Source organism: Phoca vitulina, unplaced genomic scaffold (assembly GCF_004348235.1).
Source record: "Phoca vitulina isolate PV1807 unplaced genomic scaffold, GSC_HSeal_1.0 scaffold95, whole genome shotgun sequence".
Lineage (NCBI taxonomy): Eukaryota > Metazoa > Chordata > Mammalia > Carnivora > Phocidae > Phoca > Phoca vitulina.
This window is the reverse complement of record NW_022589798.1, coordinates 1,312,877-1,368,163: the sequence shown is the minus strand read 5'-3', so window position 1 is coordinate 1,368,163 and position 55,287 is coordinate 1,312,877. Positions and strand designations below refer to the sequence as shown.

At 46.2% G+C, this 55,287-nt stretch overlaps 4 protein-coding genes across 7 annotated transcripts; 2 read left to right on the top strand and 2 right to left on the bottom strand.

The window, feature by feature from the left end:
- Positions 1–3,626: 3,626 nt before the first annotated feature.
- On the top strand, positions 3,627–4,560 carry FAM243A (family with sequence similarity 243 member A). The gene has a single exon (XM_032396939.1). It carries the CDS (start codon positions 3,651–3,653, stop codon positions 4,404–4,406), a length of 756 nt encoding a protein of 251 aa, XP_032252830.1. The 5' UTR covers positions 3,627–3,650; the 3' UTR covers positions 4,407–4,560.
- A 9,437-nt stretch (positions 4,561–13,997) lies between these two features.
- On the bottom strand, positions 13,998–23,815 carry SMIM11A (small integral membrane protein 11A). Of its 4 annotated transcripts, none has more exons than XR_004298460.1 (5): positions 23,708–23,798; positions 20,605–20,687; positions 19,863–19,965; positions 14,725–14,902; positions 13,998–14,180 (listed from the first exon to the last, which is right to left on the bottom strand). XR_004298460.1 is itself a non-coding variant. In XM_032396962.1 (4 exons), exons 2-3 carry the CDS (start codon positions 19,872–19,874, stop codon positions 14,738–14,740), a joined length of 177 nt encoding a protein of 58 aa, XP_032252853.1. In that variant the 5' UTR covers positions 19,875–19,965; positions 23,708–23,815; the 3' UTR covers positions 14,039–14,180; positions 14,725–14,737. The 4 variants fall into 4 exon arrangements, 1 of the variants encoding a protein (XP_032252853.1); XR_004298459.1 differs by having other exon boundaries at positions 14,039–14,180; positions 14,597–14,902; XR_004298458.1 differs by lacking the exon at positions 20,605–20,687 and having other exon boundaries at positions 14,039–14,180; positions 14,597–14,902; positions 23,708–23,815.
- A 4,402-nt stretch (positions 23,816–28,217) lies between these two features.
- Positions 28,218–28,589, bottom strand: KCNE2 (potassium voltage-gated channel subfamily E regulatory subunit 2). The gene has a single exon (XM_032396934.1). It carries the CDS (start codon positions 28,587–28,589, stop codon positions 28,218–28,220), a length of 372 nt encoding a protein of 123 aa, XP_032252825.1.
- A 22,719-nt stretch (positions 28,590–51,308) lies between these two features.
- On the top strand, positions 51,309–51,742 carry LOC116627258 (60S ribosomal protein L32-like). The gene has a single exon (XM_032396988.1). The coding sequence runs from the start codon at positions 51,309–51,311 to the stop codon at positions 51,693–51,695; it is 387 nt and encodes a 128-aa protein (XP_032252879.1). The 3' UTR covers positions 51,696–51,742.
- The last annotated feature ends 3,545 nt before the right edge of the window (positions 51,743–55,287 follow it).

The following is a 55,287-nucleotide window of genomic DNA, read 5'->3' as shown; positions in this document are numbered from 1 at the left end:
TCAACAGACCACTTAGCAAGCAGGAAGTGCACAGATAAGGTATAAACAAAGTGTCCCTCCTAAATGGCCATTGGTCCCTCCTCCCCTCCCCCGCTTTGCATTCATATCTTTGTGTCTCTCTTCAGCCTAACCATCCCCCTCAATGGAGAAATCTTTGAATTCGGTGGCTGCAGTCCCCCCTACAACCACCATTGGCTGCACATTCTCTGGGCTCTGTGTAGCTCACCCCTTCCTCAGCAATTCTGTGACAGTCCCCATGTCAAGCCGTGAGGAGAGAGGTCAGGAGCTCCTTGAAGATTTATCTCAGCTGAAATACAAGCTTTTCCCCATGGCCACCCCATCCCTAGGTTTCCACACTTGGCCTGCTCCATCTCCTCCTTGGAAGGTGTCCCTCCCGTGGGGCCCCATTTCTAGAGTTTCTTTCCCCAACCAAGACCCATCTCCTTTTACTGAGACTCATTGTTGACTCTTTTCTCCCACAAGATGGCGCCTTCCTTGAGGGGACTTCAGGGAACTCAAATTTTTCCAAGATTTACACAACCTGGAACTTGGAAGCATTCAAGATTTGTTGATGAAGTTGAGAGGGAAAAAGAGGGAAGGAAGGAAGGAAGGAGGGAAGGAAGGAAAGAAGGACGGAAGGAAGGAAGGAAGGAAGGAAGGAAGGAAGGAAGGAAGGAAAAGAGGAAGGGAACACTTTCCATTTTTGTCTCGGGATAGACAACTTACTTCATTTCAATGTTAGTCCTCAGTCTTGATTTTTCTTTTTAACTTTTCCTTCCTTTTCTCCCCCTTTGCCCTTCCCTCCATGACTTTTTTCTTTTCTCATCAGTCACTGCCAAGCTCTCTGAGGGTCTGTCTTCCCAGCCAGTCTGTCTCAACAATAACAGCCATTTATTAAGCTCCATGCCAGTGAATTATATTTGCTACTTCATAAGTCCTTGCCTCAATACTTTGCCATAGGTATTCTCCCCATTTTATAGAGAGAGAAGTTGAGGCTACTGAGAATGGAGCTAAGATTTGACCCCTAGGTTTATCTGGTACCAGAGCCTCTGCCCACGACCCCAGTGCTCAGATTTACTCTACTTCCCTACACGGCCCAGTGGGGCCACATTCACACCCATCACCTTGGACTGACATCTGCTTGGACTCGCCATCCTGGCATATCCCACTCTGAAATGAAATCCACACAAGAAAAGGCAAGATAAGCATTTGATTCTTCTATTTATTAATTGGCAAAATAGTGCAATGGTGCTCTCCAATGTCACCTCTGAGCAACAACAGATTTTTTTGAGTGTTTTTTTAATTGTGTATTTGATTTGTTGTTTGTTTCAGTACCATTATGAACTCAAAGATTTTTATACATTCATTCTGCTTCAATTTCTTGCAGTCATTATTTATTTCTTTATTGATTGATGCTCAAATTCTTCCATTGTTGGCCATGGGAGCCTTTTTAAATTTTGGGTCCTTCCAACAGAACCTGGTAGTCTTGATGGCTTCCTTGCTTTCAAGCTGGACAAGATGTCCCAAGCTCGTCTTGTACATTTCCTTCCCCTAGAACCAAAGGACCACTGATTCCTCTAATAGGAGACAATATTAGGGACTACAATCTGGGGGGCAGAAGTACACACTGCGGCTGAATTGAGTGTTTTTATTGATGTTGCTATTATTGACATGATAAGCAGGTTCATTAGTTTCAGCGTTATGTGCATATTTTACAGAACTTTTTGTTTTATCTTTCCTTTTTAACTTTTGTTTTTAAAAAATGCAAAATGTTTATATTTTCTGGCTAAAACTATAAAACAAGGTACGTTCAGAAAAGTATATTTCTTGCTTTTTCTGTCCTTCCTATTCTATTCCTCCACTTGTAGGTAAGGAATTTTAATTCATATTTGGTTCATTCTTCTGTTTTTCCTACTTGAAAATATAAATAAATATGCATATTTATTTATCATTTAGTTATACATATATATTTACACAAAAGATAACATATGACACATTCTCTTCTATACTTCTGATCATGTTTCTCATATCCATACTTGAATATTGGATGAAAGAAGCAAAGAACTGTTGTCTTAGAATTGACCTCATTGCTTTATATGGTGTTTTCACACTGCCATTCCAGAGCACAGGGGACTTTGGGACAGTGGGGAAAGGGAGTGGCTGAAAAGGGTGACTCTGGGGCCACCATTACCACTTCAACCACAGCAGCCACACCTCTGTTCTACATCTTCGGCATTCCTATCAAATTTGGTCTGAAAAATGGTCCCCACTATTAAAAGAAAAATCCTAAGAGAAAATGGCCATAAGCTAATAATCAACCCAAGCTCACTGTTCCTGGCTTCTGAGAGGCTGTTCAGAGAGCACATGCTTCATGTTAACTAGGCTGGGGAAATCTTACTGTCAGGGTTGCCTAAACTTGAATCCCAAGAAAACCCTGGCGAGAAGAGAAATACTCATCCATTCAACAGTTGAGCGAAGGACCTGATAAATCACGTTGTCCACATTGTCATTTGAGGGAAACTGCTTTGTACATTTATGAAACATCTTTAGTTCTAAGGATGGGAACAAGAAAACACAAAAGCAATTGAAGAGGCTGCTGGGATTTAAAGAAAACTCTCTTTTGCCTTGAGTATATAAAATTAAAAGTGCTTTGCAGATAGGTTACTGAATTAGCTCAAGAATTGGCAGCCCCAGTGAAAGACAGTCATGCTGGCTGAATTTCTTATACTCTTTGCCTCACCTTTCTCTGCCATCTGTGAACTCCACACATGTGCAAACTTAAACCATACACATGTGCAGGTCTCACTGGATGTGTCGTGGCTCTACCACTTGTGCTTGGCACAATACCAAGTGCTTAGTAGGTGCTCAATAAATCTATCTGGACTGGATGAATGAATGTAAATATTCCTCTTCATCCTCATGAACCAAATGGAAAGAGGTCATAAATGTGGCTCATCGCTGTTAAAAGATTGTTGTGGTGGGTAGGATTGTGTCCCCCTCACCCAGATTTTATGTTGAAGCCCTAACCCTGACCCCAGTACCTCAGAATGTGACTCTATTTGGAAAGAGGGTCTTTCAAGAGGTGATTAAAGTAAAATGAGATCATATGGGTGGGCCCTAATCCAACAGGACTAGTGATCATAAGAAGAGATTAGGCCAGAGCTAGGTGTGCACACAGAAGGAAGGCCATGTGAGGACGCAGCAAGAAGGTGGCCATCTACAAGCCCAGGAGAGAGACTTCAGAAGAAGAAACCAAACCTGCTGATGCTTGAATTTTGGACTTCCAGCCTCCAGAAACATGACAGAATAAATTTGTTGTTTGAGCCACCCAGTCTGGTATTTTGTTATGGCAGGCCTAGCAAACTAATATAATTGCCAATCTCTGTCCCAAACCATGGCAGAAGCAACATCAAAGAAACATTTTTATGGTTAGCACTTCCCATATCCTATAAGCCAGAAGAAAATTGTGCTGAGTATGTGTTTCATGGTGCTTCATCCTGTCCTGCTGGAAAGTCAGGCTTTGAAAGTCAAAGTGTATCTATGTGGCTGGCCTAGCTGTAAGAAAGCCCTTTGTGAGGTCATCATGCTACTCTTGCCAGATGTGCACAGAGAGAGACGTGCAAGCTTTTAAAAACACTTGAGGAGACACCATGCCTCACTTTGCAAACCCTCTTTTAAGAAACATCATCACCAGAAATCCATTTGATAGCATCAGGAGGAAGCAATGTCTCCAATATTTGAAAACCTTGAGAATGCTACAATATGATGGATTTAAGACTATATATTTAGGAGAAACCGATATCACTGAAAGTCTTGTAACTGGAGAAGATCTTAGTGATGGGTATTTCATGCAAACTCCAACGTGGTGTATTGTGCATGCTGGTAGTAGTCAAGGATGGGTGCCTTGGAAGTATCGGATGTTCCTAAGAGATGAGTTATGCATCAAACAGGAAGACAGCCTCTTCTTTGAGTTCTGTGATATCACAAAGAAGGCCTATGGGAAGTGTGCCATTGTGATCAAAGAGAGAAGGCAGCAGGACAGGATGAAGCCAAACGAAGATGAAGAGCCAGAGGCCCAGGTCCATGCCCCATCAGTCATTAACTTAACGAGCATTGTGTGTTGCCCTGAGGTAGCCAAGTCCTGTGGCCATGAACTACTCTCTCTGCCTTCCCCTTACAATTACCTAAACCCTTTAGACTCAGCCTGGTCTTCTCTGAAATGGTTTATCATCAATAACAAAAAGGAGTTTTGTTTGCACTACATTGACAGTGTCTACTCTTGCCAGTATATACTTCTCAGCGATTTAATTAGCAAAGGGATTGAAAGGATAAACCCAAGCAAATGGAAAACAATAACCAACAAAGTACGGAGATGGGAAAACTACTATCTTGGTAAATTTTCTTAAGGGTGATTCCTCTTACAAGCGGTTGGAACCATGCTATGGGCATAGTCTTTACCAACTCCGCTGAGCTCAGCTCTGGACCACTGCAGCCAAAGATGCTCCAACGGTGACCTCGTAGAGATGCTGTGAGGACTGAGGTTTCTAAGGCTGTTGGCAAAGTGCTTTAGGTTTACTGGAGGTTCCATTAAAGCTTGTTGGTAAATTAGGGATCTTGACTCCCATCTTGTTAAGGCCACCTTGAGAGCTATGTTAATGGCAGGATTACAACTAACCCAGCCCAAAAGAGCTCAGTGGTGAGCAGGGGTGAACAGAGCTAAAAGTTGTGTAGTAGAAATTTAAGTCAGAACCAAGTGTGTGGTCACAAAAAGTTGAAAATAGTGTACCAACCAGTTTCAGCCGACCAAAATAATCTACAGGGAGACAGTTTGCCATGAGCGGGAGTTGTGGTTCAGACAGTGGCTGAGCAGGCTCTTTGCTTCCCATTGCTTGAAAAAAAGGTGTCAGAGGTTGAGTGAGAGACATCCGAGGTGAAACACCACCCAGATGCTCTAAGGCCAGTTGGTGGTCCCGATAAGGCACCTGGAAAGCTGTAGCAATTGATTGATTCAACTGGGACTTGGTGGGTGAATAGGTGAAGTGAATGGGGGTCTGTGGAGCCCAGTTATCTAATGTTTCATCCCAAATCCAAGAATCCTACCAGGAGGTCATTAGAGTTTGCCATGGAGTTGCATCTTGTGGCCCCGAGAGCTGAGACACCTATGGCTGGTGCCTCACCTGGCTCAAGTTTATGGCTGTTGCTGATGCAGGTTGTAGGGATTTGTGGTGGTATGTTTCACCTTTATTGAAAAAGACCTTCCTCCAATTAAACATATCAGAAATTTCACTCCCGTTTATATATGTTCAGGCAGTAATTTTACAACAGACATAATTATTCCAGAATATGTCAAAAGCAACTCATGAAAATCTCTACCTAACTCCTAACAGAATTACCCACATATAAGATTGTGAGGCCAGGTTCCTGATAGCCAATTGCAGAAAATATTGGGTGATTTGCCTGTCTTCCTGTTTGTTTCTCTCCAGAACCTCCCTGCTGTGACAAATTACACAAACTTGGTGGCCCCAAACAACAGACATGTACTGTCTCCCAGTTCTAGAAGCCAGAAGTCTGAAATCAGTTCCACTCCGTCATAATCAAGGTGTGGGCAGGGCCACACTCCCTGCACAGGCTCTGAGAATCAGTTGTTCCTTGTTCTTCTGGTTTCTGGTGGCTGCTGACATTCCTTGGCTGGTGGCCACACAGGTCTAATTCCTGCTTCTGTGGCCACATTACTTTCTCCTCTTCTAATTTCCTCTGCCTCCCTCTTCTAAGGACACTAGTGATGGCATGTAGGGCCCATCTGTATGGAGACAGGAAAACTACTACCTCAGAATTGTTAACTTAAGTCCATCTGCTGAGATTCTTTTCCCATATAAGGTAACGTTTCACAGGTTCCAGGGATTGGGAGCTGGATACTTTTGGGGACCATTATTCAGCTGACCACAGATGCTAATTCAAGTCTTCTGCCAACTGAAGTATAGCATTCCCATCAGCAACTAACCTGGTGAGACAACTCTTATCGTGCGCTATGTTTCTGGGGTCTTCTTCACTACCTGTTTCACGTTATGTTTTATTTTTTATTTTTTTTAAAGATTTTATTCATTTATTTGACAGAGAGAAACACAGTGAGAGAAGGAACACAAGCAGGGGGAGTGGGAGAGGGAGAAGCAGACTTCCCGCAGAGCAGCGAAGCCCGATGTGGGACTCAATCCCAGGACCCTGGGACTATGACCTGAGCCACGCAGGCGCCCCTCACGTTATGTTTTAGAGCAGGTAATAGGACTCAAACCTCCTTGGTGACTTCAGTGAGCTGGCACTTGCAGGCCCCAGTGTAGCTGGCCTGGGTTTGGGGGGTATGAGTGTGTTTTGTCCCTATATCACACTTATTACACATCTGCCCAGAGTTCTGTGCAGTCATAAGCACTGACAGCTACATGTCCTTAACTCATTTAGTCCTCCCAACAGACCGTGATGGAGGAACCACTGTTCTCTCTGTGTTTTAGATGGGGTAAACTGAGGCACAGAGAGATCATATAACTTGGTCCAGTGTGGAGGAGCTAAGGTTCACACCCAGTGTTCACGCATACAGCCATTATTCATGCTGCCTCTCTACTCCTGGGCAGTTCATCTAATCCCATAACCATCCCATCATGGAGGTTCTATCATTTCCCTTTACAGGTGAGGAAACCGAGATGTTATGAGGTCAAGCAAGCCAGTCAGATGCTAAAGCCCATGTGCCTAAGCACCATGCTTGGCTTTGTCGTTGGAGCCCAGCATTTTGTTTTTCTCTCTCACAGTTCACGTGGAGAAAGGGTCTCCTCTGACAGCTGACAAAGCGGCCACCTCCAAGTGGATACCGCAACAAAAAGAGATTTCAATGCGGAATTGAGCAAGAGGCAGAATACCTTGCAAAGACATTATTTTGCAGGGAGGGGAAAGACATGAAAGGTTTTTAAGGTTCTCAGACAAATAAGATAAACCAACAGGAGCTATTTTTGTTTGAAAACCGAAACGATCTAAAAAGACGAGTTTAGGGTCCTATTCCCTTGGGACCTTGTTTGGTCATTAGGAAGGCAAGGAGGGGAAAGAGACATCAGGACAACCAGAGAGATCAAAAGGACCTCTTTTAATGTGTGATTTAGTTACATAATACTGTATGCATAATTAAGAATGCTGCTTAATACTAAGCATGGAAACCTCCAGCAGAAAAGTAATGGAAAGTATGTTGGGCTTTGGGAATCCAGTAGACCTTGTTGGAATCTCAGGTTTCCAGCTTACTAACTATGAGACTTTGGACAAGTTACTTCACTTCCCTGAGGCTCAGTTAACTCATTAGTAAACTAGGGTTGAGGACTTTTTTTATTTTTAAAGATTTTTTATTTATTCATTTGAGAGAGAGAGAGCACACGAGGAGGGGGAGGGGCAGAGGGAGAGGGAGAAACAGGCTCCCCACTGAACAGGGAGCCTGACATGGGCAGGGCTCGATGCCAGGACTCTGAGATCATGACCTGAACCAAAGGCAGACATTTAACGACTGAGCCACCAGGTGCCCGGGTTGAGGATTTTAAAACGCTTCACATAAGCCATGCCACTAAACTGCGTCTGGTACCTTCTGAGTGCCCCATACACTCAAGCTTCTGTTGTTATAGTCCAGGCTGGGGGCCAGCAAGTGTGCCTACACTCAGACCTGATGTCGCTGACCTCATCTCCTTTTCACTCTCTGGGGGAAATTCTTGCTGCTTTTTATCACCAGGACATAATGAGAGTAGACACATCTTAAGATACTTCAATCAAAGGAACTTTGTTCTCTGGCATTTCTTTTAAGACCATCTGTGACAGGTCAGGCAGCTAACGATAATCACAAGTTTTGTCTGATGGGGTGGACAGGGAGGATGGTGAGCAGAGCCAAGCCTCTTCGAGAGCAACCTTGTGTTGCGCTTACATGAAACGAACAGCAGGTAATGAGGCATAGCAGTCCTGGGCGTGTGGACAGGTCCTCTGGAAGAGATTTCATGATGTTGGTGGCACTGCTGTCCTTCCAAGTTTGGCTGATGAGACATCCCACCCTCTCTGTCCCTTTACCTTCACTAACAACAGCATCCTCACTCCCTCTCCATGGGCATGGGGACTCCAAAGTAGGTGGGTGTTGGAATGGTCTGTCCCAAAATGAACCCCAAAGTAAACAGGCAAATGGAGCTGGAGGCCCAATGGATCCCACCTTGTCTACCCGAGAAGGTCCAAGCTCAACTGGGTTGAAGGAGCTGCACCTGGCCAGTCGGGGGGCTCAGTTGCCTACCCAGGCAGTGTGTACTCCTTCAATTTGTGATTGTTTTATACACACAAACCATTTGTACATACTTGACCTCATTCAGTTTAGACATAGGCAGGGCAGTGATCATTAAGCTCATTTATAAATGAAGACAAGTCCAGGCAGTAACTGACTCACCTAGGGGCATGCACAACTGTAGTGACAGGAAGGCCAGAACCAGAATCCACATCTTCTTATCAAGGAGCCCTCGTACCTCTCTCTAGCTGGCTTCACGGGTTGGTTAGGATTAGGTCAAGCTGTGAGTAGTGCAGACCCAAGCACAGACAGAGTTAAGAAGGTAGCCCACCTCCACCGCCAAAAATCAAGAAGTGCCAAGGGGGGGCAGTACAAGGCTAATATGATGGATCCATGGTCATCAAGAATCCAGAGTCCTATCTTTTTACTCCACTGTCCCAACCTGGTTCCATCTTCATAGTCCCAAATGGCTGCTGAACAAGCCATTGCATTAGCACTCCGGGCAGCAAAGGAGAAAGAGAGGAAGAAGTGTTCATCTCTTCCCTTTTTAAGGGGCCTTCCTGGAAGTCCCACATAACACTTCCACTTAAATGTCATTGGCAAGACTTATTTGCAAGGGAAGCTGGGAAATGTAGTCTTTTATTTGGGGGAGGCAATGTGGATAGCTAAAATCAGGATTCTATTGCTAGGGAGAAGAGGAAGAAGAATGCTGAGGTAGGCAACTGGCAGTCTTGGCCACATTCCCTGCTCCCTTTCCTTTTGGTGTGACAGTCATCTGCTCATCAACATTCCAGCAGCTTCTGTGTGGTGGAAGAGGGAACCAAAGAAAATAAGCTCTGGCCCTCGAGGCAGTCAGAGTCTCATGGTGGGGGTACCTCTCAGTCAGTGAGATGTTAGAGGTTTGGGGAGTGGGGGCTCCGAGTCCTGGGTCTGGCGCCACAGAAGATAGCGTGGGGACCAGAGGAAGCGTGGGGATCTCATCACAGGGAGAAAAGGCCAAGCCAGGCAGGAGCTTGAACAAGTGCACAGAATCTACCCACCTCCCACTCAGGCAGGCAGGGGGTGTGTGAGTGAGTGTGTGTAAGTGAGTGTATGGGTGAGAAATGAGTGTGTGACCGTGAGTGTGACCAGGTGGGAGTTGTGAGTATATGTGTGAGATTGTGTCTGAGAGAGGTGTGTGTGTGTGAGATGTGTGTGCGACCATGAGTGTATGTCATGTGACAGTTGTGTGTGTGACTGTGCGAGAGCTGTATGTGTGTGAGGTGTGAGAGTGTGACCATGAGAATTTTGTGTGTGTGAGATCGCGTGTAAGAGAGGTGTGTGTGTGAGAGACAAGTGTGAGACTCTGTGAGTGTGTAAGACTGTGTGAGAGTTGTATGTATGAGACCTTGTGAGACTTGTGTGTGAGTGTATGTGTGAAATGTGAGTGTGTGTGTGAGACGTGGCTGTGTGAACACGGGGTGTGTGCTGGGTGGAGGGGGCGGAAGGACAGGAAGAATGGGCGGGAGAAGGGCCAGGATGGAGGAGGACAACAGGGCTGAGTGAGAAGTCGTCGGGCCTCATGAAGAGGAAGGACAAGCGCTGGGGGGCAGAGGCATCACTTGGCCCACCGAGGGGACAAAACCCTGCGTGTGACTTTTCAGGCCTGACCGCAGGCAACTGCAAGGCTTTACCCTGCAGGCCGCACGGGGGAAGCTGCCCTCCCCACACCGGGCGTGGGGACAGCCGGGGCCGCGCGATCTCTGATGGGTCACGCATCTGCACCCCCAGCCTGGCACCTTCATTCCTGGGCTCCTTGGCCCGGGTCTTCAGGCTCCTCTGAGGCTGACACATCCTCACGGGGAAGGGGAAGGTTTGGGGACACTTTGCCCTCTGACTCCGTCAGGTGCTCATGGGGGAAACGGAGCAGGGCCAGCTGGTCCTTCCTCAGGTGCCACCTTGTACCCTCAGAGGAAGTGGTTAAAGGCTTAACTCTTCCATTTTGGGCTTGTCACCTGGATCAGCTACTCTGACACCTGACAGCTCAGCTCTCTCCCACCCACAAGCACCCAGAAGCGGGGACCCACCACAGAGGTTACAGGGGAATAGGGAGGAAGGTACCACCGTCTGAGGGGAAAGGCAGAAGGAGAGGATTGCAGAACCTGGCTCCTCGTGGCTCTGGTCAAGCCACAATGGCTCTCCCCACTGCACCCAGCAGCCCTCCCACATTGGGAACAGAAGGCCTTGGCCAAGCCAGAGGGGAAACTGAAGTCACCCCCTTCCAAGGCCTTCAGGGCCTGGTCCCCAGATGCCCCCCCCCCGGGGTCCCTCCCACTTCCTCCTGCAGCTGGTCCCCCTTCCTCTGTGTCTCCTTCAGCCTTGATCATGCCCCAGCTTCCTCCTTCTAGAAGAGCCTTTCCTTCAATCCTGCCTTCCCCTACGGCTACTGAGGTCTCTCTCCCCTCCCAGGAGGCACACAGCTTGCTGCAAAGTTGGGAGTCACAGAACACTTCTTTCACAGTTTTCATGTTATCAGCTCCCTATGTTTTCAGGGGAAGTACCTCCAAATTTCATCTGATGGGGCAAACTGTGAATCTGAAAAAAGGACAATCAGTACATTAGAGAGTGTCCCAAACATCTGGAAACACAACGAAAATACTGAGCCAATGATTTGAAAACTAAGCAGTTATTCGTAACTAACACATTGTGCAGAAATGTTTCTGTCCTGGCCAACTGGGGGCCTTAGATGGGGCTATTAACGGCTCTGTGCCTCTGTTTCCTTATCTGAGGATAATGACAGCTGGTGGAGGTAACAGAAGTAGAGCACGTGGGAGAGTAAGGGCTGAACGAGGAGTCACGCTACCTCGCTGTCTCCGGATCTTCGTCGTCCTACGCTGGATGCTCTTTCCCAGACTCGGCTTCCGGGGCTCATCTCCTTCTGTCTGTTTAAAGCTCAAAAGAAGGTCCAGGGACCACCTCCTTGGGATCCCCTGAGGATCTGTGGTGGGTCTGGAGTCTAGCCCAGGAATCTGCATGTTAAACGGCCGCTCGTGTGTGCTGATGTTGGAGAACTCAGCCTCAGTTCTCTTTTCCCTCCAGAATCTCTCCATCATCCCCTGGCTTCGCTCCAGCACACTGGTGACCTGCACGGGACAGCTGATGTCAAGGAGCATCCATGTAAGCAGGTCAGGTGTCAAGGCCCAGGCATCTCATTGAACTGAGTCATTTAGACAACTGTGTTTCCCTAGAGATGATCATTTGGATGCTGTCTGGGGAGAGGTGACGCTTTCTAAAGCCCCCGAGACTTTTTGTTTGAATTATTCAGTTCCTGAAATACATTCTGTGTGTCTCTGCCTCGTGAAGCAGAGTATGAGAACACAGCTGAACCTTCCTTTAGAGACTAAGGTCATCATTGGGAACATAATGTCCTAATGTGCGGTGTTCCCGGTGCGGGGTTGTGGCGATCATACAGTGAGTTCTCAGAGACTTGGTGGGCTTCATAAAGACCACCTCTCTTGCTCTAAGGTATTTCAATATGTTGTCAGCTTGAAACCAATAAAAAGGTGTTGGGGTGTGTCTAATAAGATTAAAGAGGATCTGTGTAAGGGGATCCTGGGGCTCCCCTGTGGGAGAGAACACAGATTTCAGCTTATGCTCTCTGAAACATCTTTCAGCTACTCAGGGGCTGTCTCCTCTTTATGGATTTGCTCACGATTGTGATCCAGAGAGGGGCTGGCTAGCTGCAGGCCATATGGGGTCCCGCTTGTGGGCCTTACCAATCTCTCTGTCTGCCTACATTCGCCCATGCATGCATGCATCCAACCAACCAATTCTTTAAACTCAAACTATAAATCTACTGACTTCGGGCATATGGAATGGAATGGTTGTCAGTAACTCCAGGAGGTGTTACTCATCTCCCCCTGGTGGTAGAAGAGAGTGTGTAAGAAAGGTGACGGGGAAAAAAACCAACACTGTACAAAAAACCCATGGGTACGGTCAATGGTTTGAGTTCAATCCTTAGGTCCCCCTCTACCAAATTTTCCAAGATGACCCCATGTTCCACTAATTCCAGAGCCGAGTTTTAAGTCCCCCTAGAAAAGCACCTGTGTTTAAAATAAATGTGACCATCCACTGCTTAGGCATATTTAGATTCCCCAGGAAAGCCAACAGCCCCCATCCTTGGATTTCTGAGGAGCACAGCAGGGAATGCACATGGAGGGAAGATGCCCAGAGGTGATGGGCGTGATGCCGGGTGGGAGACAGGAATGCCTTAGATCCCCAGAGAGGGAAGGAAGCAGAGGCAGAGTTCCTAGACCACGGTGGGTGGGTGGGTGGCCAGCCAGGCTGCACAGGGCACCCTGACAAATGCAGGAGCGTTGGCCGTGGCCCAGGGTCAGTTCTGGGCCCCACCTGAGCAAGTCATGGAAGCGTTGGGGTCGGAGGGCAGAAATCCTAGGGCATTACACTTCTGTTCCGGCATCTCTTCATGCACCATGAGACCCAGGCCCTATTGACTATTTGGGGATTTGTAGCTTGTTGGGTCAAGCTACAAATGTAAACTCTGCTTTCTAAATTGTGATTAAGAGCATCCAGCAATCACAGTAAAATTCGAGAAAGATAGAATTCCTTTTATACCTCTTGTTTAAAATTCAAAGTTCCACCAACCTGGGCCAGAGTGGGGTGGACATCTATTAATATACAGTTGATCCTTCAACAATGCAGAGATTAGGGGTGCCAAGCCCCTGTGTAGTCAAAAACCCACGTGTTTTAACTTTTGACTCCTCAAAACTTAATAGCCTACTGTTGACCAGAAGTCTTACCGACTAACATAAAGTTGATTAACACATGTTCTGTATATGTATTATATAACGTATTCTTCAAGCTAGAGAAAAAATGTTAAGAAAAACATAAGGAGAATACATTTACAGTGCTGTCCTGTATTTATTGAAAAAAACCTGCTTATAAGTGGAGCCCCACAGTTCAAACCCATGGGGTTCAAGGGTCAATCGTACACTCATGCAAATTTTCCCCGTGGCCCCCAGCAAAGGCACCAAACCAAACACTGCACTGTATGTATCCTCATCCCTCACCCACTCTGGTATCCAGAGAAGTGAGACAACAGGAATCTTTTAATAGAGATCTCAGTCTGTTAGGTGCTGAGTCAAAAAAATTCTTAGTATCACTCCTCTCAGATCTGGAAGTCTCCTTGGCTCAGCGCCCTCCTTCATCTCTTACCAGCAAACCCCAACAAGCAAACCGGGGGAGAGGACAGTACACCCGCTCTTCTTACTCTCTCATGACAGGACTCAGGGATGTGAGTTCTTCCGAGTCTCCCACCCAGTGTGGCCGGCGGGTCTCACCCTGTAGCCCCCCCCACGGGGACCCTCCTGGGTCGGCAGAGGCGCCAACGCTCCCCAGGCAAGCGAGCGTGCAGCTTCCCTCCACCCCAACAGTGAAAACATGGCGGAAGGCGGGCTACAGAAGAGCGGTGTGAGGGGAGGGCAGCAGAGGAGAGGGCCGGGGAGGGCTGGCAGCCGAGCCTTCCGCCCCTAGAGCAGAAGCCACTTCTCCTGCGGCCTAGTCCTGTGTCAAGAGCACCTGTGACCTGGCACCCAGAGCTGAGACGGGCTGGGAGGGGTGTGGGCTTGCAAGACAACCTCCCCTCACAACATGGCGGGTGGGTGTCTGTGTGAGACCGAAAGACTTTGGCTTATTCTGGAGACAGAGACCCCCTTTTTTACAAAGGTATTTTATTTTAGTAAACAAAATACGGGTTCTTTTAAGAGCATAAAAAAGTTCATATAATTTTTAGTTAACCCTATAGGTTGGGAGTTTATCCTCTGACACATCATTCAGTAATTGTCTCTTCTTTCTTCTCAGCTGGAATCCACTCAGGCTGACATTTAAATTGCAAATTCTAGAAAGGAAGACCAAAAGGACAAGTATGAAACGTCTGAATGTTGTACTTGCTTGGCATTACCCCTCATGCTCAGCCATTTCAACTTAACAAACAGAAACCACTGAAGTCTATCTATTAAAGAATGTATTTTCAACCTCACGATTTTCTGCCCAGCTAAACATCCCCCCTGGTTAAAACCAGGCTCGAGGCTGGAGGGAAAATGAAGGGCCAGTCCTGCTGCCACCAACGCCCCCCTTCCCTGGAGGCCTCCGTGGATGCCTGTGGGTGGGGAGAAGCATTTATGACCCACACCCCGTCTTTCCCTTCCTCTTCTCGGTCTAACACACAAAAGGAGGACTCTGCCTGGGACAGAACTTCAACCTGCAACATTTCAAAGAGAACGGGCTTCCCTTGCCCGTTTTAACTTTGCTCACCCTTGTGCCAACTCCTGAGTTTCAGTCAGAAAAACACCTTTTCCAAAAAAAGGAAGGGTCCCTGACAGGAACTTCTTTGGCCTGGCAGAATGCCCACCGGACATTCCGCTTGTGCGAAGTCCCAGTACCTCTGGTTTCCCTTTAGTTCTCTTTCTTCTCGGACTGCTGCTTTTTCTCAGCTTCCAGTTTTTGCTGTTTTGCTTCCAACCTTTTCCTTTGGTATATTTTGACTCCGGCAAATGCCAGGCAGAGAATTAAGGTTTTGGCTGCCAAGATATACAGTAGCAGGGGCACGCGTTCAAGGACCTTAAAGAAGAAAGCAAGCGTTCTAAATGTTCCATGATTGATAAGAAAGGTTTCTTTCATGTTCCTTCATTTAACAAACCTTTACTGTCTACCTCTTATGTAACAGGCACGAGGCGAGGTGCTGGGGCCACACGGGTGACCAGGACAGACAAGGTCCCCGGGCCCACACCGGTGAGTCGAGGCTTACCTCTGCCCTCCATCACTCCCCTGCTCCTGGCTTCACGAGAGAACCACCCGTGGACCGCTGACCTAACTCTGGTCTCTCACAACCGGACCACGCACTTTGCCTGTCCCCCAGGCCCTCTGCTTCTGAGGCGGCCCCGTGGTCCAGGGAAAGGAGATGGAGCCGGGGGCCCAACGACCACGCGACCGGGGTCAGTCACGGGACCTTCTGAGCTTCTGCCCCTTCGAGGGAGGCGAGACCAGACCTTCCTTCTGGATTCTCCAACCTTAGCATGCTACACTTTCTTCTTGGTTGTGGCTACTCACTAGCACCGGCCTTTGGAAGGTAAAATAAATATAAAAAGACAAAAAAATTCAAAACACAAGGGGCACGTGGGTGGCTCAGTCGGGTGGGCATCTGACTCTTGATCTCAGCTCAGGTCTTGATCTGAGGGTTGCAAGTTCAAGCCCCGTGTTGGGCTCCACACACAGCATGGAGCCTACTTGGAAAAAAAAAAATTCAGAACACGAAAACTTAGCTACTTATTAACTGTTCTATAATTTCCTGTTACAGGGAAGCTTTAACCCATGGGCTAGGGGCACCTGGGTGGCTCAGTTGGTTAAGTGACTGCCTTCGGCTCAGGTCATGATCCTGGAGTCCCGGGATTGAGTCCCGCATCGGGCTCCCTGCTCAGGGGGGAGTCTGCTTCTCCCTCTGACCCTCCCCCCTTCATGCTCTCTCTCTCTCTCAAATAAATAAATAAAATCTTAAAAAAAAAAAAAACCCACGGGCTAAAATGATACCTGGGGAATAGCTATGGATTTGAATTACTCTCTGTACTAGTAGGTACACTAACTATTATGATAGTCTCCGTAGCACAATAGCATCTCAAGGCAAATACTATACTTGTTTCAGAAACATGATTAATATGACCTGAATAATAGTTACGAGCTTTTTGTGATTAAAAATTCCTTCCCAAATAAAGGTATGCTTTTTTTGAATGATCACCATTCTAGAGGACTACGTAGGATTTATTCCAATGAAATCATTCAATTGCCAAACATCACTTATTATAGGCAATTCCTATATAATGAGCTTCTACTATGGAAAGAACATTTGTCTCTCCTTGTAACAGTTTAACTCAACCGGTCAGAGAAAACTTCAGTTGGGAACAACATGCTCACAGAGCTGGAGGCCTGGGGGAGATTTCACAGATGACTTAGTCCGCCACCTTGTTTCACAAACAAGGAGAGGGAAGCTCCTGGTGGGGGGCGGGGGAGAGGCCAACCCACGGCACACAGCAAATTCACAAGGAGGCCAGACTCAGAATGAAACGTTCTAACCCCTAGGCCAGTCTTCTTTCCACTGTGTCCCAATTTCTAAGGAAATGGAATTAACGAAATCATAAATTATGTGCATAGGTGTTTGTACAATTTTATTAAAATTCTTTTTTTTTAAAAAGATTTTATTTATTTGACAGAGAGAGACACAGCGAGAGAGGGAACACAAGCAGGGGGAATGGGAGAGGGAGAAGCAGGCTTCCCGCCAAGCAGAGAGCCCGATGCGGGGCTCCATCCCAGGACCCTGGGACCATGACCTGAGCCGAAGGCAGACGCTTAACGACTGAGCCACCCAGGCGCCCTAATTTTATTAAAATTCTTGATGACTCGGACCTAGACGTAGATTTCACACGCAGAAGACGGAGCATTGGTTAGGCCTACTGGAAGCTTACTGTGCACTTAGTGACTCCCTTACATTTTCCCCTGGGACCCTCATCGGATCCCCAGGAGGCAGGCAGACTGTCCTAATTGTGGCTGAGAAAGCATAAACTCTGGAAAGGTTAGGTCTGACCAAGTTCTCGGACTGCTCCAAAGCCCGAACTCTCTTCATCATTACACGACGCTGTAATATCTACCATGTTCTCCCCAACCCTCCCCAGTTTTACAGCTAAATTATGCAAATAAATGATGCCTTGGCTACTGAGTTTCCCTAAGGCAACTGGAGTCACCACCTCTGAAATTATTTAGCTGGTTACTTACGGATATTTGAGGAAGGCTGCCATGTGATGCAGAAGGAATATATCAGATCACAAAAGGAGGAACCCAAATATTTAAATTGTCTGAATTTAACTAAAACGGTTAAGAACACAAGAACACTGAGTAACTGGATAATAGTTTTCAACCACTAACAGGAAAGAATAAATACAACATACACGCTTCAGAAAGATCACTCCAGCAAGAGCACAAAAGGCTTATAAAAAAATTGCAAGAGTGAACCTTTTTCTCCTGACAAATATAAGCAGCTTAGAACACAGATCTTCCTCATAGCTAACCTCTACTACCTCCCCCAAACAATCCCCTAATTCATCTATTTTCTTGAAGGTTCTCAGTCACAATGAGGCTTGACTCCATGTTTACAAACCAGCTTTGAAAGAAAAAAAATGCTAAATGTTCTTTTACTTTATTTCCTTGGAGGCAAAAATCAACAGTTTAGAGGTGGAAACCCCATTTTATGTTCACTAGGTAGATCTAGGCCAACTGAAGCACTAATCCACGTGGGAAAAGTTACTCTTCCAGTTCTCTCCATCTCTACGGCTGGGCCTGTGGGTCCTACTATGATGGAGCCCACATCACAGCCCACGGCTCCCTGTGATGTGAAAAGGGGACAGCTTCAGCAGGGACGGGAATGGAGATCTCAACCGGAAGTTAGAAAATGCACCAAATTGTTAATACATCAACACACGGACAGAGGTAAGTGGTTTCAAGGCTTATTTTCTTCTTAAAGGTAGTGGACACAGGAGGCAACAAGATGCAGAAGTTTCGGGACTGGGAGAGGGCAGAGCGGTGGCAGCAGAGGTCAAGGACACCACACGGGCTTAGAGCAAAGGGTTTCAGGGATCCATTCCTGCCCCGCTAGGGTACCAAGCTTCCGTTGTGCCAGATCCTCCTCTGATTTCTAACGAGCCCCTCATTTTAACTCTCAAAACAAACCAACCTTCAAGAGGGCAAATGAATAAAATATTGTGGGAGTGGATGAGATCTATACCAATTTTAAAAATAAATCCCCAATACTTGTGTAATAAGGATGGCTAAGTTTTTCAACAATGAGGTCACACTCTGTTGCTGATGCACGACGTTAACTGTTACTGACGGCCACAGGCCCCCTGAGCCAGAAAGGGAAGCCCACAGGAGGTACTGTGCGCTACCTGATCCTCCCACCTTCCAGAGCTCTGTGAGGTCAGGGTGCAAGGGGAGGCCACTTCCTTCTGACATTACAAGGAAAGGCCCCCTTTTAAACATGAGGATGCTCCCTGGCAGCCACAGAGCTGTGTATCTGCTCGAAGTTGGAAAGGTGTGGGCAGATTTTGTCCCTGACATCAGAATGAACTCTTTTTGTCACAAGCAGGATTGGCCTGGGTGCTCAAATGAACACTTTCATCCCCACTGACTGTGGCCACCGCAGAGAGGACAAGCCCTTCCCTAAATCCCACCCCACCTGCTTTCTGCTTCTTCCCCTTATAGCCCCTCACTGCCTCATCTTTCCTTCCCAGCCTTTCTGCTGTGAGCCTGGAACCCCAATATAGGCTAAACAAACACTCCTACATTTTCAACCCCTTCAAGAAACCTTCACTCTGCCTCTTACCTTCAACCAGGCTCGTCCTGGAGAATAGTCCCCATGGTCCTCCTGGGTGGCCCCCAAACCCCTACCCAAAGGAGCTGGGGAAGGAAAGGGGTTCTCTCTCTCCCAGCTCCCTGGTCCTGCTTCCAGATCTTTCCAGTAAGCCTTGCAATGGAAAGCTGGTGGATGTTTTGAACAAGGAAAGGCTCATAATTGAAAAAAAATACACCCAGTGAGATCATAAGTTTGAAAATACACACACTACACTTACATATATGTAAAAAGTACTGGAGGAAAACACACCAAAACTGTTAATAGTAGCCGTCTCTGGAGGGCGAGACAACACGATTTTTACCGGATTTTATACTTCCAAAGAATCCATGATAAAATGTATTTCAGTGGCTGCTCTCTTAACCAACCTTTACCACACCCCATGTACTTCAGGGATTTAAAGTGATGACTCTCCTTTCCCTCTGTGAGACCCGCCCACGAATGCCCAGAGCCCACTGAATGCCCAGAGCCCACTGAATGCCCACAGCTTGCAGGCGCCCGTCTGATTGCCCTGGACCTGGGCTCCCAGAGGCTGAGTCTGCGCTACAGACGTCAGCTATGCTTATTCCCCAACCAGTTGAAGCTGTACTTGATGTTATAATGGATAATTTATCTAAACACAATACTTATGAAATATCGCTATGTTATATAAGGAAAAAATTGTTTCCGGGAAAACTAAATTGAATGCTTTCAATGCATTTTCAAATTTAGGTTGAAAAAAAAAAGTGCTCTTGGTAACACAAATGTAAAAGATCAGGGAAGAAAAACATAAAAATCTGGAAGTATCTTGTATGTAGATTGTTTCCTAAAATATTAACCCACTTTAAAGAACCAAAATGTGAAACTGTAGGTAAAACTTTAAAGGCACGATTTTTGCAAGAAGAGTGAGGCAGATCCGAAGTCTGTACACCCAAAGAAAGGGCCTCGCCTTCCTCCAAAAGTCTGGGGAATAAATGTACTTTTTATCTGTTTTAACTGAAAATATTATTTTTAAAGTGTTATTAGGATTCCTGCTTTAATCCACTTTTTTCTTTTTAATCAACCTACATCTACAGAACTGTTATTCTGAATTTTTACAATGAGGACAAAGGAAAAAAACCAAGCCATAATGTTGAAAACTATTCTCACCTTCCAGTTCATGCTGGGCCAATGGCGAATTCACTCTGGGTCACTGCAGGCCCACTCAGACAAGCGCATGAGGAGAGGAGCTGGAAGGGCAGGTCTTGCTATTCTGGTAGAGAAGAGAAGAAACAGGTCACTCGGGGTTTTCCGGAGCAGATCACCATAGGAAGACCTCTTTGATGGAGAGAAAGGGCGCATGAGCAAAGAGAGCAAGGGCTGCAGACAGGAGTCAGTGTCCCCAACAAGGTGACCCAGAGCCTGGTGGGAAGCAGATGGCCTGGCTTAGGGCTGACACAGGCTTGGGTCTTGGTGAGCAGAAACGTCTCCCCAGCTGCTCTTTGCCGGGAGTGGGAGCACAGCCCGGAGCAGAGCTAACAGTGCTGCTGCTCCTAAGGGGACACGTGCGCCCATGCCTTTCATCTGTGGACAGAAAAGCCAAGTCCAAAACCTACTTCTCCACCCACGTCCTGCCCTGGGCAAGAGCTGGTTTGTGGATGAGTGTCTTTCTGTTTTTCAGGTCCTCTGAGTGTTAATGAAGCAAAAATTGGTTCTTAAAAAATATCTGGAGGGGAGTAAATGATAGGGAAAAAAATTGTCCTTTGAAAGCAACTGCTATCTAGAATTTCATCTCAACTGTGAGGGAGACCTAGGGGAAGGTGAAGCAGGGAGTGGAGGTCAGAGACGCGGCTGGAGCAAAGCATTTGCCCCAAGGCCTTCTCTGTCGCTATTTTTAGAATATGGCACATACCCCAAGAGTCAGAAGACTTGAGCTCTGGATGAAGAACCTACACACTCTGGTAAGTGATTTCCCTCTTGGGGCCTTGGTCCCATCTGTAAATGAAGAAAGGGGTATCAACTAAATGGGCTCTAGGGCCCCTGTTTTTTATGAAATTTGGCAACTTAGAGCACAATCATAGCTTCACTTCACGGTGCTGGGCTGCACGAGGGCGCATCAGCTGCATAAACTCATGCAGCCCTAGGAGGGAGAGGTTATTGTTCCATTTCAGAGACGAGGAGACAAAGTTTATGTAACGTATCCAGGGTCACACAGGGACTGGGATTTTAACCCATCCAGTGTGGCACCAGAGTCTTATCCTGATGTAGGCAGAAAGATGTGCATTCAAAAATCATGCAGATGCTTGTCTTCACATGTACTTAGAATTAAGAAAAGCACAAGAAAATGTCACAGGCCTTTAGAATGGGGATAATAAAATGAACTTCAGGGAAAAATGTTTCACTAAAACTTTTACTTACAAAAACATCTAATTATAGAAAATTCATGCCTCATCTATTCAAGGTCATAGTATCTGGAAAACAGGCTGGTGGTTGGCACAAGATAACCAAGTTTTCCCCATGACTTCTTTCAAAGCCAGATAAGTTAATGATAGGAATGTACACCATAAATCTGTTTAAATGTGATGACGCTGATTGAAGGTGCTTGTTTTCTTCATGGATAAATGGCCAGGTTGTCTTTAAGTAGCAGCAGATTCTGAGTTGCACTGGAGGGGTATGTTCCTAACGGATTATAACCTATTGCTAGAATTTTCACTTTCAGGAATCTCAGATAACCTCAGGGATTAGCCATATTGTAATTTGCAATGTTTAAGGTCACGTAAATTTTATTTTTACTCTAATTGAGTTGTGTACAAATATAGTAGGTGAGTTTGGCTGTTCCTAATTTTCTGAGGTCCTATTAATGTAATTAACATATTAATTACATAAATTAACATACGAATTAATGGATTAATGTCCTATACATTAATGGATTAATGTAAGATATTGATTCCCAAGGTCAAGGACGACAAATAGGTCCAAAAAGCTCAAAGGAGGAAATAAATTAAAAAGAACACCCAGTGGGGCCCTTGGTCGGCTCAGTCGGTAGAGCATGCAACTCTTGATCTTGGGGTGGTGAGTTCGAGCCCCACATTGGGTGTGGAGATTATTTAAGGAAATTTTTAAAAAAATAGTGTTGACTTAATACACAACAACAACACCCAGTGGTCTGGCCCTGTGGCAAGCCAGGACTAAGATTAAGACTAGTGTGACCTTGGACAAGCCATTTGGCCTCTTTGAGCCTCAGGTCCCTCATTTTTAAGTTCTTCAGAGGCTGGATTGTAAACACAAAGCACCATGCTCAGCATATGGAAAACATTAAATAAATATCAACCATTATTGTCACAATAAGTATCTCTCTCTCTGCTAATGGACATGCCAAGCTTAAGAACCATAAACAAGAGGCAAGCAAGGCAAAATGCAGTCAGGGCAAGACAGCAGGGACCAAGAGAGCTGGACTCTATTCTTGGTGGCACCCCTGGCAGGCACGTGACCTAGGGTAAGCCATTCACCTCTCTGAACCAAAATGTTCTCACTTTAAAAACCAGAATCCAAAGAACAACTCTGCAACTCTGGCATTCGTAAGTCACCATTCTCTGGGATACCACAGAATGGGACTAGGAAAATTTACTGGCAGTTGCCTGGACTTCATACAGAGAGTGAGGTCATTCAAGCTCTTTAGAAAGAAACATGTTTAAAGTCAACCTGCAAACAAAGTAGCGGAAAGGATGCAGTGAGAGAGTGGGAGACTAGAAGGCTGATCAATCCAGCTCATTCCCACCTGCTGCCTCCAAATGCTAACTTTCCCCTTCCCCCTGCAATTACACGCTCCAACTCAGCCATTTCTGTAGCACCCCAGCAGGACTTTGGCAAATGAGAACAACTGAGAAAGCTAAAAATATCAGCAGGCTATTGGCTCCAGGCCACAGGCACACACACCTGCTGCAGCATCAGACAGGAGACAGCTCGTATCTGAGGGCCGAACCGCAAAAGCCAAAAGGTGGGAACACTTTTGAGGTATAAAATCTATGAAGTGCAGGAAGGCTTTAGCCTTTCCCTAGAACTATCCACAATCCTAGCTTAAATCTGAAGAATAACAATGGCTTAGATAGAAATGATTCTGTCTCCTTTCCCGTAAAAATAGCCCCATTTTTCCTTTGCCAGTTTTCTCCTAAAAACCAGAAAAGCTATCCGCTTATTTGGGTTAGGCCAGGGAAAGCAATCTGGACAACATACTGTCCACAATCCACGTTTTCTTCTTAGCACACCTAACAAACTCCAGGATCATCTCTCTCTTGGTGTCTACGCTCTTCGAGCCGCTAAGTAGGATATGTCAGTCTGAACGTTCCGAACCTGTTAGCGTTCCCAGTCTCTACCCTTGTCACCCCAACTCTTCACCCAATCTTTGGAAGTTGGAAGGTGCGGGGAGGAGGAAGTTAGTTGCAGGTGAACCTTGCGCATCACACCGTGGACTGCTGAGCCCCACTCCCCGGTCACCTGGGATTCCCAGGGCCAGAGACACTGGATCTCGGCTCCTCCGTAACCGGGGGGCCACGCCAGGGTCCTCTCCGCCCCGACACCTGGGGAACACCACCACCTATCCCGCTCAGACCCGGAGATCAGGGCCACGGGCGGCCGTTGCTTTCCCCACCCATCCACAGAACAGGGTGTCCAGAACACTCGCTCATCCGCCCAAACCCTCTGGCCAGAACAACTCTGGGCCCCGCCCGGAACTCGTGCCAGCCTAAACATTGCGCCCCGGGCGCCGGGTCCGCGGATTCCGCGGCGTCTGGACGCCGGAGCCAGGCAGGGGCGCTCCGCGCGTGGGAGCCGCGGCGGCCAGCCCCCTCCCGGTTCCCACCCGGGGAGCTGGCGCCGCGCGGCAGGGGGCCGGCTGGCTGGCAGCCTGGACAGAACGCGCAAACGCGGGGCCGTCCACCCGACTGCCCAGGGCCCCAAAGAGTTGCCGGGCTTCGGGTCAGGGTCCCGCTGACCGGACGCGGACGTCACCCACTTACAGCTCCAGGCCGCGGAGGCTCCAGCGCCGGGACTGCACACGAACCACAACTCCCACAATGCGGCGGGGAAACTACAGGTCCCGAAATGCACCGCACCGCGCGCCGGCGCAGTGGGCCCGGGCTGTTTCCGAGGGCGCTGCACTCGGCGCGCCGGCGCAGTGAGCCGCTGTGGGCCGGGCGTTGGGAGACTGAGCGGGGGTCACGGGTCACGATTGGCCGGGGTGGGCACTGCTGTCCAGGCCACGGTTCTGAATTTACCGGAGCTGGGGGAGGAGGGCGGCCGTAGTGCTGGGCTTCTCGTGTCCACTCCTGTCTGCGACTGAGGATCCTTGGCTCCCCCGAAGTTTCCAAATTCAGCGTTCATCTCCTCTGACAAAATGCTTGCATTTTCTTTTGGGAAAGCGCTAGCCCCCATTCTGGGTTCCCAGACTCCAACAAACGCGCAGCACGCGCATGCAGAGTTTGGGGACGCTCAGTCCCTGCCCCACGGGAGGGCGCAAGCCAGACCCCGAATAAAGACCAATGTTCACGGAGTTCTTTCTGTAGATTGAGGAAACCAGCGAGGGGAGAATAAGTGGCTGGCGCAAGAAAACGCGCGACTTGGCAGTCACAGGCGGACTGACTCCAAATCCCACTGTGACATTTTGTGGTGATGAAGTACAGATGTTAGGAACGCAGAGGAAGGGACACACAGAGGGTGGAGGGTTTAGATGTGTCGACAAGCGAAGTTTTCCTATAGAAAATAACAAAACTAGCTGTGTCCTGAGCACTGTGAGGCTCTGGTCTCTCTGAAGTCTCCACCAGCCTATAGAAGGACATAAAATAACCAATTCACGGATGAAGAAGTGGAGACGCTAAGACATTACAGTAATTTGCCCAGGGTTTGAAAGCCAGCAAGTGCCGCAGCTGGGATCTCTCAGTAGTGGATATAGATTCCCATCAGGGCAGCAACTAACATGGGCTCCTTTTGCAACCACTTGTGAACTCTGCTTGTAAGAAGGAAGTGGGATTCAGGTCATATGGAGCCAGTCATCCAAGCAGAGGGAGCTCTAAAAGCAAAACGGGGCGGGGGGGCGGGGGGGGGTGCGCTGCGGTGTACCCAGCAAGTTGTTTGAATTAGCATCTTAGTTACCTAGTTGAAAGTGGCCAGCCTGGAATTTTGGGAATCCATGCTAAAGTGGCAGACTGGGGCAAGTGGTTTCAACAACTGAATACCCAGCATGCTTCTAAAGATCGGCCATTTCTCCCATCCCCCAAAAGCAAAGTTGGCTGATAATCATCTGCCTTGCCACTATACTTTCAGTGATGATAATAAAATGTACTTTCTTAGAAAAATCTAAATTTCTTTCCTTCCATTTGGTTTTCTGTGTCAAAGATCAAACCGGGCACCAGTGAAAGCCTTAAGGATAGACTTTATTCAGTAACTATTGCAGTAGAGAAGAGGGTCCAGTGTAAACCAAAGTCCACTTTGATTTATGCAGTGGTAACTGGGCATTTTAAGGGGAGAATGAGGGAGTGGGGTCATTGGGGCAGAATCAGGGAAGTGGATATTTATAAAAACCCAAGGATTAGTCAGTCTGATCTGGTTCTGTTAATAGGCACTTATCTGAAAGAGAAACAAATTTCTGTCTTTATGACCAGAGGCAATGGTGCAGGTTAGAGCAAGGTTCCCTCTCTCGGTCAGGAGAGTTACCTCCGTGAATGCTGGCATTCCAGAGACAAGACAGTTCTGGGTAGTAAAAGGTTTATATCCCAAAGGGGGAGAGAAAAGATTTATAATTACAAGTTTTCTAAAGTAACTGCTCTTAGAGGGAATTCAGGGAGCTGATCTGCTTATCTCCAGGTTTTGGCTGGAACCAACAGTAAATTTTCCTGGCAGCTTGTTGAGCTTTCTCAGGCGGGCACTCCAAAGGGGCCTGGTGTCCTCTTAGGGATGAAGCCTTGAGCTGTTAGAAGCTATGCTAGCATTAGTTCAAGTCTCGTAGCATGGAGAAGGGGACAAAATCATTTATACCAAGTGTATGCAGTGTTCATAAGCCAAGGTTGAGGCCTCCTTGAGGGCCCAGAAGAGCCTGACCAGAGGTTAGTGAAGAAGATAGTCTTGGTCACCCGATGGAAACCTTAGATTTCTGTCTGGATCCAGACCCAAAGCCAGGATTTTGTAGCCCGGGTGGCCGCTCTGGGCACACTGGGATAAATGTTCTGTGTGCAATAGCATTTCTGGGTTTCTGATCTGAGGAAGGAGGCCACTCTTGCCACATCTGCTCTGGGAATATAAATGGCTTTCCATAACACTGTATGTAAGGCTTATGTTAGCATAATTGCACATTTGTTACCAAGAAACAGATACCTTGTAGATATCTCACGATAGAATCTTTGTAGTCGATGGAAGACATCCTACAAGCATGACTTAAAGAAGGGCTTCTTTTTTGAATTTTGTCTTAGTACTCTGAGACTTGAGGCCCTACTCACAATGCTGTGCTTTGCCTGAGTAGATGGGGGAGGAGAAAGGTAAGCTGGGAGGCACAAAGTCACAACCCCATACATCTGTCTTCGCTCTGACTTCCTACTCTCAGCGACTCAGAGAGAGTAGACTTTAAACCGAGTTAGGCCTGCCCTCCGTCCCTTCTCTCGCTCTGCCCACTCTGTGTTGATCTCCTTCATAACCTGTCATGTTCTATCATCGTGATGTTTCTGTATGTACCTCATTCTCTCTAATGAGTAGGTGGCTCCAGCTCAGAGTCCCATTCATCTCCACACTCCTGGGGTCTATGCTAGTGGCCCAAGTAGACAGGTGTTAAATATTGCTTGATTTAATTAGCAGCTGAAATCACCTAATCTGTGGAGTGCATCAAAATGCAATATCTAGATATAATGAACTGTCTAGCTTTTCAACAGACATCAGCAATCACTTTCTGTACCATCAGCCTCTTGAAACATAAGTGAAAATAAATATAAATGGAAGAAGATAAACTGAGTTGAAAAAATATGTTATTTATAAGGCGATGTTACAACTTTTCCTTATTTTTTTCTATAATAACAAGAGCTTTGAAGAGTCAGTTTTCTGGAAAACTTCAGATGTTAATTTTAAAACATGTTTCTGTTGTACTGGGTGATGCTACATCTCCGTTGGGGACTATTTGCCCTTGTGGAATGTTTGTTCTGTCTTCAGACTTCCAAATAAGCAAAATGTTGGGAAAACAATACCCATAAAGTAACCTGGTGATTCTGTTCGTCCATCACTTCGGACTCTGCATTCCTGAATTAATAAATAGACGCTCGGATGTCAAGCTGGTGGAGCAAGTGATACATTTTTGAACCACAGCTTCTGGGTAACACAGCTGGGTTATTTATAAAGTGAATTCGTCACATACAAACCAGTGTTTCATAAGAAAGAAGGTCCCATGATTTATTAGTCCCCCCCTCTAACCCCACTGTCAGCACACAGGCACTTCACTTCAAATTTGACTTTATTTTCACTAACTTGACAAAATTTGTCAAAGTGGACATTGATTAAGATGCCATTTATATTGCCCAGAAAGTAAAAGAGGTCTTCCGCATAAAATATTGCTCCGATGAGCAAGTATAAATCACCGAAATTAAAATGTCATCTGTCTAAAGAAGATGTGGTATATATATACAATGGAATATTATGCAGCCATCAAAAAAATGAAATCTTGCCATTTGCAATGACGTGGGTGGAACTAGAGGGTATTATGTTAAGCGAAATAAGTCAATCAGGGAAAGACAAGTATCATATGATCTCACTGATATGAGGAATTTGAGAAATAAGACAGAGGATTATAGGGGAAGGGAGGAAAAAATGAAACAAGACGAAACCAGAGAGGGAGACAAACCATAAGAGACTCTTAATCTCAGGAAACAAACTGAGAGTTGCTGGAGTGGAGGGGGGTGGGAGGGATGGGGTGGCTGGGTGATGGACGTTGGGGAGGGTATGTGCTATGGTGAGCACTGTGAATTGTGTAAGACTGATGAATCACAGACCTGTACCTCTGAAAAAATAATACATTATATGTTAAAAAAAAAAAAGAAGAAGAAGATAGTAGGAAGGAAAAAATGAAGGGGGGGAAATCGGAGGGGGAGATGAACCATGAGAGACTATGGACTCTGAGAAACAAACTGAGGGTTTTAGAGGGGAGGGTGGTGGAGGGATGGGTTAGCCCAGTGATGGGTATTAGGGAGGGCATGTATTGCATGGAGCACTGTGTGTTATATGCAAACAATGAATCATGGAACACTACATCAAAAGTTAAATGATGTAATGTATGGTGACTAACATAATAAAATTAAAAAAAAATAAAGATAAGAGATCATAGTAAAAAAAATGTCATCTGTCTTGGTTGAGCGGCCACATGATCTCCGTGAAAACTCTCAACAGCAAGCAAGGAACTGAGTATCTTCTAAACAATGACAACTTGGATTTGCTCCATGGCACGGGCATCTCTTTGGATCCGGATATCAGATGTTGGCTTTATGCCTCTTCTGTTTCTCAAGGACCCATTTTGAACCCTGCTGCACCCATGTTCTCATGGATGGTGGTCTTTGATTCTTCTAGATTCAAGATTTGACTCTTGTACTTCTCTTGCCAATCTTCCACGATGTACTGGTGGTAGGGGTCGTTGGAGTGCTCTTGCCTCTTGGATTTCACTGTGCTCACCAGGATAGCTACAATGATGAAAGAGAACATTCCGATCATCACCATGAGGTACAAGATGACATAGTAGAAGTTCTCAGCATCCAGTTTGGCTTGTAGGGTCTCTTGCTCAGCTGTTGTGTTCCTGCGCCAGTTGTCCATATAAGTAATAAAAATCCTTTTGAAGACATCTTCCAGCGTCTGTGTCAGATTGGATAAAGTAGGCATATCTCCTTCCTGCTGCAATTTGAATGATAAAATAGATGAACAAGGTGAAGAACACTGATTCTTTCTGCATTTGGCTACTTTAAGGGATAAAGAGAGGGGAATGCAAAGGGGGAGATAATACAATTTCTTCTTTACCTAGCTGGTGATTGAGTGCATATTTTTTTTTTATTCTTTAAGCTTTGCACATGCATATTTATGGACTTTTTGGATGCAGGATACCTTACAATAAAAATTTGATGGGGGACATAAAACTATATATACTATCCCCATTTACATATGTAAATAAATGTAAACATGCAAATGACAATGGAAAAAAGACAGGAAATCGTTCAAAATGTTAATAGTGGGTGGTATACCTAATGAAAATTTTTTCCTTCTTTATACTCTTCCCACATCCTAAATTTTCATCAATCATCTTGCACTACTCTGTTTTTAAACAGACAGGTCAGCTCACAATAGCTAGCATAATGCCTTGTTCTCAACGGCATTCCCCAAGTGTCAGCGGAATGAATGGGCGACTCATGTCTGACTTGTGTTTTCAGAGAATTATGGGGCAGAAGATTGCAAGGGGCATTGACAGCCTTTGCAGTCTGCTCCATCTCCTTTGTCTACACAGTGCTTTTCTCAAGTATTCCAGAGAGGAATGTGTACATCCACATTTGAAAGAAGCACCTTAGTCAAGTGGCACAATGAAACAACCTGAGAGATGGCTCATATTCTTCAAATCCACCTCTCCTCTCCCTCCTCACTGGCGCTGCCCAGCCACCAACATCCCTCACCTTGATGACACAATGCAGTGCAATGCGACCCTCCCCCAGACTGTCTCCTGGGGGCATATCTGTCCCTCTCTTCCCTCCACAGCAGTCATTGTGCTCTTTTAAAGAAGGAAATGGGATCATATCCCCTTGCTTCTAAAATGATTCAGTCCCTTCCTATAGTGGTTAAAATAAAATCCTACTTCCTTCGTGGGGTTCACCTGGCTTGGCCTGAGCTGGTCCCTGACCACCTCCCCAACAACTCTATTCTCATGACAACTGGTCATACTGTCCTTCCTTCCTCCAAGTCAATAAACATTCTCCTGCTTCAAGACATTTGCACATTCTCTTTCCTCAACCTGGAATAATTTTTCCTTTCTCTTCCCTCTGCTACCTCCTTTACTCTCTTGGGCCCAGCTTAACTGTCACTTCTGAAAAAACTCCCTGGCTCTGTTCTAATCAGTTCTGCCCCCCCCCCCCTTTACTCCAATAGCATCTTATTTTTTTTCTTCAAAGCCCTCTTCACAATATGTGCTAATTATGTGTGTATATCGCTGGTGTGTGTGTGTGTATGATTATTGGTTTACGGTGTCATCTTTCCTACTCATCTGTCATTTCCATGAGGACAGGACTCATATCGCCTTTGCCTACCTTGAGACAGTGAATGTGGGCACAGAGCCCGACACATCGAAGACACACAATGGATGTTGAATGAATGAATGGATGTGCCAGGCACATGAGGGGCATTGGAAATGCAGAGATGATGAATATGAGATTTCTGTCTGTGGAAGCTCAGTGTCACAGGAGAGCTGCAAACAAATGGCAATGAGAAGTAACAAAGAGTCATAAGAGGTCTGAACAAAGCGATAAGGGAGCTCAGAGAATGGAGATGAACATGGTACATAGATGGAGCAAACAGGTGTGAATAGAACTGGAAGGAATGTAGACAGGAAGTGAACCTGGGATTAGCCAGGACCTACAGGTTTGCCCAGTCAATAAAAGCCCGAACAAACCTAATTTGCCTAATGCCCTTCTGAAAACAATGCCTCTTCTCTTTAACATGTCTTTCATTTCCTCTTATGAGGAGAGAGGTTTCTGATCTCCCCACTTGCAGAAAGGGCACAAGTACATGTCCAGGTCTTTCTCTGACGCCTTCCCAACATTTCATTCATTGAGAATTATGGTAACTAAGTTAATAGATTTTTTCAATCTGATGTTTTAAGTCCTATTATTCAAAGGGCTCTCGGGTCTTCCTCTTGCTCTCCCCTCCACGCAAAGCCTAGAGAATTGAAAAGAAATTGACAAAGAGATAAGATTGCCCCAAAGTACATGCCAAGCACGTTTTCCAAGCAATGTAACAGAGACAGGCTTTCTCCCCCTTAAAATAACACAGTTCGCCGTGAAGAGTATAGCTAAACTGGCTTTAATCCTATGCAAGACATCACCGCTGGCTCCTTAACCCTCCCGGAGATGAGATCTGCTCATTTTGGGGGAGTTCATGCTTGTTTCATCAATCAAAAGACAACCCACCCCTGTGTGCTATGTCAGGGCTGGTCTTACCGGTATGATTCCTTCACCTGTGAGTGTTCTCACCCTCTCTTTCTGCCAACCCTTCTCCACATCTTCATCCAGTAAAGAAACCTGTGATTTGGCCAGCTTGTATACCCCCCCACCTTCTGCACCCTCTAGAGAGACTTCAGTTTCCTTTTGTGAAGCCAAATGGAAAACTGGATAGAACATAGAGACAAGTAAAAAAAAGAACCAGGAGAGCTAAGTGTACAGAACGAAGGGCTGGTGGAGGTGTAGAGAAGTCCCAGGAGTGAGTGACGGGAGAAATTCAGTCTGGGGGGTGCTGAGCCAATGCAGGGCAGCAGAAAACTAGCAGGGGGAAGGGGGATCCCCTTCTGGGCAGAGAATCAGCTCCCCTGCAGTGTTTTTTTCTAAGGTGCTCTCAAGATTGGAATTATTCTAGTTATTTTTGCTTATCAGACAGCACTTTTGGATACTACTCCAGTTTGCACTGGGCCACGTGAGGCCCTGCCTTGGATCTGAGTCTCTCCCCGCCGCCCCCCACAGAGGTGATAGCATTGCAAGCTCCTAAGTGCTCTGAGCTCCTCTGCCCACCCTGCCTCCCACGTATCTCCTTTGTGGGTTGTGCCACTGTGCTTGGAATCCCACCAGTGACTCCTCTGAGCGGAGGATGCGCAGGAGGATAGGGCACACTCACTGCCAACACCATTGTGCGAATGTTTTCATCAAAGCAATGACACCACCTATGAAAAATCTAGGCCAGCGCCTCACTTGTAGGAGTGCTCAATTGTGAGTCCCTGTCTTTTCAGGGCTCTGAGAGAATGCAGACATAGGAGAGCTATGTTTCGACGCTCGGCAAGGCCATCCAGGACAGGGTGCTTCAAGGGAAGCCTCGAGATTCCACAGCTAAAATGGGAATGGGGCTCTTTAAGTAAGTATTGAGGGGGAGGGGAGATGGAGCACAAAAGAGAGAGGAGAGGGCATTGGAGTAACCTCGGTCTTCTGATGTCCCCGAGTCACCCTGCAGAGGAAGAAAGAAATACAGTTTCTATAGGACAAAGGAGCTGAGTCTCTCCAGACTCACACATAAAAATGGCGGTATGTTCTTGTAGTTTAGAAACCACCCCCCCCACCCCGTCTGGGGTCACCTCATCCACAAGTTTTCCCCCAGACCTCTGTCTGAATTGGAGATCCTTTTCTGTGCTTCAGCAAACTGCCATGTTTGTCTGCTCATTTTCAATTACCCAGGTATTGTGAGCTCATTCATGTGATACTCAAAACCACTCTCTGACACTGGGATTATTAGCTCCAATTTACAGATAAGGAAACTGATGTTCAGAGAGCTGAAGTCATTTGGATCATAATTACATGGGAGTTTGAGCTGCTGGGGGTCAGGGATCTACTGTTTTACTCATCTTTGAATCCCAGGGCCTTACATCATGGTTGATACATCGAAGATCTTTTTACTAAATGTTCGGTGAATCAGTGAATGTTCCTCTCTCACGTACTATGGATTTCAGCTGGAAAAGACTAGAACGGTGATTCTCAACCTACTTGCAGGAGAGGAAGGGATTCACAAACTCCTTGAAAAATGAAATTAAACAATCTGATTCTATTCTTCCTCCCCCAAAAGTATATGTATGCACATACAAAGCTCTACATTCAATTTCAGGGGTCTCCCGGGCCCCCTAAAGCCCAACCAAGTATCCCTGCAACAAAATATCTTTGAGTTGAAGGACTTCAGTGCTGGATTCCACTGGAGTTGTTTGGGTTTGTTTCAAGGTATGAGCATGGCAACATTCACCAACCTGCTACTGGAGCTAATACTGATATTTGTTCAGCTCTTCTAACATGGACAAAGGCTCATGGCAAAGCTTCTTGGGGCACCTGGATGGCTCAGTCGGTTGAGCATCTGACTCTTGATTTCATGATCCCATGATCCCATGATCTCAGGATCGTGGGATCGGGCTTTGCGCTCAGCAGGGAGTCTGCTGGAGGTTCTCTCCCTCTGCCCCTCCCCATTCCCCCCCAAAATAATAAATAAATCTTTAAGAAAAAAAGCAGATCAGGAGGTGCTTCTTGATAAGACTTAATCATAGAGTGAAAAGGGCTCAGGTAGATTAAGTACCTGGCCCCTGGCCAGGCTGAAAAAATTAAGTCCAAGGGAGATTCATATTTTGAACACTGTTGCATGAGACATGGCTAAGTAGTCTGTTTGTTCCATAACCAAGGAAAAAGCGAATTGGTGTGTGAAAGCAATTTTACTGATGGACATTATGCTAGAACATTCTAACAGGTTTAAATTTATGATACTCAGAATAACTACTTAACTGATAGATCTTGATCACATTTGGCATACATATTATCCCTCTCTAAGTAGAACACCATAATAAGTGTTTAGTAATGTGAAGACTGTTATTTATGTTCTGTTGAGCCATATGAAATTGCCATTTCTATCTGTTAAATATGGCCACTAATGGCAATTTCGTATGGGTCAACCTAACATAGGTGGACCTATATTTTCAGGCATTTTCAATAAATAGTTCTTGGTCAAAGAACAGGATGGGCCTCTAGAGATTATTTAGGCTAGCCTGCTCATCTGGCAGGTGCAGTAACTATAGCCCACAGAGCTTAAATCACCTGTCCAGCATCACAGGACTTACATGTTGACCACAGTGCTGGGACTAGAAACCCAAGTTACCCAGGCTAGCACCCAGCCCCCACTGGGCCCTAGCAGAGGTCACATGTTCCAATACCGCCCCATTTCCATCACCTGTGACAGGACAGCTCAGCTGGGTAAAAGAAATGAGACCAAGACCATGGTTTCAGCTCACGTACACCAAGTAGTTGTGCCCTATCTTCAGGACACATAATGATCCCCTAATTCCAGCTGTGTTTGTCACAGGTGTGTGTCATTCACAACAGAGACAATCTGGACACTGTAAGGAAAGTAACACCCACTTGATCCCAAACCCCAAAGTTCTGTTTTCCGGAAAGTTGGTAGTGGGGTGCTGGGGTGGTGCAGTTGGTTAAGTGACCAGCTCTTGGTTTCAGCTCAGGTCGTGATCTCAGTGTTGTGAGATCGAGCCCTGTTCAGCCGGGAGTCTGCTTAAGACTCTCTCTCCCTCTCTCTCTCTGCCCCTTCCTCCACTCTTTCTCTCTCAAACAAATAAATAAATCTTCAAAAGAAAAGAAGGAAAGATGGTGGATCATTAGCATCACCTGGGTCTAACAAGGCGGTGAAGTCTTCTGTTGTTGCTGTTGTTGTTGTTTCAGAGTTTTAGAGAGAGTGAGAGTGCACAGTGGCGGGAGGGGGAGAGGGAGAGAGAATCTTAAGCAGGTTCCACACTCAGCATGAGCCAGAGACGGGGCTCAATCCCATGACCCTAAGATATGACCTGAACCAAAATCAAGAGTCAGACTCTTAACCGACTGAGCTACCCAGGCGCCCCGAAGTCTTTCCATTTTTATATCAAGAATAGAAAAGGATATGATTATCTGCATTTACCATGAACATTCCATAAAAACACTTTCAAGGGGTGCCTGGGTGGCTCAGATGGTTAAGCCTCTGCCTCGGGCTCAGGTCATGATCTCCAGGTCCTGGGATCGAGCCCCGCAACCCATGTTGGGCTCCCAGCTCAGCAGGAAGTCTGCTTCTCCCTCTCCTCCTGCTTGTGCTCTCTCTGTCTCGCTCTGTCTCTCTCTCTCAAATGAATAAATAAAATCTTTAAAAAAAAACACTTTCAAAATTTTCATCAGAGTATAAAGAAATGAGGAAGGAAAACAATACTAAGAATTAGAATAAAAATGAGGGGGACAAGGAGAAAAAGAGGAAGGGGAAGAAGATGGAGAGGAAGGAGAAGAAGAACAGAGAGAGAGTGAGAGGAAAGAAAGGAAGAAGGAAAGGCCAACTTATACCAGGAAAATCACTCCTTTTATGAATGTCTGGAAAACGGAAATCGATAGCTTTGTTACTTAATTTCTCAAAAAATAAAGAATTTGCGATCAAAGCTTACCTAGGCAGTGCGTGAGCAGTATGAAATCCCCTGCTACAAAGCCAAGCTGCTCTAAACCTCCTGGTTGGTGTTGGCAAGCTCTCGGGGACTATGCATAAATCTCAGCCTGCCGGGTCCCCCTCAGCTTGCAGCCAACCAAGCCTTTGGTAGCCACGGTCTGCAATCTAGGCTTTTATGAACCCAAATGTTTAATCTAATCTTACATGGAAAATTAAATACCAGCCGGCTGTTGGGAATTAACCTTGGTGCCTGATGGGGTGTTCCTGCTTGGAGGCTGGCATTGGGTAGAGGCAAAGTGATGCCAGCCCCAGCCAGGACACTGCCTGGCCACAGTGAGCCCCCCTCCTCAGGAAAAGGCTCAGTGGACAGCACCGTTCCCTGCAGGACTTGTGCTGAGGGCAAGCATCCCAAGGAGACGAGATGAACACGGCCATCTCTGGGTAGGTGCGGGTTGAGGGGAAGGCCAGTATGCCTCCAGGCAAGTGCCCCTATTCTAACCACCTCTTCATAAACCTAATTTTGTTTAAATACCCCTCTTTGAGACAATTTTCAAGTGGCCTTAGAACAGCATTGTTATCTTGTACAGTAGAAACCAGCCACAATAAAGGTACTATACAAAGGACACGGAGGCAAGTCCAGGGAATTATGTAGAGACCCCGAAAGAGCTAAACACTCTCTGCTTACCAAAAGATCCTTTTCTATCATGATGGGAGCCCTTAGAATTGGACAGAGCTAACACCTACTGAGTGTCAGGTCAGTACCTGGTCCTTCTCAAATGCTTTTATTGTGTTAGTCTCATGCAGTCGTTGCCACAACCCAAAGTAAAGGGACTCTGAGCTTTACAGCTAAGGAATCCAGGCACAGAGAGGTCCAGAAGTCAGGCTGACATAGAGGTAGAGCCAGGATTTGCATCTAACCCTGAAGGGTGGCCACAGTAGCGACACACCACCAAAATCACTTGGAGGTCATAGGGTTGCCCATCACTCTCATATAGCTGTGCAAAGTAAGATGGCCTTTATTTTACAATTGAATTTTCTCATCAAAGGGTGCTCTGGGCAATGTGGCTTGAGGTGCATTGGGTGGCAAGAGGAAGATGGTTAGGATATCAAATTATCTACAACTCCTCGTAGTAGTTAACGTAGTGGGCCGTCTAAAGAAAACAAGGATCTCTGTAATTCCACGCCAGCTTCTCATGACACCATTTGTCCTCATAGATTGTCTTCACTGAACACTATTCGGTAACCTCAACCAGACAAAAAAAAAAATGGTTTGATGGTCCAATTGGGCTAAAAGTGTCTCCATAGGAACGGAAGCCTTTCAAATGGCTCCCAGGGACATTCCACTGGGGCAACTCTGCCACCTGCTGGTGGAAACGAGGAACAGAGACCAACGTCTCCCTCACTCCTGAAACAGCCTTGACCATTTAATTTGGTGTCTTGCATTCTCCCAGTGGAAAGGTGAGGAGAATCAAAACAGCATGCAAGTCTACACTTCAGCAATTTGAGGTCAAACTGGAAGGCAATACATCATAGAGGCTGAGACTTTGGCTTTGGAGACTGACAAACCAGGTGAGCAAATTACTTACGTTCCTGATCTCTGGATTCTTCATCTGGAAAACGGGAAGATTAAGAGCTCCTACCTCATTGGGTTGTCACCAAAGTTAAATGAGATAATGAATGGAAAGCACTTAGTACAGAACCTGACACATAGTAAGATAGAAAGTGTTTTATAAGTATTAGCTTTTGCTATTATTTTTAAGAGAAGGACGCAAGAGGACATGGCAGCGAGAAGCAGAGCTTGACCAGACTCACCAAGGAAAAGAACATTCTAGCACTGTGTGAAGAGTAGCTCCTTAGTGGTTTATTTTTAGATAGCTCCTACTCATGCCCTGATACTCAATTCACACAACTGGAACGAGATGAGGATCTGACAGAGTGGATGAAGAAGCAGAGTATAAATACGACCCAAACATCAGCTGTGGGCTGGAGAAGAAAATGGGAGAAGGATAGAGCTATTTCATGTCTCCCCCTGACAGGCTTCAGCCCCCCTGGCCTCTGCAAAAGGCTCTCAGTAGATTCACCCTGCATTGTCCCCAACAGGAGAGTAAAATGGTATCTGCGAGAAAGCGAGGTTCATAAAAGCAAATGTTCTCTTTGAAAATCAAATTGCAACCTACACCTTTACAGAGTTCCTCTGCCTACGTATGGCATATGTTTTTAAAGCCCAGGGAGTTGAGTCTGCTTTTTGATTTAAAATTGGATGTTACTCAGTTCCACATCCAGCACTAAACAAACCCCAAATTCCTTCGAAAGATAAGAACAGTGGAAGACTGTTTAGAATTGAGCCCGCCTTTCAAGCTACTAGTACTGTTTTTAGGGCACCACTATGATACAAACTAAAAGGCTAGCAACTGCTAGTGGCAAGTAATGGGGAAGGCAAAAAGTTGGGTAATTGTCTTTGGAGAATTTCCAATCAGTCAGTGCCTCCCTGCTCAAGGCAATCCTGGTAGGAGATATCCCGTATAGGCTCTACCTACTGACCTCCTGCTACAGTAGGTAACTCTATGTCCACATCCTCTTTCCTCTCCACACCCTCCCAGTAGATCACAATTCACAGTTAAATCCAAATTCAGACTTTACATTTCTATGGTAATGGAAATATTGTTCTTTGATGACCCAGTTACCTCTCTCCTATACAAATTTTGGTTTTCAAGGAGTAAATTATGATTTTGTTGGGTTTTTTTTTCATTTTCACAAAGCTATACCCCTCAATGGCTCAACATCATTACTCATTAGGGAAATGAACTTACAACCACCATGAGATACCACCACACACCGACTGGAATGGTTAAAATCCTTTTTAAAGAACCAACAACACCAAGTGTTGATGAGAATATGGAGTAACTGGAACTTTCTTACATTGCCGGTTGGAACATAAAATGGTACCACCACTTGAAAACAGCTTGACACTTTCTTAGAAAGTTACCATGGGACCTTAACAATCCCACTCCTAGATATTTACCCAAAATAAGTGAAAAAAAATTGTGTCCACACAAAGACTCACACGTGAATGTTCCTAGCAGCTTTATTCATAATAGCTAAAAATTGGGAATAACCCAAATATCCCCCAATAGATAAATAGGTAAACAAATTGTAGTATATCTATACAATAGAATATTGCTCAAAAATAAAAAGGAACAAACTAATGATACATGCAACAACGTGGATACATCTCAAAAACATTACCTGAACAAAAGAAGTCGGATACACAAAAAAAAAGCTGTACTATATGATTCTGTTTCTAGAAATTCCAGAAAAGGCAAAAGTAATCTATAGTGATAGAAAGAAGGTCAGTTGTTTCCTGGGGCCAGATAAGGGGAAGACTGACTGCAAAAGATTGAGTTTTATGGGGTGACTGAATTGTTCTAGATCTTGATTGTGGTGGTAGTTACTGGGTGTACACATTTGTCAAGATTCACTGAACTGTACCCTTAAAATGGATACATGTAATTTTATGTAAAGTCTACCACAATAAAGTTGGTTTCTTTTTTTTTTTTTTAAGATTTTATTTATTTGAGAAAGAGAAAGCATAAGCAGGGGGAGGGGCAGAGAGAGAAGCAGACTCCCCCTGAGCAGAGAGCCCGATGTGGGGCTCCATCACAGGACCCTGGGATCATGACCTGGGCTTAACTGACTGAGCCACCCAGGCGCCCAATAAAGTTGATTTCTTAAAAATCCATGTTTATGTAGTTGAGTTGTAAATTTATATCCCCAGCCCAGTTCTCTCTTCTGAACTTCAGACTCAAATGTCCAAATGCTTGCTTGACATTTCCACGTGGATGTCTAATGGGTATCTCAACTTCAAGGTCCAAACAGAACTTTTAATTCTCCCACCAAATCAGCTCCTCCCTCTGCCCCATCACAGCAAAGTGGCCCCACCATCCTCCCAATTCCTTAAGCCAAAATCCTAAAAATTAGTGTTGATTCCTTTCTTTTCCTGACCTCCCTGTTGGGGAATGTCATCAAAAAGATGTGACCACCCAATGACCTGTGAGCTGAACAGGGGCTCCTGGAGGCTCCTCAAACCCCACCCTGTCCTTGGAATGTGGGTTCTGCTCACCTTTCCTTCTCCCAGAGGCTGCTCCAAGAACGTGGCCTTGAGATAATGATGTGGTATTGAGAACACCTGCACAATATATGTGTCTAGACCCAGTTAAGGCCTCTTTATAAACTTTTAAGAGTTTGCAAGCAGGTGTGGGGATCCATTTGTCTTGATGTTGCCCAAGGTGAGGCTCATATGTATGTTCCCCTTGGAACTTTAAACCTGCCACCTACCAGCTCGAGTGGCCACTTCTCTCTTCAAGCTCTCCCTGCCCTCTGAGTACAGGGGCTAGTTTCAGGTCATACAGGGCAGCTGCTGGGAGGGTTGCAAACCAATGCTCCCACATCCAATCCATTAGCAAATACTGTTGACTGCCTCCCATCAAAGAAAACTCTCTCCAAGCCTTGAGCATGGCTGTATGAATTTGCCTACTGGGTGACATTGAACCCACCAGAACCTTGGCAACCCACCCCAACTTCTTTGAAAAACGTGCTGGGAGCTTTTGTGTGAACTAGTGTAACAGCCAAATGCAAAGAAGAACTACAATCCATTTCATGAGCCAGCCAGATACCTGTTCTCAGAATCTTGCCCTTTTTTGTTGTACTTTCTCCCTGTTACCCTAAGCCTACTTCTTCCCATTTCTGCACAGACTCTTTGACCTTGTCTCCTTTGCCTGGAAAGCAAGAAATTCTACTTTGTTTGTTACTGCTCTGGTGGTCTTGTGTTTTAATTTGACATCTCAAAACACATCCCAAGTCAGTCTACTTTCTTCAAACCACCCTCGGCTCATGGCTGAACTGTGTCATGACTTACTGTCTTCAGCTTTCCACTCTTTGTCCCCATTCATCCACTTCTAAGAGGGACCGCATAAATCAGAACATGCTAGTCCCTGTATGAATCTCTCCACTGGTTTCCCAGCATCTTCAGAATAAAGTCCAGAATGCCTGGTGCCATAGAGCACCTAGCCCCTTGTCCCCTCTCTGACCTCTTCTTCCTCTTGTAGCCTGATCCTGCCTCCCTGCTCTTCTCATTTCTGCCATAGGGTCTGTATTAATTTCCTATTGTTGCTGTAACAAAATACCATAAACTTAGTGACCCAAAGCAACACAAATTTATTATCTTGAAGTTCTGGTGGTCAGAAGTCCCAAGTGTGGGTAGGGTGGTTCCTTCTGGAGGCTCTGGAGGGAGAGCCTGCTCTGGAGGCTGCCCCAATTCCTTGGAAGGGGTGGTGGCCCTTCCTCATATCACGCCAACCTCTGCTTCCACCGTCACATCTTCTGACCTTTAACTGACCCTACTGCCTTCCTCTTCTGAGGACCTTGGTGACTGTATTGGGCCTGAGACAATCCAGGGTAATCTTTCTCATCTCCAGACTATTATTCAATCACAACTGCAATGTCCCTCGATGTCCCTTTTACCACATAAGGGAAATATATCCACAGGTTCCAGGGGTTGGGGTGTGGACGTCTTCGAGGGGCCATTATACAGCTGACCACAGCACCTTTGCATCGGCTGCTCCCTCTGCCTGGAATGCTCTTCCCCCAGATCTTAGCACAGCTCTCTTCTTCTCCACTTCAAATGACATCTTCTCAGACAGGTGTTTTTCTGTTGTCCCAATCTGTCACCAGTCACCTTACTTTATTTTCCTTGTAGCATTTTTTATGGTCTGAGTTGTGCAGGGCTGCCACATACTGTGGCGTAGGTCGGGCACTGCATAATGGGAGGACGCCCTCACTGAGAGTGGGAATGGAGTCTGTGCACAGCCCACACCCTGTGAGTGTGGCATCTTGGAATTCTGAACTTACCCGATTTTATTGCTTGCTATTTCCTTTTCCTGCCTCAAACTAGACCTTGAGTCCGTGACAGCAAGAACTTTGTCTGTATTGCTTTTCCCGAGTCTGGTTGAACAAAAGCTCTCAATGCTTCCTAAACTCTCGGAAAAGACTGCAATTCCAGATCCTGGCGCTGAGGAAACCAACCACCCCATCTATTTACAAGGTGCTGAGATTATTCTCTCAATCAAAAAGATACTTGGAATAGAAACTTTGCATCATTTTGAGAGCATTAACAATATTTGAAGTTTCCAAATAGGACTCCTAAAACGGGACGTTTTCTTTGATGTTTTTAGCACGAGCATATCAGTTTTGTGAAAAGCTGGAGCTAAATGTGCTGAGAAACCACTGGTACTTTCATGCAGCTGCACAACAGCTTCTAATTTCTCTGTCCCCAGCTTCAGAATATTACAAGAGCTGACAATGGTTCTGGAGCAATGACACCACTTGACTAAGGAGTCACTAGAATGGTCTGTCTTCTTTATGTCTAAAAGAAGCTTAACCATTTCCAACAAATATGGCTTTATCAAGGATTCCACTCCCCAGATGTGTGGGGATTTTGCTAAGAATCAGGCCTACTTTTGCTTAGAGCCCAGGTCCTGTTAGTGCATCCAATGAAACTCTTTCCAGGAGGTTCTTTCCAGAAGCATCATTGGCAATATCTCCCCTCATTCCCAAGCCCTTCATTTGGGCACTGTGTTGAGTGGGTTTTCTCTGGAGCTTCTGTGTTTAATTCAAAGACAGAAGTCCAGGCTGGAGAGTCTCCAGGGCAAGAAGAGAGCCCCCCAGGCACTTCCCACCCACCCCATTGCCATGGACTCCCAGCCCTCCTGCCCTCCTGACACACTCAGGGTTGGCCCCAGTGGGGGACATCTGTTAAACCCAAGCATCTGCTCCCTTAAGAAATCTTTTCTAAGAACTCTGTTTCCTTGGAAATTTAGAACAAACCCATGGCTCCTTGCGTGGTCTTGGAGAAAACCATCTCCAGGCCTCTGCTGGGTTCCTCTGCTGGCAGCTTTAGGAATTTGCTTCAACTCAGACCCGTCAGGATGGCCCCTATAAAAAAGCAAAAAGACAGATGTTGGTAAGGATGTGGAGAAACTGGAAGCTTCGTACACCGTTGGTGGAATTCAAACTGGTAAAGTTGCTACACAAAACAGTGCGGAGGTTCCTCCAAAAAATTAAAACTAGAACTACTGTATGATCCAGCAATCCCGGGTCTGGGAATTTATCCCGAAGAATTGAAATCAGGGTTCTCGAAGGGATATCTGTTCATTGCAGCACTATTAACAACGGCCAAGATGTGGAAAAAAACCCTACAAATCCATCAACAGATAAATGGGTGAAGAACATGTGGTGTACACATATGATGGAATATTAGTCAGCCTTTAAAAAGAGGAAACCTCTATGTGACAATACGGGGACACCTGGAGGACATCATGCTGAGTGAAATCAGCAGGTCACAGAAAAACACTGTCTGTTTGCACTTCTCTGAAATGTCTAAAATAGTCGATTCAGAGAATCAGAGAGTAGAATGGTGGTTGCCAGGGATTGGAGGGAGGTGGAGATGGGGAGTGACTACGCAACAGGCACGAAGTTTCAGTCAAGCAAGGTGAGAAAGTTCCAGAGATCTGCTATCTAACATGGTCCCTGGAGTCAGCAATGCGGTATCGTGCACATAAAGATCGTTAGGAGGGTAGAGCGTGTGCAAAATATTCTTACTACAGTAAAATAGAATTTAAAATGAAAGACTTCACTTCTCGTTAGCAATCTCAAGGAGAAAGCACAGCTTTACCGAGTATCCAGAAAAGGGATGGCCCAGGGGCACCTGCTGTCCAGTTCTGGAGAATTCCTGATGACCACTTTCTATTGTATGGTCCTTCAAGCTTGATAGGCAGGGTGTTTAGAATAGGTTCCCCTCTGCTAGGGCTGGAGAAACAGTCTACACCAGAGGCTGCAGTGTTCAAAACAACCACACTGTGTCCCCACAGCGCTGTCAAGCATGCTTGACTCATAAAGTTACTGAGTCCACAGGTGTTAGTTGTGCGTAGCTGATAAAAATGGCCTTGGACTGCTCTGGGTGGGAGAGCCCTCTTCCCTGCTGGCCCTCATTGCCGACAGTCCTTAGCAAGGCTTTGGGTTGATTTCTTTTTTAATTTTTATTTTAGAGAGTGATGAATACAACCATTCTATCTATTTCTTGTTTATTATTTTTATTTTGAAATCAGACTCAGAGGAAATCACAAAAATGCTGAGTTCCACCTGCCCTTCACCCAGCTTCCCCCAATGGTGACATCATACATAACTAGAATATAATATCAAAACCAGGAAACTGGGGGCTCCTGGGTGGCTCAGGAGTTTAAGCATCTGACTCTTGGATTCTGCTCAGGTTGTGATCTCAGGGTTGTGAGATCGAGCCCCGCGAGGGACGCTGCGCTCAGCAGAATCTGCGTAAGACTCTCTCTACCTCTCCCTCTACCTACCCCCAGCAATGAATAAATAAATCTTAAAAACAAAAACAAAAACGGGAAACTGATATTGATACAGTGCTGTTAACTAGCCCACAGACCAAAGTCAGATTTCACCATTTTTACCTGCACTCATCGGTGTGTGTGTGTGTGTGTGTGTAGTTTGATGCAACTTCATCTGATGTATAGATTCGTGGAACCAGCACCACAACCATGGTAAGAACTGTCCATCACCATTAAGGAACTAACCTTTACATGCCCCCCTTTTCCACTTGCACCTCTTTCTCCTATCCCTATCCCCTGGTTGCCCTCTCTATAAATCTGCCACTTCTAGAATGTTCGATAAATAGGATTATACACGATATAACCCTTTGGGACTGGCTTTTTTCCCACTCAGCATGATGCCTTTGAGAACCATGTGAGTTGTGTACGTCCATGGTTAGCTGTTGAATATTACTCCAGTAAACAGATGTTGAACCACTCACCTGCTGAAGGGTATTTGAGTTGTTTTCAGTTTTTTGCTATTGTGAATAGAGCTGCTGTGAGCATTTATATACAGATTTGGGCGTGAATGTAAGTTTTCATTTCTCTGAAGTAAACATTCAAGAGTGCACCTGCTGGATCAGATCACAGATGCATGTTTAGTTTGGTAAGAAACTGCCAAATTAGTTTCCAGAGATGCTGCACCATTTTACATTCTGACCAGGAATGAGTGAAAATTCTAGTTGCTCCGTATCCTCACCAGCAAAGCTCTGGGTTTTGTACCCAGAGTTATGAACCCTTAGGACTCTAGAAGATTAGAACTATATGAGGCCTTCAAGGTTGTGCAGTCCAGTCCATTGGTTCTGCATAGGCAGGAGCCAGATGCAGAGGAGGGACCTGATCATCCCTTGTCCCTTCATCCAAGTCTTCTGTTACTCTTACCACCTTCCCTGTGTCCCAGGCTCAGGCACAGCTGCCTCCGCTTTATGACATCTCTGGAAACTTGTCAAAGTTGGGCGGGACCTGAGAGCCTTGTTCAAGCCTGGGGGGAGGTCTTGCCCAGGAAACTTGACCTTGTGCTTTGCTGCCATTGAAGAAACCGGGCTGCGGCTGCACTTTCCAATGCTCACACGGCTCTCAATGCATTGTCTTCTCTCAGGAAATTACTAACAGCACCAAAGTTCGAATACAATCTGAAGTTACAGCCCACAGCCAACTTTCCCAGGCTCACCCGGCCTCCTGCCCAGCAGTAATGTCGACATCCATTGCCTCTAGCCCAGCTACTTCCATTTATGGAGAGCCTACTCTGTGCTGGGCAATGTGCAAGGCACTTTATGTCCCGTGGCCTCTGGTCTTCACCCCAGTCTGCAAGGCTGGTGCGATGAGTCCCATCTGACAGATGAGGAAAAATGGCTGGGGAAGTCATGATCAAACTCAAAAGTTTCAGAATATAAGACCAAGGCATAGGTCGTTATTATACACAGCATGCATAAAATACTCTTTGGGGTGATCAAAGTGGCCTTTCCCGTCATATTCTGAGCATAAATGTGCAGAGTGCCTCTCCCTGGGTTTTATACCTGAAACTCGCATAGCGGACACCAGGTGGCGCCAACGCTGAGCTCTTCCCTCCGCCAGGACCAGCCAGACTTTTCACCGAAGCCCTCCGCTCATTCTATCACCGCGCGTGCTTCCAGTCCAACTATAGCATTTCTAGCACATTAAACTCTTTTTTTAAATAGCAGACATCCTTGCCTTCTTAAAAATCAAATAGGAAATATTAACATCTGCACATCTTTCTAAAAGGGTTACACTTTCACAGCAAAAAGCCAGGAAATGCAACATCTAGGTGGAATAGAGAACCTTTCCACTAAACATCAACTGTTTAAAATTGCTGGTTATCCTAACTTCAACTTTCCCATATATGGATGTTCTTGAGAAACAGATAACTGTTCCAGACCCTTCCTGCATTTTGAATGCTTGGAAGCCATGAATTTCTCCGCAGTTCTCTGCGGAGACGGAGCTCAGACATATCTGCAGTTTTGTTTACTACTGAGCTTGTTTGGGGGATATTTTAAGAACTGAAGCCCTCTTGTTTTGCTTGCGATGCCCAACTCCTTATAATCTCCTAATTGCCCTGTTTCTTCCTGTGTGGATGAATTATGCTCTGGTTCTTTGTTCTCCCAAACGAAAACATGAACACGGAAAGGCAAGTGTTTCTTACATGCCTCTGGTCCCAGCGCCCCCTTATTTCCCTCATTGAGATATTTCCTATTCAGGAATTCTTCTCCCTAATTCTCTTTGCTTTGAGGTTTCAACCAGCTGCCCAACTTGTACTAGTTTGTCTGGGAATTATTTTCCGTCTGCATCCACGGGAATCCCCTTGATCCCAGGCAAAGTGGGACGGTTTGCGATCCTAGCTGTTAAGTTTGAGCCAGAAGTGAACTTGCATTGAATTTTAGATTACGATTTGACTTCAATCCTTGTGGCAGGCTTCCTTCTCCACCGCATTACTCGTTATTCATTCATTCGCTCTGCAAATGTGTACTCGGTAAACCTCAACTCCCTCTGCCATCCCCGATCTCTCCCAATGGGTCTTGACGTTCCACCTTTGCCGGGGTTTGATGCCAACGATTCGTGTCATATCCCTTCTAAGGCTTGCAGATGCCTTATTAATGGTTATTAATGAAAAGGAAAAAAAAAAAAATGAAAGCCTCTCTCCCCCTCTGGGCTACCGCTTCTCTGTGCTTCCCAGAATGTCATTGCTTTGGAACCTTACAAGCCCCTGCTTGGAGCCAAAGAGGGATATCACGATATCGCTCAGGGTCTCGGCTATGATAGGGACAGCAGCGTCCGGGAGTTTTTAGAACCTGCCTCAAATTCCAAATTCCTGGTTACCCTTCTGGGAATAAAATCTCCCCAAGTTTGTTTTCCAAGGGGTTTAGATTTAGATTTATGAGAAGCTAGCCTTTAGGAGGAACCCATAACTCAAGAGCAGTCTTCATTTTGCACCAGACCTCAACATTTCAGAAGAGGAGGTAGTGGTTCCAGGAGTGGGAGAAAGGAATTTGCCGGAGAGATTGTCCTCTATTCCCAAATAAGTTCTGTCTCTCTTTCCCAGCCAGACTCTCTATAAAAGGGAAAACTGGACAACAGGCAGTGGGAAAGGAGCGCGTCCTGGCAACTTGCTGCAAGCCTCGTACACCATGCTGTTTACAAATTCCTGCAGCCAGCCCCAGGATCCAAATGTAGACAACTCTGTTTATGTAACTAAAATAGATGCTTATACCGTGTGATTAAGGTGGCTCGAGGAGCTGGGCCACAGTGAGGCAACGTTTGCTGCGGCCCAGGCCAGAGGGGAGCACAGAGCACGGGAGCCCTGGGACCCTGGCAGGTGTGAGGTTGATTAGATTGGTTTTCTGGCCGAGAAATCCCCCAGGGTAGGGACATCGCATGCAGGTGCATGGGAGAGCCAGAGGAATCACAACCCAGCACCCTTTGTTGCTGTCGGTCACAGAGGATGGAGCTTTCCATCCAAGAGGGACCAGCCCAGCACCGTCCCCTCCCGCTGCATTCTCTCCCTGAACAGTGTTTGGAAGGAAGCCCCTCACCCCCCACCCCCCTGCACCACCAGGAGAGGATTTGTTCCAACAAGCGGTTCCACTGCCTGGGTCAATAAAGAAGCTCGAGTGTTCTAGGGTCGGTAGACGTGCAGCTCAGTGAAACAGTCCCTCCACTCACCATGCCCTTCACATCCCTGCACCCCTGCTTCATGACTGGAAGCCATGTTCTTCTAGAAGCAGGGCAAGGTTCCCCCCTCCAGACATTCTCCAACCTCTCCCCAGCGGGAAGTGGTCACGGCTCCCTCCACTGGGCACTGAGGTCACCCGTCACTGGGTCCACCCACTGCACTCCTGGGTGAGCTCCTTGGGGTCAGGGTCTGCGTCTCATCATCTTTATACCAGCCTTGGCCCCAGCATAGTGTCCAGCAGGGCCAGTCAAGCTGGCCAATGGCTTGTCTTTTTGAGTCATGGGCAGACAACATCCAGGGGCCGTGGGCTGAGAGAGAGCAGGAACAGAGGTGTCGCTCCGCTGCTGATCACCGTACGGACTCCCTGAGTCCCAAAGAAGGACGCCCCCATTCATGTGGCTTCCAGTCTGGGTGTGGCCACCCGTGCTGGGCTCCTCTTGGATCTTCCTGCTCCAGCCTCCTTGGTCTTCTCAGTTTTGGAAGGAGCCATGTACCTTGGGGCTCTTTACACACTCTTTCTTCTCCTGAGACGTGCTGTCCCGCCCACCCAGATCCACTCTCTGATTCATCCTAATCACCGTTCTGGTCTCCCCTCAAATGGCAAGGAAGGTGAGGACAACAGCCTTGATAGCACCTCTGCTCAGTCTAGATTAAGTCCCCTTCTTACATGTTTGCACCGCACGCGAGGTACTGCTGTAACATCTTATGTGTACCCACCGCCCTCTTGGGAGCAGAGATGGGTTTAATCCCTGGGACTCCAGCCACAGCTCCTTGTTCATCCCCTCCTAGCATTACTATGATGGTACTCGATCACTGTGCGATTATTTGCTTACTGTCTATTTTCCTTCTTGAGTCTGGAGAATGGGAAACCCATCTTCTTCTTCTCTGTCTTCCCAATGTCCAGCCCAGTTACCTGGCTTCATAGAAGCAAATGAACTAATCAATGGATGAATTAATTAATCAACCAAAGGAGGCCTGGAAAAACTCAGGAGAGACAGCCTGGAGCACTCAGATTCAAGGTCACCTTGAGGCAGGCAAGAGCAAGCTAGAGCTTGATGGTGGCTCACCACAAAAGGAGCCTCCAGGGAACAAAGGGGTGACTGTCCTCTGCCCGAATCAATGGGATCTTATAAGGCAACACGCCCGAGGAGAAAAGGCAACAGAAAAACCCCACAGTTTTAAGCTGAGTGTCTTGTACTCTTTTTCTTTGGAAAAAATCAACAAAAGGGTTCTTCACGGAGTCCTGAAGGGGGAAGCGGGTGGCTGAGGGCTGCAGCAGGAGAAAGAAAAGTTCTGAACCGTCCACATCTCTGATCACAGATGCAGAGTCAAGGAGAAGGAGGCCCCACTGAAGTCACACTTGGATGCCAGGCTCCCGGTGCAAGGGAGGGCACGGAGGCTGCCAGGCCCAGTGTGGGCACACACAGGGGGTATTCACAGCCCATGGCCACAGCCGTTCCCGCCCGCCCTGCGCACCCCCCGGCAGCAAACAGAACTCTCTGTCTCGGTTCCTGAGTCAAGCCTGCACAGAATTAACTGTAATAATTGGCAGGTGTGCTGCTGGCTTCTGGGTTTCAATTCACCGGGGGCTCATGAAAACGGGATGTTCTGCCGCAGCCAGTATTTAGCTTGGGCTCCGAGAAGCTTCAGCTTTCCATGACGAGAGACGAAGTGTGTGGCTGCAGCTGCCCTGGGCCAACAAGAGTTCCAGAACGGCCTTGGAGAAAGAGGCCCCTCTGGCCAGCAATCCAGTTCGCTCCTTGGGGAGAGAGGAGGAAATAGCCCTTGACCTGCTGCCCTTCTCAGGAGCACAAAATAATGGAGAAGAAAGGAGTCTTTCTGGGAATTGCTTTTTTTTCCCCCAGGATGGAAGAGAGTGATCATCACCTCCAGAAATTTTCTAGGGCAAGAATGCCCTTGGACTTCTTTCCATGAATACCTAGGATGATAAGGATGCTTATCGAAACCCACAGCTGAGCCACCATTCCACGAGAGCCGGCCACCTCCACTGTGGCACCACTATTTGCCCATTGCACACCTCACTAATCAAGCGTGGTTATCTTTTCCACCGAGTCTGAGACAGGAGCTCGGAATCCTCAACCCTGTGCCCCAGGAAACCATTACAATGAATAGGCATTGGCATGAGAGAGGAAAAGTATTTGCCACTTCTATTTTAGTAACTCAGAAGAGGCCAAAGTTAGAATCTCATCAGAAAGTTTTTTGCAAGGACAGGAGTCCAGGGATGTCCTACCACGGACTGTGGATTTGATGCCAGTTACTGGCCAGAGAATCCTTTTCACTGCCCTCCAAAGTGCCAGCTCTGATGATGATCCTCAGAAGGGGGAACACTGCATGGGATTTCACTGGGGACCCAGGCATGGTGGCCTGGCCTGAGCATCCTTTCTGCTCATCACACCCACACTTGAAGCTTTTTGCCACCAGTCTGTTATAGCAGGGACAGAGCTGGCTGCCATCCGGAAGTCCTTTCAGGGGACAGCTGCCCATGCATGGTGGCCCCCTGCCACGTGTCACCCCACCACTCTTTCTCAGCAGGCCTACTTGTGCCCTTTTTTTGTAGGAACTAATGTGTAGTGCTAGGGAGGGAGGACTCCAGCCTCCAGGGCTGGGAAACACTAAAGAAGCAGCATCCCTTGGGTTGGACCCACATTCTCCATGGAGGAAGCCCTTTGTTCACAATCCAAGTAATACCAGCTACTCCTTCATGGACAATTGTTCTTGTGACCTTGGGCTCCCTTCCAACAGGCTTTGGGAAGGTGTCTCCTTCCAGATGTCCTTTCCCATCCCTGTTTTACCTTTCATCAGAGACCAAAGCCTGAACAAGACCTCCTGCTGCTCAGCCCAGGGACACGGGGAGGATCTTCCTCTGCTATCACAAGTTGCTGCTGAGTCCCAAGCTCTTATCTAATGTCCTAAGGAGGAGGGAGGACTTAGCAGCCCCTCGCTCTTTCTTACCTCACTGATTGGGTTCCTGAGTCACACTCCCTGGGATCTGGGCAGTCACGTTAGCTCTGTAGGTCTATGTCCTCCCCTGCAAACAGGAATAATGACACCACCTCCTAGGATTGCTAGGAGGCCCAAAGGAGAGCGTCTATACAAAATGCTAGCATATAGTAAGCACTCAGTGGGTACAAGCTTTAATATGGGGTAGATATTCCAGCTAGCTATGGCACCTCTCCTATGAATTTTTGAATGTTGTAAAATACACATAATACAAAGTTTACTATTTTGAAGCGTATAATTCAGTGGCATTAAGTATCTTTACAATGTGCAGCCATGATCTCATACCAGAACTTTCCACAACCCTAAATGGAAACCCTGTACCCACTAAGCAGTCCCTCTGCTTTTCTCCCTCCCTACCAGCCTGTGGCAAGCACTAATCTGCTTTCTGTGTCTATGGATTTGCCTATTCTCGACATTTCAAATAAATAGAATCATGCAATATGTGGTCTTTTGTGTCTGGTTTCTTCCACTTAGCATCATGTTTTCAATGTTCATCCATGTTGTAACATATATCAGTCCTTCATTCCTTTTTATGGCTAAATAATACTCCACGGTATGGATAGACCTTATTTCGTTGATCTATTCATCTGTTGATGAACAGTTGGGTTCTTTCAACTTTTGGCTATTGTGAAATTGTGCTCTGAATACTTGTGAACAAGTATGTGTTTGAACACCTGTCCTCAGTTTTGGGGGGTATACACCTAGGAGTGGAACTGTTGGGTCAGATGGACATTCTATGTTTAACTTGTTGAGAAATCACAAACACTTTTCCAGAGTGGCTCTGCCATTTTACATTCTCATCAGCAACATAAGAGGGTTCTAATTTTTCCACAGCCTCAACAACACTTGCTGTTTCCCCGTTTTTTTTTAAATCTGACCATCCTAACCCTCTTACACTGTTGATGGGAATGCAAACTGGTGCAGCCACTCTGGAAAACAGTATGGAGGTTTCTCAAAAAGCTTAACATAAAGCTACCCTACAACTCAGCAATTACGAGGTATTTACCCCAAAGATACAAATGTAGTGATCCAAAGGGGCACCTGCACCCCAATGTTTATAGCAGCAATGTCCACAATAGCCAAACTATGGAAAGAGCCCAGATGTCCATTGACAGATGAATGGCTAAAGAAGATGTGGTACACACACACACACACACACACACACACACACACACACACTGGAATATTATGCAGCCATCAAAAAATGAAATCTTGCTCTTCCTCGGCGCTGCCTGCGGAGGTGGCAGCCATCTGTTACTAGGCATCATGGCTGCCCTCAGACCTCTGGTGAAGCCCAAGATCGTTAAAAAGAGAACCAAGAAGTTCATCCGGCACCAGTCAGACCGTTATGCCAAAATTAAGCGCAACTGGCAGAAACCCAGAGGCATTGACAATAGGGTGCGCAGAAGATTCAACATTGGTTACGGGAGCAACAAGAAAACAAAGCACATGTTGCCCAGTGGCTTCCGGAAGTTCCTAGTCCACAACGTCAAGGAGCTTGAAGTGCTGCTGATGTGCAACAAATCTTACTGTGCAGAGATTGCTCACGATGTCTCCTCCAAGAACTGCAAAGCTATTGTGGAAAGAGCAGCCCAGCTGGCAATCAGAGTCACCAATCCCAACGCCAGGCTGCGCAGTGAAGAAAATGAATAGACAGCTTGTTGTGCACGTCATATTTGTGTTAATAAAACCATAAAACTACAAAAAAAAGATGAAATCTTGCCATTTGCAATGACATGGATGGAACTAGAGGGCATTATGCTAAGCGAAATAAGTCAATCAGAGAAAGACAAGGATCATATGATCTGGCTGATATGTGGAATTTGAGAAACAAGGCAGAGGATCATTGGGGAAGGGAGGGAAAAATGAAGTGGGATGAAACCAGAGAGGGAGACAAACCATAAGAGACTCTTAATCTCAGGAAACCAACTGAGGGTTGCTGAAGGAGAGGGGGTGGGGGATGGGGTAGCTGGGTGATGGTCATTAAGGAGGGCACGTGATGGAATGAGCACTGGGTATTATATAAGACTGATAAATCACTGAACTCTATCTCTGAAACTAATAATACACTATATGTTAATTAATTTAATTTAAATTAAAAATTTTTTTTTAAAAATCTGGACATCCTAGTGGGTTTGAAGTGGTAAATCATTGTGGGTTTAATTTGCATTTCTCTGATGATTAATGACACTGGGCATCTTTTCATGTGCTTGTTGGCTGTTTGTGTATCTTCTTTGGAGAAATGTCTATTCAAGTCCTTTACTCATTTTTTAATTGGGTTGTTTGTCTTCTTGTGGTTTCTCCTATAAATTTTAGGTCATCTTCTAACCAATGGGGTCAGAAAAAAGAATCAAAAGACATGAAAGTATATGTGTGTGTGTATGTGTGTGTGTGGGGGGGGTGTCCCAACTCCTTGTATAACCTGGATGAGCAGGGAATAAAGCTAGTTCCTTTATGTTGTCTAGAACTTATTTGTCTTCCTTCTGGTCTTTATTGTTCTGATCTTCTTTATTACCTAGATCCTAAATTTAAAAGGCCCTCCCAATTATGCTCAGTCTTTCTAGAAGAAAAAAAGAAAAACCCAAATTCTAAGTCTCGAGATTTCTTTTCCCTGGCCCCAAGGTTGTCATGGCCTCTGACAGTATGGGGTTGTGGTGGTTTTGTAACCTCAAGGCAACGGGGACATCTCAGCATTCTTGGTGTGGTGATTTCTGCCTTCTCTCGATTCCTAGGCCATATCCCTTGTCTGCTGGCTGAGCCTCACACACTGGAAATGGTAGCCAAAGGCTGTGGCCATATGGTCAGTCTCCTCGGCTCCATCAGAGGCCACCTGCTCCTGGTTATTGGTCTCCCCTTTGAGGTCTGGTTATGACTTCCCTGGGGGCCTTCCTCTCAGAGGTCCCACCTTATCCCAGCCAGAACTTTGGCTCTTCTTGAGGCTCACCTTCACTATAGACAGGTAAACCAAGGACAGCTCAGGAAAGCTATAGCCTCAGGCCTTCCTGCCAAACTACCCAGCAGCACCGTGTTTGTGTGGATGAGCTGCCCCCTCCCCCCCACCATGGAAGCTGCAGAATCTTCCCAGAGACCCGAAGAGGGAACAGATGGAGTGACATCATCCTGGTGGCTCCTAGGAGAGAAAATTCAGGATGTGGCAATCAAATAGATCCTTGAAGGACAGGGGAGTGTCTTGGGGTGGGAACTCTGCCCTCTGAGTCTCTTTCACTCCTCAGAACACCTGACAGTGTTAGACAAAGAGGAGGTGCTCAAGCCACCAACTGCTTGAGTTGACCGTGACAGATGAAAGCCTTGGGAGGTTGAAGGCAACAGCTCAGTGACTATTTACTTTTGAATTAAAGGAAACATTCAAATGGCCACCCAAGCCCATCTCCATCATTGACCATGAACTCCCCTAACTTTTGTCCACAAAGTGACAAAGGTACAAGGTCTATATTTATTTCCCTTCCCTGCCAGTCTTGTAGGTCAGAAGAAGGAATATTCCCCTCCACTTGGAAGCTAATTCTCCTACCTGTGCTCATAATTCCTAACCCTTCATCTTCTTTAAGATCTAGACCTTAATCCCAGGAGCTCAAAGAGAGGATGCCCTTCTCAGATCTTCAGAGCAGTGGTTGACCAGTTGGTTTACTGCTGACTCCTAAAAGCAGAAACTGCTGAACCTTCCATTACCTGCTTCTTCTGCCACTGCTTGATAAATGTGCTTATCCTGATCTGCCTGCCAGTGGACTACAAAATCAGAAACATTTAAGGTTCTGTGATGAGAAGGAGAAAGATTGAGCCTCCAGCCCAAGAGGCCTCTGTTGGAGCAGGACTGACAAAAGGGGCTTGAACAAACAAGTAATGAGAATGCTCAAGAGGACACAGAGTCTAAGAAAAGGACTTATAGAAACTAAAAGAAAATTATTTTTTATTTTAAAAAGTTGGGAAATAAACTGAAAGAAGGATGATTACTGCTTATCAGTGAATTAAAGGTCTAGGGGATCAAGTAGAAGAAAAGCTCATAATATGAAAACATAAAAATTTGGAAAACAGGAGGAAACAGTAAGAGATTTAGAGGACAAAACAGGAGATATGACGTTCAAATAATAGAAGTTCCAGAAGGAGAGAGAAAGAGTGAAGAACAGATGGAGGAGAAGTAATATTTAAACAAATAACAGAAGGAAATTTCCATGGTCTGATGTGAGATTTAACACTGTAGGTTGAAAGGCCCAAGTTCCAGACAAGGTTATTTTTTTAAAGACACACACCTAAATATAACTTGGTGAAATCTTGGAATTCCAAGGACCAAAAAATATTGCTTACCAAGATGAGAGAGGATGAAGAGATATGAAGGGAGATACAACTTTTTCTTTCTATATCTTTGCATTGTTTCACTAGTAAAAATGAGTACTCGTTATGTTCAAATTGACAAAGAAAAATATTTTAATGGGTTTCTAATGATTCTCATTTTTCTATGGACCCTCTTGACCCAATGTCTCAAGACATGCATGACTTTGGACCCAATGCCTAATTGTCCTATTTTTCTGATTCTGCCTCTCACAACATCTGGCTTCTGGCCAGCCTGAGCTCCTTCAGACCCATAAGCACTTCTCGTGCCTTTATTTTGAGCCTGGAACTGTGCTTGACATTCATATACAAAGATGAAGAAGCATGGTTCCTACACTCAAGGAGCCTAAGTTGGGAGTGAGCTGAATTTGTTCATTGGGGGAGGCCTCTGGGCCTTTGCTCTTGGCTGATGATCAGGGTAAGTGGTGACATATAAAAGTTCATGCCAATTTCTTCCATCAGCCTGCCTAGAACACCCCTTTCGCCCCCTCCCACCAAAGGAAGGCGGCCAGACACTATCGTCCTGTGGTTTCCATGACAACCTCGGGATAACATTAGCTGTGACCCAGCTGGGGTTCTTCTGAGACAAGATGGGTGACTTGGTCTTCCCCCACCCGTCCCAGCTCCTTTTCCTTCTCCCTGCACCTACCTTCCACATCATCCCAGTCACAATGTATGTTGGAATTTCCTTATTTCAGGAACACATTCTACATTTGAAAGTTGACTCACCCCCTGGGTTTGCTTTCCAAAGGCCATGGAAAAGAGTCCCCAAAGGCAGGCCACCTGAAGCAGTGTCACCCAGGGGGGACAAGGGACTTGTTGAGGTTAAGAACCAAAGAGAATTAAAAGAGGAGACTCTCTGAATAGGAGGGCTCCTCCCTTCTTCTCTGGTCAGGGGAGT

Bases quoted from the DNA above. Each gene is read 5' to 3' on its own strand.
- FAM243A (XM_032396939.1), top strand. From the start codon at position 3,651: ATGCCTCACTTTGCAAACCCTCTTTTAAGAAACATCATCACCAGAAAT.
- LOC116627258 (XM_032396988.1), top strand. From the start codon at position 51,309: ATGGCTGCCCTCAGACCTCTGGTGAAGCCCAAGATCGTTAAAAAGAGA.
- KCNE2 (XM_032396934.1), bottom strand. From the start codon at position 28,589: ATGCCTACTTTATCCAATCTGACACAGACGCTGGAAGATGTCTTCAAA.